The 72,089-nt window shown below is 48.8% G+C and overlaps 1 protein-coding gene across 1 annotated transcript; it reads right to left on the bottom strand.

Moving 5' to 3' along the window:
- Positions 1 to 23,310: 23,310 nt before the first annotated feature.
- Positions 23,311 to 64,456, bottom strand: LOC126530733 (U-scoloptoxin(01)-Er1a-like). Its single transcript, XM_050178012.3, has 4 exons — positions 64,153 to 64,456; positions 41,979 to 42,029; positions 27,525 to 27,559; positions 23,311 to 25,701 (listed from the first exon to the last, which is right to left on the bottom strand). The coding sequence occupies exons 2-4, from the start codon at positions 42,016 to 42,018 to the stop codon at positions 25,420 to 25,422; spliced, it is 357 nt and encodes a 118-aa protein (XP_050033969.1). The 5' UTR covers positions 42,019 to 42,029; positions 64,153 to 64,456; the 3' UTR covers positions 23,311 to 25,419.
- Between the last annotated feature and the right edge of the window lie 7,633 nt (positions 64,457 to 72,089).

Below are 72,089 nucleotides of genomic sequence, written 5' to 3'. Positions count from 1 at the left end.
GACAGTGCCCCGCGAATACTGAACGTTACTCGGCTTGCTGGGCTTGCTAGCTCGCGTGAGTAGGGGTCAGCGGCAAGGGCGACGGCACGCGATGATATACAGCGCTGCATAGGACCGAGTGAATACAATCGGCTCGTTTCGGTCTAAATTAATGGCAGGAGAGCTCAGAAGCGCTTACAATAAACGTCTCTCTAGGCTGTCATCGTGTTGGGGAAGTAAGCGTGAGGCATGTGCGGAACCGTTTTATCTGGTGCCGAAGTTTAGGTGTGCCTGGTGCGGACATGAAGGTACTCTTTTCGCAACAGTGTTATTCCTTTGAAAGGAAATAAGTCAGCCTATTCTGTTGGCTGCGTTAGCATCTGGTTGCATCTTCTGAAGTAAGCGTTCAACTGGGAGCATCCTTCAGCGACGCTTCTATTCTTTACTGTAGAGTGTTCACGTTTAGTTACAACAGTCACTTCTGTAGTGACATTTTTGTGACCATAACGTTGAGGCTGGATCTTGAAAATAAGAAAATGCATTGCCATTGCACATTCATTTGAGATTATGTCAATTCGAGTGCAGTCTTCAGTACAATAACGCAAAGAAAGAATAGGTCTTGTTCTATGCAAAAAGTTTGTCACGCTTTCAGCGCACTACAAACTATAGAGGGAATGTTGTAAATATAATTTGTTATAACGTTATGCTGCATTTAAAGTGTCTGACGAGGTTGGATTAGTACAGGTAATTGTTTCTATTCATATGTAGTATTGGGAGAACGCAGCATGTTTGATATAGTTTACCAAGCATTATGACTATACACTCTGAGATCAAAGTGCTGCTGACAACTTCTTTCGCGGGAGTCACTGCTTGTGCATCATTTAACTCTATTTTGATAGAGATTTATTGAAAGGAGCAAAGATCGGCTTGAGTTTGTGAGCTCCAGCCTGCTACTTCGCGAGGAGGAATGGGACAAGGAACGCGAATGACGTATGAAAAGTGATGATGCCAAATTAATGGCGTGACTAATACTGGTGATTAAGACAGCCGCATACTTCAGCTAGTCTTCAGTTCTGTGTTGCACTTAAGTGGCATAAAGGCCGGTCCACTTAGTGTAAACCACATCTCCGGTGGGGCCAAGCACCCCAAATAATATTCCGTGAAGGGTTTGGCGCTGACCGTTGCCAGTGAGGAGGCTGAAGCCTGTCGCTCCTGCATATATGCAGGGATGCTGCAAGTTTCGTGCGCTGCCTTTCTACTACATGGCAGCGTTCGCAATCTGGATTGCTCTCACGACCGACGAGGTGCCCGTAGCGCCATGTGAATGTCACACCGAGTCGTATTTTTGGCACCAAACTGGTGTCTCACTATTTTAGCTTAGATGGCATGCGAAAGCTCATTTCCGTGTCGAACCCGCGCAGACGCTCATGGTGACTGTCTTGTTCCACCCGGTGATCAAATGTAAAGCGTCGTTTCGCGAGATCAAGCAGGGAAAGAGTGAAGTCTTGAAAAAGTCATGCATACACGCTGCCATGCACATGGCAGCTTTTGCGTCGCTGTACGCAAGTTTTTATTCTCTTCGTGTGTTTTCGAACTTGCCTGTGCAGAACGCTCACTGTGCTCTGGCTCAAGCATATACTTGTCCTACTTCATCGTGGCCTACCCGAAATGTCGAAATTGAATTTGAACCCCTGCGAAGGGAGCTGCCAGCAGTCGATTTGTTCACACAGTAAACTTGTATTTATGCGGAGCAAGCTTATATGCGTACGATAGATAAGGGGGGGACCATTAACGTTGCAGAATGGATGATGATGATTATGAAGCTTATACGCTTGTGCTCTGGCATATGCATATAATTGTCGCACTTCATCGTTACCTACCAGGAATCTACAAGTTGAAGTTAAGCAACTGCGAAGGGAGGTACCAGCAATCCATTTGTTCCCAGAGTAAGCTTATGCGCAACAGCACGCTTCACTGTCACACATCACGTGTATATCCTTTATACACATCTGACTACAAAAAAAAAAAAAAAAAAAATATCGAATGGAGCTCTCAGCTATGCAATTTTCTTTTTCTTTTGCCAGTCGCTGTTGACGTCAGCGCTCATCAGTCTAGGGGGGAAATCTTCGCTACAAATGTAGCGGCGCCTGGACTGCGCAGCGCAGGTGGAGTGAAAGTAAGAGAGAAAGCTTTAAAGTTGCATGTTAACTGGAGACGTTAGCCTAAAGCTACAAGCCTGACATGTTACTTGACATGCCAAGTGCAATGTATGGTCCAGGATGAAAGATAATGAAAGAAAAGAAACATACACAAACAAATACACATTCTATACGCATGTGCGCATGAACTCAGCGTAACTTACAATATCTCACTGAAGGCTATATCCCGCAGAAATGCAAGGAGCGCCTCATTAGCACGCACTACAGAGGCAGCTCCCCACGGACAGCTGCTTCCGCGAAAGTGAACGTGAATAGATTGCCATCGGTTGGCCCTCGATACATTGAATATCTTTCAGCCACCTATGACCGCACGCTGTCGGTGAGCATTCCCGATTATTGGGTCATTTTTCCGTGATCTCCTGTCGGACATCGTGCTGTTCCACGAGGCCTTGGGTACGCCGGTCAGCTTATAGCGTCCTTCCCGGAGGCAACCACGGACGCCGCAAGAAAGACGCTGAACACACTTGCGCGACAACGTCTCTCGAAGGTGAGCGCAGTGTTGCCCTTCCTCAAACTGCCAGTGCAACTTTTGAGGCTCCCCGAGAGAGAGACTGGCTGAAAGAGGGAGTACGAGAATGTCGGTATGCTAATCATTCTACACGTGCCAAGGAATTCCCACTAGTCGCAGTGGTGAAAACTGCCTGTCTTAATGCTTCTTCTCTTTTTCTTTTTTTAGTTTGGCACAAGTGTGCATAGTGACATGCAATCTTGCAGTTATTATACCAACAAACCCTGGAATCTCTTAGTCCATATGTCTACGTTGGCTCAGCGAGAGTCACATTTTGAGTGGTAGCCAGCAGCCGCGCTAGTCAGCAGCACTGAAGGAAAATGGAGTAAGTAGGGAGAGAGAGAAATTAAAAAAAAATGAATAAGTGTTTGAAAGTAGGACACAAAATACAAAATTTCTGACATTTTACGTGCCCGAAGCACGCTATAATTGTGAGGCGTGCCGTAGGGGGGGAATGCAGATCAATTTCGAACACCTTGCGTTCGTTAAGGTGCTTCTAAATGTAAGTTTTTTTTTTTTTCAATTTCGCTCCCATTGAAATGCGCCCACCATGATTGAGAATCGATCCCGCGACCTTTTACTTAGGAGCGCTACGCTACAGCCACTAAGTCACCCCGACGGGCAATGCAGACAGATTACGCTACCGTTGTGTATAGTCCGTTGTGCCCAGTCTTGAAGCTGTCACCAGTCGTACGTGAAGAGGCGAACAATAGGGCAGCAAGTATTTGAAACTGTTATAATCTACTCAAGAAAAAAAAAAGGCTGTAAATTACAAGTAAACCTAATACGACATTATTTATTCTCCGTCATTCGGCCGAGACTATCGCCGAGTAGTTTTTTATGGCATTACAAGCACGCGACACAGGAACTAGTCGTCTAACGTGGTGGAAACACGACGCGTTTGGAACGGGAACATTCCGCGACGTATAAGTTATACGGTTGGCGGGCTTCACCACCCGCGGTTAGTCCCGGCTTCCGAGCGACCTTCACGAGTCTTACCTGAAACCTGTTCAGTTTATTCCTGCTGCGTTTGTTTCTTTCTCCAGTGGGATGGGACGAGTGGAACGAAACGTTGCCCGTTCTTTACAACTTCACTGCCCCCTTCGTGCACCTCGCGGGCTTTCCTTCCGTGTGTTTACTGCACGCCCGAAAGCACTTTAGAGCGTCTTCTACCTGCGGTGCTCTCTATCTATATCCAGGTGCGGTCATTATTGCGTGCCTGGCGTTTATGAACGCTAGCGCGAGCATGTCGGGGTCGAAATCGATTCGGCCTCGATAAATAGAAACAGCCGACCCCATGCGGTTAACGGGAACTGCGTGTAGCAAGTATAATGACCGAGGAAGACGCGCGCGGGTGAAGGTTCATCGGGCCGCTCCGTCTTCGTTCGCCTTGGCAGCGTTCCACGAGGAACAGCAGCGCTTCGCGGGACGTTCAGCGCCGCTGAGTGTTGAAACGCGTGCGGAACGGGGGCTTTCGGCGCTGTCTATATGGGCGTGCTCGATAAACGACCGCGTGAATGTCAGGCAAATTCTACTCCTGCGTTGCTGCGCTGCTGGTAAACAATCGGCACCCAATGGTTACGGATACCATTTCCTCCTCCTCAACGATGACGACGACGACGACGACTACAACGACAAGGACGACAACGACGACAACAACTACAAGCAAAGTTGCGGCAGAACCGATGTCATGATTACTGTAGGCGGCAGTGCATTAGCAATGAATCAATTTAGCGAAGCAACATATTGCCACCATCGAAACGAGGCATGTATGGGGCGTATACTGCAGCGGGACTCCTCTTTCGCGTTTCCACGAAAACACTCCGCGCCATCTAGCGCCGCCGCCGCGAAGCCTGTTCGTGGCCTCCGAAATGCATGGCGCTCCGGTGCGTGGAAACGCTGAGAAACGCGCTATGCGGCAACCGGGCTCTCCTCTCGTGCTTCTTTCTGCGCATGCTACGCCATCTAGCGGTACTGCCGTGAAGTCCGCGCATGGCCTCCGAGACGAGAAGCGTGGTGTGCCGGTGCCAGCGAACGCTGAGAATTGTTCCCTTGCTTGCTGCACCGTTCAGTGGCACATGCTCTCCAACCCAAGTCGGCGGGATTGAAGAGCGGCAGTTTCCTAGTACATTCATGGCACAGCTCAGTAAAGCGTTGGCGTGAAAGCCGTTCATTGAAAGGCGGAACATGCCCAGTGAATTTGCAAACGGAGCGAAGTGTGTCTCGCTAATCGGGATATTGCGAGAGGCCGCGCATGGGTGACGTGTGGGCGCGATTCAGAGCAGCCACCGCAGACAGCCCTTCGCTCAGACAGCGCTTTGTTTTCATATGTGGTATCGATAGACGCTCTCGCCACAAGCCATCAGTGACCAGACGACGGCGTGCTAGTCTGGCGCCATCTCGTAGCGGTCGTCGCCGCAGAGACCCTCTTGCACAACACTACGCTTTTCTTCACACGCATTCGCCATACTCCTCCTCCGCTTTCATCTTCGCACTCTCTTCTCTTTCACTGTCTTTCATTTCCCACTGCGCTCCGCGTTCGCTCTTTCATCTTTCGCTGTGCTCGTTCGCTCGGTTACGCCGAGAGACGACGCCGAGGGACGCTGACGGTGAACGCAGAAATGGGCACCTAAGAGCTCGCTCTAAAACATTTTCACGCATGGGAGCATCCGGACGACGTTATCATTAGGGTTCGACAAACTGTATCTTCTCTAGAGAGGTTTCTTGCTGATGGGATAGGTGCGCTTGGCTTCAGCATCAAAATAGTTCGCCTCCTAATCGAGCCAATTTGAATATTCACCCTTTCGTGATCTTTATGTTTTGCTCATCTTACCCTTTCCCAGTGTCAGGTATCTAACTAGGTTCAGTCCTGGCCAACCTTTCTGTCCTTTCTTTTAACGCTAAGCTTTCTTTCCTCTTCCACCCTCTTTTTCGGTAATGCTGTCCTAATTGCCGAGTATTCAAGAACTTGAGCCACTGGGTATGTACCCAAATAGACAACATGGGTTATCGAGCATGTGTAATTGGTTATGTGCCACTGTTACACAGCGGTTACAGAAACGTTTTTTGAATTTTTTATTGTATCGTGCTTAGGAGATGTTATCGCCTTTAATCTAGATATGCGCAAAGAATGACGTCCACAGTTATAAAAAGAAATCATTTAAAAGCACCTGAACAGAGAGTCAACTCCGAACAACAGTAACCCAAAGTCTAGTCGCATAATTTAATCTAAAGCCACACTAAAATTGCAAGTAAACTGAGAAGCACATCAGGAGAAAGTCCAGTCACGTAAGCACACTAAAGACAACACATAGTCCGGTAACATAACTAAAGCCAGGGCACATAAGAAAACACGGAATAGGTTCGCACGAAGGAACATGAATCCAGACAGTGAGTGATCAAAGTCTGGTCAAATTAAACACAGAATGAATATCTCATAAATAAATACTCAGCTCAATATGTTTGACAACATCGCTCATTTCTTGAAACCTTTGAAGGTCCAGTAATGCTCGTCTTTGCAAAGAATATATTGGCCATGGACCTAAGATCTTCCTGAGGCTGAGGGGGTGCGGTTCAATGTCATTGGCTCACATGTTAAACGTTGTATATGCGTCTGGCGACGCTAACATTGGAGCAGAATATGTTGTATATCCTCATCCACGGGGCTTCAAGTGCACTGCCGACTCTCGGCTGTCGGAATTTTATGCAGAACGTGTTTTGCATACGCGGTACCAAACCGCAGGCGGTGAACCAGGGCTTCAAAGGCGCTGGTTGTGTCCAATGTGGATGGAATTTTAAATTGAAGGGTTGATGCGAAATAAATCTGAAAATTTCGAAATCTGATGTAACTATGTCACACTGCAACCACTGGCTCAGATCTTAGTATCTGTAGCAATTCGCCTCGTGGAAGAGGTAGTTCAGATGTGACATTGTTTGCATGCGCTTGTCCAGCTGCTTCGTCTGCTCCGACATTTCCAGGGATATTGCAGGGGTCAGGTATCCATTGGATCACTATTGTGTGATTATCTTCACTTGGTTTTGTGCGTTCTTACTCAGTCTAGTAAACTAAATCCACGTTCTGCGAATTGCTGATCTCGCTATGAAGTGACGACAAAGCTGCCTGCTATAGTCGCGAAGGAAGAGCTATTGTCTCCCTTCTTGCATTGAATTTATGTATCGTAACAAAGACAATATTGCAAAAAGCGCGGCTGCAGTTGATGATATCGTGTGAGACAGCCTAAACGTCTGTATTCGGTGCCATTTTGGAAGGACAAAGGCGGCTGTCGAAGAATTTGTTTCACAAGGATCATCTGTGTACGCTTGACATAACCAGGGTATCGAAAGTGTATTTAATATAACGTAAGGTTTCGCGCTGCTTGCACAAACATGTCTCGCTTCCAAGTGATTCCTTCCACTAAAAGTTAAGTTTTTGGGGCCACGAGTCGCCATGGAGGGCAAGAGATATTTGAGATCCAAAATTCGTGATGTGGCAGTGGATTTTTGAGCACCTGAATTACCGTATTAATGCTAGCCCTTTCTTTCTCTATAAGCACAATTGCTAGTAGGTGCTTTTGTGCTGCACTGAAGCTCACAAAAAGCGCCCTTAGCTTTCAACTATTCTTATAATAGGAAATGGAGGCTGACGTACCTCTTCAATTACTGAGAAACACGAGGTTGCTCGAAGAACGCCTAAGCATGCTTTAAGGCTCCTAGCTACTAATCGATGAAGTCGCTCTTTGGTCGAATCCCACGTAGAACAGGAGAACAACATGCTATATTTTGCTTTATAAGTGCATTGGGTACTTTTAGTAGTAATGAACCTGACCCTCCCCATGTCATGCCTGCTACGCGGCGAATAATATTTATTATTGAGTTTATTAGTTCTTCAAGGCGTTTAATGTGAGAATTCCAAGATACTTCTCTAGTGTAGCACCAAGAAATTTTGTGTTATTTTACTATTTCCAAAAGGTAGTCCCTCAAGGCACAGCTGAAAGCCCTTTAGATATCCGCTGGTATTATCAGCATTTAGAGAGCAGTATAGTGAAGGTGAAAATCTCCGCGGTAAATCCGCCTTATAGCACAAGTAAAAATAAACGGACTTCACACACTGTCTTGTGGGGCTTCTTGGCTGGGATTATGAGGAAGGCTTTTTTTTTTCCTTCGCTTGTTTTAATAAATATTGATGGGTCGTTCAAGAATCTGGATATTCGCCGTAACGCCTTTCCAGAGACTCCCAGATTTAAATGTCAACGCAATACATGGACATGGCTGACTGTGTCGAAGGTGCGTTTAATGTCTACAAAAAAAAAAAAAAACAGCCATCCCGGCTCTGCAAAAGTGGATGTCCAGCGAAGCTACTGAAGACCACCACTGCAATTCTTGAGGGTGGTATGCAATGCTTTATGACTTTAGAGTAATGGTAGTAGTACTATGCTAGAGCAATGGTAGAAATGGGAGTAATCACAGTTTTGACATCATGCCGCTGCCCATAGCGTTGCTGGAACAACATCGAAGTCAGTTGGTAGGCTGGTTATCTCATATACGAAAGGCCGGGGACGTCACACCCCATGTCGCAAGATGGCGCCGTCGCGGCAACTTGCGCAACAGTAATCTTAACCGGGAAACGTATGGGGGAGCGCTACGTGCTTCGCATTGCTATCAAAGGCGCCTTATCATAAATTATGTGGTTTGTATGCTTATTTCGAGCTTGTTATTTATTGAAATGTATGCTGTTTTGTACGTTGTATGCGTGATTCCAAAGAATGCATGCACTGTTCGCTGTACTTCGTTGACTACTTTTCGCCTCTGCCTTACGGAAGTATGAGCCATTGATGATGACAGTTTTCGACATGCTGTTCTGTATGTTGCATGCATGATACCAAAGAATGCAAGACCTCTTCGCTTCACTTTGCCGAGTGCTTGTAGCCTATTCCTTACGGGGTTAAGAGACATTGCATTTTTTTGCTTACTTCCGGGGGTATGAGCCATTGATGATGATAGTTTTCTGTCGACGGACGCGAAAGAATCCCGGGATCCCAGCTATATACAGCTTCGCAGTAAAACACCACTGTTGTAGCGTTTGTCCTAGCTTGTTCAAGTTCAACATAGGTAACGATAACGAAGGTTGCATTCATGGTGCACCACCGGCTTCAAAATCCTGCCATGAGATCAGGAAGTCTGTATTTGCTGACACCATCATTGCAGCCTGGTGTCAATCATTTTTTTCATGACCTTGTATAAACAGCTTGCCGAACTCACAGTACTCCATTTCGAAGGAGTCGACATGCAAAAACGCCCGTGTACCGTGCATTAGCTGTGGTATAAATTAGTCCGGAGACCACACCACGGCGTGCCTCATAATTATATCGCGGTTTTTTGGCAAGTAAGACCCCAGAACGTTTACGTGTGAAATGCGTTAAACCATGGACAATGCGTGGTACAACGAAATGCGATTGTTCAGTGTACTGGAGTGTAAACGGTGGGCTTAGCAGCTTCTAGTCACAGCAAGCCACTGCTGCAAGATATCACTCAGAAAGCGCACCGTCATTTTCCGCGTTTTCTATTGCTCCCAGGTGGCAACAATCCCGGTACACGAACGTATTTCGCCAACATTGACATGCTTGCGAACGTGGAAAAAAAGAAAAAGAGAAAGAAGAAAAGGCTCGCAGAGTCGTCTGCTGCATGGCAGTGGTTGGAAGCTTATTCTTTCTAACTCACTCGATTGTTCTTTGTTCGGCACCTCAGTGGCCGCAACATCAGTGGCGCTCCTTTGTTGGCCAAGGTGCGTCCCGCACGCCTGTTAACCGCCGAGTTGCATCAGGGATCCGTGCGTGCAGACCGAACTGACGCCCTCGCCACATTGCGAGCATCTGCTAGGCCTATTGGGCTGTCGACACTGTATGCTTTCGCTGCGGAATGCACTGTCCGGGCGCTTTCTCGCGTACTGCGCAGGTTGTCTGTGCCTTTTGAGGAGCGCAGATTTGTTGAGTGACCTCTGGCAGCTGTCGTACATGCCCTGTGCAAGTGGTGTGTATATGTGCGGTGCGGAATTGCTTCAGTTTTTTTTCACTGCAACCCATGAACGAACGAACCGTTAATGGTTTCTGTTGCATGCAGGCCAAGACGTTCTTTGCCAGGCACCCTTGTTTGCTTGTGGAGAGATTGCTCAACATCCTGGGTTTTTGTTATAGTTTTGGGAAAGCATACTCTTAGTGCGTGTTAAAGGAACGCTAAGAAGGTAATAAAGAAGTTTAAACTGATAAAGTATTATTTCAAAACACTACTTTCCTTACTTTTGTGGCGAGAGATGCATTACCAGAAGAGTAAATGGAGGCCAAACATCTCAGTGGGGCCCCTTTGGGATCACACTTACTAGAATGATAGTGTTTGAAAATTGCACATAGAACTAAATTTTGCGTTATCTAAACGTTAACTAAATTTTGCGTTATATTAAGAAGCAAGCTCTCAGTCTTTGGTCAGTTTTTTAAGGCAACTTGTCTGAATTGCCGCACCGGAGCCTTTAGAGTTATAGGCACCCATAGAATCTTTTGCGAAAGCTTTTTCAACAAAGGACTTCTTACTTTCTTTGATTCCCTCATTCTTTCTTTGTCTCTATCTCACTATCTGTATTTGTGCGTTGTGTGTTGAGTGTGTAGGTATCTCTCTTCTGCTTTCACTGCGTCATCACCTCCAGCGCTTATGGACTTCCCATGTGCTGTCACGGTGTCAGACCTCCAGTGACATGAGTCGCACCCACCCACCAATGACCGCCGCGACTGATACTTCCGCTGATACAAATGATACAACAACGGCTGGTTGGTATTGCATTTAGACAATGCAAAAAAATAAATTTAGTTAAATGAAAACCCATTCTTTTTCTCAACTCCGTGTAAACAGAACTAAGATATTACGGGAAAACTAAAAGGAACGCCCAATCTTAACAGCTTCGAGATGCGCATCAATATTTACCTTTTTCGGGTTTTATCGACCCTTGTCCGCCTTCTCGCCAAGGTGGGTTTTGTTGGTGCCGTGGTAGCGGTGGTAGCTACGGTTGTCGTGGTTACTGTGGCTCTATCATGGTCGTGGCTGGTGCACTTTCTTTGTGTTGGCAATATTTGTGAGCTCTGAGTTTGCACCTTTCTATACCCTCTCTCTCTTCTCTCTCTTCCGCTTCTCCCTTCCCCCAGCCAACGCTACCTAGATAGCACAAAGCCTGTTTACTCCGATCCATGACGTCACGCTACCTGGCCCCTAGTTTCCTTTGGCAAGGCTGGCGTGATGAAAGCGGTGACGTCAAAATCACTGTTGCCTAGTCGGTAGCGTCCCCATTAAATTCTATGGCAGTCGGGCCACGTAACATGACGTCATGGATCGGAATGAAAAGGCCTTGTGCTATCTAGGTGGCGTTGCCCCAGCGTAGGGTAGCCAACCGGACTCTTGACTGGTTAACACCCCTGCCTTCCTTATATCTACATTTCTTTCTCTCTCTCTCTTTCCGATGGCGGCATCGAAAAGCCTGCACAAATTGCTCACGGTGCAGACAGATGTCGAAGTTACCGATGAGTTCAAGAGTGGTTGCTAAATTAAAATGACAATATTTTTTTACTGCGTTTCATGTTGCTAGCTCTAGCCAGCGGCTGCGCGCAAACAGAAACTTTGTAAGAAAAGGCTTTGTAATCAAATCTGCTCCACCTATCACCTGCTTTTGCCAATAAAGTAGCTGGCCCTTTCGGAAGACCATCTTGTCTACCCTTGAGCTCAATCTTTCGGCTAACGGAACTCCTGATAAATGGAAGTTCAATTTAACGAGAGTCCACTGTATATCATCACCACCTTCTTCTTCTTATCATCCTTGCTGTTAGTATAGCTAGATACAAGAAGTGCTGCTCTTTTGCGAATTCTCTCGCTAATACGTCAACTCGTACACATAAGCAAAGAAACCATATCAGTGTCTTCTGGCGTGCATGCGTGCTTCCATTAGTGCGTATCAAAACGCGCATGTGTCACTGTGTGTGCATGTTTGTGGGTGTGTGTGCGGGCTCCTGTCGATGTTTATGCGGGATTGAGCTCCAAATTGGACGCACCCGCCGTGGTTGCTCAGTGGCTATGGTGTTAGGCTGCTGAGCACGAGGTCGCGGGATCGAATCCAGGCCACGGCGGCCGCATTTCGATGGGGGCGAAATGCGAAAACACCCGTGTACTTAGATTTAGGTGCACGTTAAAGAACCCCAGGTGGTCAAAATTTCCGGAGTCCCCCACTACGGCGTGCCTCATAATCAGAAAGTGGTTTCGGCACGTAAAACCCCATCATTTAATTTAATTTAAATTGGACGCAGATTTCAACGCTGCCTCGCCCTTATGCACCGCGTTATAAGTATACGCACGCGAAAGGCTGAATATAAGGTACTCGTGTGTCTAGTGCAAAAATGTCCCTCTTTTCTTCCCGTTAAAATATACTTGTGTGTGTGCAAGCGGCGGCCGATCGCCCGCTGTGACCACATCCGCTTCTACGCAGCGGAAAGCGCCTCAGGACGCCGCCGTAAGACACGGACCACATGCATTCGCCTACAGGTGGCCCCGAGGCGTCGTGGCCAGCGGCGCAGCAACGCCTCCTAGATGGTGAAAAGACTGATGAGCTCACTCAGAGTCGTGAGGTCGTGCTTGTTGGACGAAGCTTTAAATCACTGCGCATGCAGCGCTACGAGGACAGGTGGCTATAATGAAGAATTTTTAGACCACATTTCAAGAGAGTGTATGCTTCGAGTGCGCAGTATGCCTTTTTATTTTATTTTCTTCTGGTCTCTCCTTCTATCGCATTTTGTTCCTGTCGCGCCCTTACCCCAAAACACAAGTCAACCAGGCTATCTCCACACTGACTAATCTACCTGCTTTCTTTCACCTACTTTTCCCTCTCTTCCCCTTGCTCGCTTTTGAGTGCTTTGAACGGACGGGCTATCACTGCACCGGCGTGATGACATGGCTTCCAGCTTGTAGGCCTCTCGTTAATCACGGAGGTGATGAGCACATGTGGACACACCCAGCGGGTCACTGCGAAGCACCAGCGATGCTGTACTCTGCGCGAATCGATTGCGTATGCAACAAGAGCGTGATTTGTACTCATGGACGGCGCACCGGCGTGACTGACGCGGAGCTTATAGTCATTGAACGCTCCGCACGACTGGCCCTCTGGCTGGCGATCGTGTTCGCGTTGTTGTTGTCTTCTTTCTTGCCTCATAGAGCAGCCACTTGTTCTCTTTGATTTTAGCTGGCACTGTGTAGCTGCCATTTGAATGGCCCGTATTCGGGAGTCACTGCGTGGGAAACTGCCTAGGAAGCGCTGTTGTTCCACAACCAGCATGGCAGGTCCATGGCTTGTTTTGCGACAACCTATCCACGTTCGAGATAAGCAGTATCGAAGCGCAAGGCTACACGGCACTTTTACCCCACATTTACTTTGGAGATCAAGACAATATCATAGGGGATTCTCAGAGAATGGATGCACAGTAATGGCCATTTCCTTGTCGGAAATTATGTTGACATAAAAAAAAATATAGAGGAGTTCTTCTGCTGCCACGTACGCCAAAAAAGAAGAGAGACATACATGAATGAATAGTCCCGATTTCCTTATTACCAGTGATGAGGCCTGGGACTACAATTTTTTGAGCTACAGCCTTCGCTCAATGCCGACGCTGGCTGGATTTACATTAGTTGTGTATGAATGATGAGCGTTGCGTAAATTATTGTATGCTGTCTGTTTGAAGGAGGAAGCACAGTTTGTGCATCAGAGTGTCGAACCGAACCCGAACGGTAAAACATACCCGAACCCCAATTTTGCACAGAACTGAACCCGAAAGCGAACCGGTATATTGGAATGTACCTGAACGCAAACTGAACCTGAACCCAAAGAAATAGTACCGGTCACAGGTTCGGATGAAACGGTTCTAGCAAATAAAGTGACAACGGGCGATCAACATTTTGCACGATTGTTCGAATGACTGCTTCATTCAGCACACCTTACTAACAGGTTATACGACTGACAAGTTGCGTTGTGTGTCTCAATGGGGATAGATGACGGGTATGTGCGGGTATGTATAGACGACGGGTATGTTTAGACGTGCGTGTATGGGTATACGGACACCTCGGCGGTGACGCTTGAACTTCTGAAACCGTCCATGCTAGTTGTGTTCCTCGGCTGACAAGTTGTTTAAGGGGCTACGCGGAACGAACATTTCTGATGACGCTCCCGAATCGCCCGTTAGGTGAATTTTTTGTGAAATCTAGATAAACTAGTCAACACTACATAAACGCTGATGAACGAGAAACACTAGTGAACCGCCTGCATCTTGCTGCTGCAGTTACGCGGCACTTATACAGGACAAAACGTGCCTCTGGTCCGCAGTGTTCTTGTGGCGATTCAGACGAAGATGTACATCATCTCCTGCTCAAGTGCACAAAACATGATTCACAACTAAGAGTATTGCAAGAAAATTTCTCGCTTTTTACATAGAAGGCTATTCAATCTACAAAAGATGTCTGGTGCATGGCCAACAGCGGGCCTTCATAAAAGAGCACTTCTTCCTTTGAAAATGTTTTCCGAAGACACATACATTTTGGGGAAAAATTAAATTTCAGTTAATCCTAATAAACTAAATGAGCGATATAAATGTGTTCAAAATTGATTTATGTGGTGATCGTGCTTTTTTATGCTATGTATAATTACTGGTGTTCCATATTTTACAGTGTAATTGCTTGTGTTATGCGATTTGTCCATTCAAAATATTTGGCTTTATATGTACGCGTATGGGTATACTGCACTCATAGCCAAAACTTTGTGATTCATGTACTGTTGGACTGCGTTGCTTTTTCTACATCTGGTGTTCTGCTATATTTGTGGCATTATTCACGCTTTGTTGCACATATTTGTTTCCTTTGCTAAGTGACAATGAAGTAGCCGGTGCTGCAATAAAGGCACCAGCCTCTCCTAATAGTAATTTCAATAAAAGAAAAAAAAGAAGACGGAGAGCGGAGAAGAGAGGGCCTCGAGGAGGGATATCACCGAGCTCAGCTGCAGGACTTATTGTAAGCCTAACTCTGCGGTCGCTAATGAATACCGTCACCTTTTGTCGCGTGTCATCGTTGAACGACACGTTTGGTGCTGAGCCAAGTATAGTACAAAATCATTCGTGGGTCACAGTCTGCGCGCTCTTGACTTCTGTGTCCTCCCTAAGCCAGTGCAGGACTTCGAAGCACGTGCAGATGTACAAGAAAATCGGAACGCTTGGTTCAGCATCGTTCAGAAGCATCACAGTCCTCACCTGCTTAAAAAGAAATGCAGAAAACCGAGCGCATTGTCAAAGGCCGGTGGTCTCTTTCTTTGCTACGGACTACCTGTTTGAAGTTGTAATTTATCTAATACAACGTGAATTCACGTTGCCTTCGACACTATAGATCGCATGCCACGGTTCGCTCGCCACCAGTCCTGTAATATAAACCTCAAGCAAAACAGAAGCTAACTGACCCTGCTGCTGTCACAGCAACGAGTGTGGAAGCTACACTCCTTACACTGACGAAGGGATTCTCACAAACTACCTCTGTCTCCGATACATGGATCGGAATTCCTCCGTAACTGTGTACTTCATTCGTAAATTCCTACCTCCTCTTGATGGACCATAGATGTACCGAATGCTGGGCCAGCTGGCATCCCCCACTGACGAAGAATCATCGTGTCGTGTCGTATTTCTTCCTCGTCCCGTGTTTTGCCGCACTATTCTTCGTCAGTCTTGATGAAACTTGTCCATGCAGCATGTGAAGCAGCGTGCAGTACTGTGCAGCATATCGCCATGGGGCAGGATAAAGTAGACTGCGCCGACCCTGTTCGCGAACCGTTTCAGTGTTGCGAACTGGTTAGTACTGTTATAAAGTTTTGGTCCTCCCAACCGGAACTACACGGGAATGAAAGTGGAGCGCGTTGAACCCTGCTAACCCCGCCTGCCTCAACATCACCACCACCACCACCACCGCGTTCAACCCGAACCCCAACCGAACCGGTAGCTTTTTTTGGTTCGGCAACCTTTTAGGCATTGCTTCGTTCAGAAATGCTGACATGTGCTTTTATATGTCATTACTGTTGCTGACGTCACAGTGACAGTCACTAAAATAACAAATCAACTATCCATTATTCACTACTTATGCTGTTGTGTTGCGCGCATTGTATGCATGATAAGCTTTTATTGTTATTTTTGTACCTTGTTATACCCGTTGTACCGTGTTAATTTACGTTCCCCGTGCTTATGCAAGGCTTCTATGCTATAATTAACTGTTCTGTGCATCCCCCCCTCCCAACCTCCTGCCGTAATTAATGCCTTCTCCGAGGGCCTCAAGAGGCAGTCTGAATATTACAAATAACTATACAAACATACAATAAGATTTACGTGAATATTTTAATTCGTGTTTATTGCCATAACTACATAAAGTCAATTTGTACGCAAGACGATAGAAGCTTGGGGGTGTATAAATTTCTGGCAGGAATACGCGCTGCAGTTTAGCTCGTAAATTCATCGGTTGACGCCCCCCTCCTTACCCCCCCCTTTTTTTTTTCATTCACGCTACAACGCGTGAAGCGTAAAAAGGAGAATCTATTGTTAGACAAACAGCTCGGCACTGGTGTCTTTCAGGCAGAACGCCGGCTCTTCCAGCTCTACTCATTTTGTGAATTTCTTAGACTTTGCTAGTGGACTGCTATTTCCTCCTTAACTGCGATGGAGATGGAGCCTCACGCGCGTCCGCCGGGCTCGGCAGTGCCCGCGGCGGCAGCCTCCAGGAAGCGCAACGGCACCGAGAGCGACACTGACAGCGACGACACCATGCAGTACTATGTCAGCAGTGAAGATTCTTGCGACGACACCTTCGAGCTGGTGCGGAGTCGCAAAGCAAAGCGAAGATTTCTCAGCGCATCATCGAATTCGAGTGAGTCCACCGTGAGATCTTCGCGGGATACCGAGGAGCTCACCATCCTGTTCTCGCCAGTTCTCGCCAGTGACAACCTGAGACGCCTCAACAGGCAAGCCGTGTCTTCTCATCTAGAGGCGCTGGCTCCAAACGAAATCAAAGACATCAGGGTGAACACCCGTAAGAACGTGCTAGCTATTGACGTAGAACACGCGGCTGCGTTGGATTCCTTGCGCAAGGTCACGGAACTTGGCGGGATGAAAGTCCGCCCTTATATTCCGCTCGGCAAACAAGTCCGTACTGGCGTAATTTACGATGTTGACGAGACCAACGTCGACTCCGATCTGTCAATCTTAATCAAGCCAGCTACGGAAAACACCATCATCACAAACGCGTTTCGTCTCGGCACGTCACGGTGTGTGAAGATCATATTTAAGGGCGAATCCCTCCCATCGCACGTAAAAGTGGGCCACTTCCGACACGCAGTTCGCCCCTTTATACCAAAACCGCTGCAGTGCTGGAATCGCAAGAAGCTTGGACATGTGAGTAGTGTGTGCAATAACACTACCGTCTGTTCTCGCTGCACTGGGCCCCACACCACAAACACGTGCGAGGCCAGTGTGCTGAAGTGCACAAACTGCAGCGGCCCTCACGATGCATCTTCGAAGGAATGCCCTTTGATTCGAAAGGAAATGCAAATATTGAAGAAAATGGTTAGAGACCACTCGTCTCACCGAGAAGCAGCAGCATCTATTAAGCGACGACGATCACGTCGCCGACGTCGATCAAGAGCCTCCAAAGCCTCTGCAGAACGCCACACACGTATATTACCACCCACTCTTCCGCCCAGGTCAAACGCAGTCAGCTCAAAGGACAAGGGTGCACCGAACAGCACGGCTGCTGACGCGTGGCCTGCACTCCCGAAGCTACATGCCCCTACTGAGCGAAATGATACTTCTACAGTAGGGGACACTTCGTCTGTTCCTGATAAATTGGCGGACCAAGATCAACAAATTGTTGTTATGATCAGCTCTCTGGTGCGTGCTATTCGTGTTCTACTGGATAAGCTACAGACACCAACAGCTCGAAGTGCATTGCAAGTGCTGGATGCCATCAGTCCGGTTCTGGCGAGCCTTCAGAAGTCCAGTGCTTGAGAACTTCTACAGCAGAACCATGGCTCATCGACAACAACAAAGATCGTTCCGGGATGATGTGAGAAGTGCCTCCATATTCCAATGGAATGCGAGAGGCCTGAGGTCTCGTATTTCGGATTTCCGACAGTTCGTATTTGCAAACCATTTTCCTATACTGGTAATCTGTGAACCGAACTTATCAGCCTGCATAAGACTATCGGGATATGAATCTTTTCTTTCAAACACGTGTGTCCGTAGTAGTAAGGTTCTGGTTTACATTCGCAAGGACCTTACGTATTTTTCCCAACACGTAGCGCCACACGACGGCAACCAATACGTCTGTGTTACTGTGAAAAAGAAGAAGCTGTCTTTTACTCTTATTGGCGTCTACCTTTCCCCAACAAGTCAGTTTGATAGAAAAATACTGGAAGATATTATGGCTGATACTCCCGGTCCTTGGATAATAACAGGGGACTTCAACGCTCACCACCATATATGGGGAAGCTCCAGGATAAATTCGAGGGGCAGGTCACTAGTATCCTTTGCATCAGGCCACAACCTGTGTCTTCTAAATGACGGAAGCCCGACATTTCTGCGAGGAACTACATACAGTAGCTGCCTTGACTTGACTTTGGTGTCACGTTGCCTGACTTTGAGCGTGCAGTGGTTCACTGATGTTGAAACCCATGGAAGTGATCATATACCGACCTATGTGAGAATCGATGGACTAGACGCCGCATTACCGGTTGTCTCTCGCCAAATCGACTGGTCAGTCTTTCAAGATCGCGTAGAAGACACATGCAAGACACATATTGCACGCAGATTAGAAGACATAATTGCTGACGCTATGCAAGATTGTACACGCCGCTTCACACATCCATCAAAGCGTACAGAGAATGACATTGAATTGGAAAGGCTTCGTGCACTACGTCGCCGAGCTGAAAGGAGGTACAGGCGCACGAAGTCAATTCTTGACCTCAGAGAAGCTCGGCGCATGCAAAAGAAGATCAAACGCCGAATGGATAAGCTAGCGGATCAAAGATGGAAATGTTTTTGCGACTCACTAGACCCCCGCAAGCCATTGTCCTGTGTGTGGCGTACCCTACGGGGTCTTTGCTCAAGTCCCCAGCAACGACACCCATTCAACGCCCTTGCTCTCTATCAAAACCGCCGCGAGATAGACGTCGCAGAGGAATTTTGTGCGAACGTCGCTGGCGGCACAGTTTCAGTCCCTGACATGGCTCTAGGCAACATCCCCGGCCCACGAGATGCAAGTATGGACGCTCCATTCTCCATGGAAGAGTTAGAAGCTGCTATGGCGCTATGTAGGTGTTCGTCTTCACCAGGACCCGATGGCATAACATATACTGCTTTGCGCCACCTAGGCAGAGAAGCACAAAGAGAACTCCTCAGCCTTTTTAATACTTCATGGCAAGATGGTGTCATCCCACAGGAATGGAAACGCAGCCGCCTGGTACCGCTTGCACGATGCACTAGTGACGAGTCGGATAATGTATCAGCTGCCTTTAATTTCCCCCTCGATATCACAGCTGGAACGACTTGAGGTTCTGCACAGAAAGGGCCTGAGAAGGGCTCTTGGCGTTCCGCAGACTGCTCCTAACAAAGCAGTACTTTGTGAATCTCTATCGAGACCTCTTAGCCTAGTCGCTTCACAAAGGTTATTGATGCAAATTGGCCGCCTCAAACAGACGGCAGCCGGCCGAGCCCTTCTACAGCGCCTTCGAAAGAGATCTGAGTCCCGAGCGTACTTGGCACTAAATACTCTTGGTTACCTGGGTCTTGACACTAGAGGTCGAACTAAGAGGTTGAAACCACCTTGGTCATTCGCGAGCCTCGATTGTTCGTTGACAATTCCTCACGTACGCGCTAAGCGGAATTCTCCTCTGGCGGCAACGCGTTCGCTGGTACTGGAACATCTTGAGTCTGAATATGCACGTCATCTTCAAATCTTTACTGATGGCTCTGTGGACAAGGTCAAAGGATCTAGTGCAGCTGCTTTTCACATTCCCTCTTTGAAGTATGATTGGTCTGTTCGCTTCACTGCAGTCGTGTCCTCCACAACGGCCGAAAGCGTTGCCATTGAGGCAGCTCTAAAGAAACTACGGTTTTGTACGCCTCAACCTGTTGTTATTCTTACAGATTCAAAATCTGCCCTTCAAAGGTTAGAGCACGGGTTCCCTACTGATGCCTTATGTCTTAGCTCCCTACGCTCGGTGCACAATCTCCATATCAAAGGCTTCTCCATACGTTTCCAATGGGTGCCCTCGCACACAGGTATCATAGGCAACGAGATGGCGGACAGCCTCGCCCATAGAGCGCTGTCTGGGAATCCAATGAGAAAAGTGCCTCAAGACGACAACAGACTCTTCAGAGAAGCAGTGTTGTGCCACCTCAGTTCTTTGTGGAGCTCACCTCACAAGCCATGTGTGATCAAGGGCCTCAAAAGAAACCAAGCCACCTTACTGCTCTGCATTCGCACGGGCTCTGCTCGAACCCCTGCGTGGATGTATAAGACTGGCCTGGCGTTATCACCATTATGTTCAACGTGTGGTGTGTGCGGTGACATAGAACATTACCTAATGTGCTGTACTGTGTATAACGCGGAAAGGAGGGTGTTATTCGGGTCCCTCAAGAAGACAGGAGTTCCTCACAGCTCTTTTCAAGACATTGTTTTCCCGCGTGGGAACCGGTTGTGTAGGAAGGAGGTCTCTCGCCTTCTTTTAAATTACCTACAGGACACAGATTTGGTCTCCACATGGTGAACTGAGAAGTGACCATTTGTATTTTGTGAGGACTGTGTCTGATTATGTGATTTACTTATTTTAAGTGTCGCTACGGTGGAGCAATTGCCGGCAGCAACTGCAAGGCTAATCCCACCAGTAGCCTACAACAACTCAACTCAACTCAACTCTAAAAGCAGGAAAGTCACCGCTCGAATTGGCATTCTATCGGCCTATAGCTCTTGCCAGCTGCGTCGGGAAGCTTATGGAACGTATGATCCTCATGCGTCTCGAATGGTACCTTGAACATCATCAAATTTACCCTGACTCTATGGCGGGATTTCGACGCGGTCGTTCATCGATTGACAGTGTCATCGATCTAGTATCATCTGTGGAACAACAAAAATCTCGGAAGCGATTATCAGTAGCGCTCTTTCTTGACGTGAAAGGCGCTTACGACAACGTTTGCCATCAAACCATTCTAGACGCACTTCTGACAATTGAACTAGGAGGGCGAGTCTATCGATGGGTCAGTAACTACTTGACACAAAGGTCCTTGTTCGTACGAACGGAAGATGGTCCAACTACCGACCACTACACATGCCGAGGCGTTCCCCAAGGCGGTGTTCTAAGCCCTATTCTTTTCAACCTCGCGCTTCTTGGGCTGGCCGAATCCCTACCGGAAACAGTGAGTGTTTCAATCTACGCCGACGACATCTGCATCTGGACATCAGCGGTCACTCGCCTGCAGGTTCGCGCACGGCTACAGAAAGCAGCAACACAGGCATCAGACTACCTTCACACACAAGGCCTTACCATCTCAACAGAAAAATGTGCATTAGTCGCTTTTACGCGAAAAACGATGACTCCTTATCCAGTATGCATCAATGGTCAGCCTATCTCCTACAAGAGAAATCACCGGTTTTTGGGTGTCATTGTAGACCGGGACCTCACTTGGAGCCCTCATGTTGCCCACTTAAAGAAGAAGCTCACATCTATTGTTCACGTCTTCAAGTTCATCGCCGGCAAAACATGGGGATCGTCAGTGGGCTCCATGCTACAGTTATATCGAGCACTGTTCATCGGATTCCTACGCTATAGCTCCCCCGTGCTTGCTAAAACATGCAAGTCAAATCTTCGAGAACTTCAGAGCGTGCAGGCACAGGCACTACGTGTTTGCCTAGGCCTTCCGCGCAGCGCCTCGACAGCTGGAACCATTATAATCGCTCAAGACCATCCGATCACAACTTACATTAGCACCGAAACGCTTAGAGCCCATGTTCGTCATGTTTCACGGATGCAGTCAAGCTTCCTTGCGTGCCTGCCAGAACGACGACCACAGGCGTCCTTCTCCAACAAGGTCAACATCCATCGTGCCTCCTTACCATCGGGTTTCACACCCTCTGCACGTTCAACCTCAGCTTTGTGGTGTTTAAAACAACCTCAAGTGCGTCTTACGATTCTAGGGATAAGAAAGAAGACCGACCTGCCTACCTTGGCCTTGAAGCAAGCAGCTCTGGATTGTTTGCACACTTTCTACTTTGATCGAGTACATATATATACGGATGGCTCTTCCACTCAGACCAGCTTCACCAGCGCAGTGATTATACCATCCCGTTCACTAAGCATCCAATACAAGATTTCGCACTTGACAACATCGACTAGTGCGGAGCTTGTTGCCCTCCGAGGTGCCGTTGATTATATTAATAACCAACCGGCTAATCGGTGGGCTATATTCTGCGATTCGAAGGCGGCCTTACAATGCCTTCTGGCATCTCTTCGTCGCGGGTCATGTGAACAACTCGTGTCGGAGATACGAGAAATGCACCATCACATGATCGCGAAAGGACACGACGTCGTGTTTCAGTGGCTGCCTGGTCATCGCGGTATCTCCGGCAATGACCTCGCTGACGAAGCTGCTAGAAAAGCTCACGAGGGAGCAACCCTTGTTTCAATACCTTTATCGCGGACCGACGCAGCCCAACACTTAGGCAAGCTAGCGCACTCTTTGACATTGGAGAAGTGGCGCACACCTGAATTCACTCACCATCGCTTGCATTCCCTCGATCCCTATATGCAACTGCGGCTGTTACCAGGTCTTCCGCGAAATGAGGAAACAGTGCTGTGCCGCTTACGTTTGGGCGTCGCATTCACAAATGCTTATGCATTTCTGATTGGAATGGCTGATAGCGCCGAGTGCAATGCCTGCGGTGTCGAGGAAACCATCGAACACCTACTGTGCTACTGCCCATCTTATGAAAATGAAAGGCAAGACCTCTGCACAGCTCTCCATCAGCTAGATGGAAAGCCGTTCACCTTGAACAAGATCTTGGGATCATGGCCTCGCATATCACAGCTACAAAAGGCCACAAAAGCGCTGCTGCGATATTTGAAAGCGACCGGATTGAGTCAGCGTCTGTGATCCAGACTGAGTGACCGACTGATATCTCCAGTGGACTTTCTCTTTTCCTTTTTTTTAATCTTTCCGTCCCCCTTTCCCTTTCCCCAGTGTAGGGTAGCCAACCGGGCTCAGTCCTGGTTAACCTCCCTACCTTTCATTTATCATTTTCTCTCTCTCTTCCCTCTCTGCCGTTGCTATTGCAGCACCCTGTAACATAGCGCATTGCCAGTCTCTCTTCTACTTGGCCAGCGACCGAGCGTCAGCTTCTTCACAAGAAAACCATTCAGGCAATACTATCCACCTGTAAACAGCATCCTAATCGAATCGTAAGAGCTGCCGTGGCTTAGGAATGCTTGAAAAGGAAGTAAAATGGCACAACACCTTGTACAACTAACATTTGGTTTATTGTCTTATGTACACGACATAAAACACACACAATGAACATCTTATTCTGCCATTTTTTTTTTTGTGAAACACGAAACTACACACACGTATTTGCTGTTTTTTTTTTAGCTTCCTGTTACTAATGCTTTGTCTTATACAGTACGCGACAATATAAACATTGCATGTGTCGGGCACACAGAATCACTTATGTACACCGTGATGATTTACGACCGTCATTTGTCCCTCGTTTACAGACGGCGGCATTGACCGCTCTTTTCTCCCGCAGGTAAAAGCATATAACTTAAAAGTTTGCATGTATATGTGCGAGCATGGAGCGCGTGTGTGATAAACTATGTCAAACGAAAACGCGTCATGGGTTGAGATGAAAGGACACACTTGAAAACGCAATCCTTAATTATCTATCTCTTCCGGATTTCTTAAAGGTTGTTTAATTGCCTCGAAAACAGCACCGCAAGCGACAATTTATTTTCAAAGAAACAATTCCTGTACGTAATTCGTAAATCTTGAAGCAGAAAAACGACTATAGGCCATGCAAATTTCTTCACGCAAACTAACAATAGTATGTTGGAGAATAGAAAGGAGGGGTGAGGAAGGGTTTGGTGAGGGTCTAGGGCATGTAGTGATCCGACGAGGCTGTTCGTCTGCAACGTGGAGCTCCATTTTGCCAAATCTATATATCCAGGAATAGTCAAAGGAGCACCTCTTAGTACTCCTTTCTGATATCGTTAAACCCATTTCACACCTAGTACCGGAATGATCAGCGCTTATTTCTTACAAGGTTTGAGTTTTGCCTGATACCGGAGAACACTGTCATAGCCTACGCTGAGACCGCTTGAAACTTCGTGTGTTCGCTCCGGAGAACGGCGCAGCTAAAAGACACGTGGCACGATGATTTCGAGTGTGCGAGCCCCTGCAGTGCCCCCCACGTGACGCGTTCAGCGTAATGACAGAGCGGGATTGCTTAACGGGCTGCCCCTGCGCACGCGGATGCCAAGCCGGCGTGCTCCGGAGCCTTACGCAATTTACTTTCGGCGTTCATTCAGGGTAGCTTGAGGGACAGGGCTCTAATTTGCCTGCGCACGAGCAGCAGCGGCGAAGCCAGTGATTGTCAAGAGACGGTGAAGCCCAGGCGCTCTGGGATCGATGTTAGTGCTGGCAGAAGGCTGCAAATGCGTGCGCCGCGCAATTAGGCCCCTGACTGACATTTACCGGAAATGAATTTGAGCACGTCGCGTTTTCCGTTGGCTCGGCGCAGCTCGGCGCGGTCAAGCAGGGCCCATTATCGCTGACCTAGACTCACGTCATGCGACGGCGTTGTCATCGTCTCACCGCAGCCTCGACTCTGGGGCGTCGGTTGTCGTTGCACGCTTACGACGAGCGCCACCAGGAAGGGGTCGGTGCCGCGTCTTGTGGGAGCAAGCCGGAAGCTTACCGTGCCTCCCGAGACCTTACTGTTTACCGCACAGCGTTGCGACGTCGATCGATGTTTAAAACTGCCGGTAAAGCTTAGTCCTTCGTGTAAGTCGCGCTTGTGCACAGGAGATGCTCCGAGGGTACAGCCGGTACCCACTTCAGTGACAGGTTATGGCGGTGCGGCTTCGTAAACTTCCTAGGCGAGGAATGAGCTCTGATCATCGGTAAATTTCCTTCGTTCTTGTTTTTAACTAAGTCGTGCATTCTTCCTTGCAACCGACTACACCACGCACGCAGCGTTCATTTCATAGCGAATCAGTCCGAAAGGGCGTTTTTTCTTCTTTTCTTTTTTTGTTCCACGGACAATTTTGTCCGCGAAGGCAACACAGTATGAATGCTACCTTGCTGAGGCATCTGCCAGCGACCGATCTGCCCAGAAGCCCGTGTTTGGGGTGAACTCAAAGGGAGGCCTGGTTGTGATTTTGGGGAACGTGTTCGGTAAAATGAGCTGGGATGGGGACTGGCTTGTCACAGGGATCAGGGGCATGAAAAGGGTCTGGGAGGGGGGCCGTTCTATCAGGGGTCAAGGGGATGGGGGCGGGGGGGGGGGAGGTGGCAGTGTAAGCGGGAAGGGTTGAACCGAGCGCACTGTCGAATCTAGGTATCTGACGGACTAGGCCTTGGCGTTGGTTGGCGGCTCCGTCTCGTAGGTCAGGTCGTTGAGGTAGTAGAAGTTGGGAGAGTCCGCGCAGTTGACGTTGTACTCCCAGTCGCAGACCCGGTACCGCTGGTTGAAGGCCGTGTCGTTGGCGCAGATGTGCGGCACACGGCGACCGTAGGCGTCGCACATGTGGAAGATCTTGCAATCGAACTCCATGTCGGCGTAGAAGCCGATCGGCTTGTCGCTGCAGTCGAAGTGGAATTCGACGTCCGGGAACTCTTCCCATCGCTTCGCCTGCGCCAGGAAGAGGAAAACGTGGGGGATTCAAGAAAGTACGCATGACAACGAGTCCTTGCTTTCTGCGTCATCCTCAGTCAATGCCTAGGCGCAAAGGCTACGGGTCGCATTTACAAAGACAAATATACAGAGGAATGGTATACGCGTTAGGAGCGGAAGCCGATTAAAAGTGATGGCAAACAAGTTTATAACAGAGGCGCAAGTCAATGAAAAAAAAAAATTACGACGTGAGGAAAAATTCGTGAATCGTGCCCCTTGCGATCATTGTTATTCGCCTCGCTTTCAGTCGAATGTGCAACGCCGCAAATGCTACACGGGTTTTGCGCAAAGAGTAAGCTCAACGTTATAGGCTTTCGTGAGCCTGAGTGCGTAAGTTCTCCAAGGGTCACGTTCTCGTTCTCTTCCCACCGTCCGCATTAGACAATCGGCCCCTGGCCAAAGCTTGTTCAAAGAGGCCCGGCCACGGCAATTTCAAACGCATTTTCGCTCCTCCGTTCCCATCGCGCTTCTCGGTCGCCGCTGCCAGGAACATTCAATTTCGCGCCGCGCGATCTCTCTCGCCGAGCGCGACAATGGAGCGCGTCGGAACGATATCCAACGGTGCTGCGCCTGTACACACAGAGGGGCACCGTTTGACCCATCGGCCCCCGTCAGGTCGCCCCAGTGCCGTTCTTCAATACCCGGGTTGCCGTGGCGAATCGCGTCTCGGCCGGCTGTGCCGCAACAATGGCGAGGGTTTCACCCGCGTGCCTCGTCCTCTCGCCCGGCGCGCTTCTGGCGATTCCATTGAGCGCCAAGGCTACGTACGACTCGATGCAGAGACACTGCGCGCGTCACCGTCGCGAACGCAGAACTGCAACGTAGCGTGCGCGGCCCTGGGGGAGGGGGAGGAGTTTAGGGGGTTGCGCACCCCCCCCCCCCCCCTCCCACTGGGCCTGCGCGCCATTAATCCGCGCGAGCCGCCAGCCGAGAGAGGCGCGCACACAATGTCAGTATCAAGGCAGTTTGGCAGCCATCGTGCCCCCGTAGGTACCCGCTGCTGCTTGTGACTGTTGCGGCCGGCGCAGTTATGGGCCGTCGGAGGGGGAGGGGGGAGGGGGGGGAGCTACCTGTGTCCGTAAATCACAGAGGGGAAGTGCGCGCGCCGGCGTGTGGTATTTGGCAAGTACGCGCGCCCGGCGGCGTACTCTTCCTTGCTTCAGGCTGCGGATGTATTTGCTTACGTGTGACGCTCAAGGACAGCACATTCCCATCCCGCCGGGTAATAATTTTATGCAACTGGCAGCGTCAAAGTCTCCTGCTGGTTTACGGCATTTTCGTAAGCGGAATACTAACCGTGTTATACCGCCTATACGCTTTGCCATTGTGGCCTGGAGCTCTTAAGCATTCGTTTGCATCTTTGCTTTCTGATCTCTCTCCCTGTGTCTTTATTGTTTTCGTCGTTTTATCTTGTTCCTTATTCCTAAACTGAGAGGCTCACTTTCGCGCCTGAAATCTCGACGATCTGGGGAAGAGAGTTATTGCGCGATTCATTCGGCATTGAGGATAATCTGTTCGTGATGTCGTGATACTGATCATTTTCACGACTGCAGTGGGAAGCCAAACTCAATTCAATGCCTGACACGTTTGGAACGCGACCAAACATGGAAAAGAGTCGAGTGTCATTAGGGTTCCTCTTTTTCTTTTTAGATGCTTTATGTGATGCTTTATGGCTCGTGCTTGCACTTTCCTTTATTTTACCGCTAAATATGTGCGGGCACATAGCGCACAGGGTCGTAGCGCCATTTCGATTCAGCAATTATCGAAAATCGTGTACTCACCCTGTGAAGCGACTTTCCGCACACTAGGTAGAGAGCTGAAAGGAGAACAAAAATTGAAGGAAGGTTTGTTAGCTACAGTTGCAATATTCACGCTGACTCCTTTACCAAAAAGACTACGAAAATGCAATGCAAGTTTGATATTGGTAACGTAATACCTTGTACTTCAAGGTTAAAATCAATGAGATGCCGTTAACCGACGCTGCATGTAAGCAGCACTTTATTGTCCTTGTTTTTTTCTCTCTCTCTCTCTTCGCCGTTTTGAAACGGTATGGCCTCTTGTAGATAGGCGCTGTCATGAGGCCTGACATTCTGAAAAGCTTACTTGCACAAATCACTTCGTTCGCTATAGGTCGTCTTAAGAATAGATTCCAAGCAATCGGAACACTTATGGGAAGTCAACCGGAAATCGTATCATTAGCAACCCCGTCAGGTCACTTAGAAACATTTCGCACGAACGAATGGCTACGTGAATTCGGCCCCAGCTTTTGAAGAAAACAAAACAAATTGGACCCTTTATTAAATTGAACCTCAATTTTTCGACAATCCCCGGTGTGTTACATCAAGTTAATCACCAAATATCTAATTCTCCCTTTTGGCCTGTAACATAGATTTCAAGTCCCGATTCGCACGTTTCCATCTTTCTGAGGGTGAGCCATTCTTGTTCCTTATGTAAATGAAGCAAATGAAGCAGCTGATCCAGTGGTTGGTTGCTGGTAACGTAAGCATCGAAGACAAGAAAGAGAAAAGTGGGAAAGAGAGAATGGCGCTCGACAAAAAAAGAAAAAAAAAGTTCGGAGGCGTCCTCGCAGGGAACACAGGAGCCGGAATGCATTAATCGGCCGTACATAAGCGACAGCCGGTGACCTTCGTACATTCCGGAACGCGCGTCAGTGTTGCCCACGGGCAGTAACAGCGGACACGTTAAGCCACGACGATGGTGATCAGCGAGTGATCGAGTAATCAGTGGAGTGCAAAAAAAAAAAAAAGAATGCTCGTGGGTCATGCCTTGGGTGGGTTCGAGAACAACCGGTGCTCGAAAATATTCCGGAGTAGTCCGGTACGGCATCTCTCGTCGGCCGTGTGCTGCGTTGAGACGTTCAATGTCGTAATTTAATTTCTGGCAACAACAGTATACGGCACTGTCGCCTGCGTGATGAACCTATCAGTGCACATTCTGTGCAACTGTTCATGCTTCGCCTCTCAATCGCGTGCTCTGCGTATAGTAGTTCCAGTTTACTTAGACGACAGACCATTGTCTGAAGTAAAGATCCTGGAGCCGCATTTACAAAGGGTTTTCATTGCTAAGTGCCCCATAGTGTTGGTCGGTCGCCCTCGCTAAAGATATGTCCAGCATGAGGATTAGCAGGAATTTGCAACAATGGTAACGTTATAACGTTTATGAATATGGGCCTTCGCCAAGGATCTAACCTTGGCTAGTATATGCCCAAGGCGACCAAAGCGCTAATGCGCTTCTTGAAGGTACCAGGAATATATACGAATGCTTCTTACTATACGTTACTTGCCGCGGTAGCCCAGTGGCTATGGTGTCGCGCTTCTGACTGCGAGGTCGCGGGTTCGAACCCGCGGGTTCGTCAAAGACCGCACCTCGACGGGGGTGAAATGCGAAAAAAAAAATACGCTCGTGTACTCAAGTTTAGGCCCACGTTAAAGGAACCTTAGGTGGCCAAAATTAAACCCGGAGTCCCCTTCTGCGTCGTGTCTCATCAGATCGGGGTTTTGGTGCCCAACATCCCATAGTTTAATCTGACTGTAATTGAGTGAACATTCCTTTGCGGGCGGAGCGCACTGAGTCTCTATAGTTGTCCTCTTTTTCCTCGTTTTCACCTTGCCAGCCTGCAGGTTTCACAACCAGGCCTGACCATTTGGATCCTGGTTGCTTTTCTCTCTCTCGCTCACCCTCACTCTCTAAGTGTCGCACTGAATTAAGGCTCTTAATTTACTGTAATGAAGATGGATTTCCCCATCCATAACTGTGAATAGTTAACGTTGCTTAGCGTGCACATAGCTTCCTGAGGCAGCGATAGACTCGTAATTAAATATCCTCAAAGAACGGCTTGACATTATCCGCCTGTAAGCAGTGGAAAACTTCATGTTTAAGTCAAGCGCGGTGTTTCCCTGCAGCGGTGTTTCCCTGCAGCGGTGTTTTCCTGCAGCGGTGTTTCCCTGCAGCGGTGTTTCCCTGCAGCGGTGTTTCCCTGCAGCGGAGTTTCCCTGCAGTGGTGTTTCCCTGCAGTGGAGCTTTCTTTACTCGGGCCTCCCATGGCTCTGAAGCCATGCTGTTAAGGCTCATAGAATTCTAGTTCTCCGATGTATACCTACGTAAGGAAAGGAAAAAAAAAACTGATCAAGGCATTTGGAGGACGTTTTGTAACAGAGGACGCTCGCCAGCGGCCTCGACCGCTATGCGCTGGACTTCAAGCCCACTAAATACACACCTTCGTTATTATTATTATTATTTCCGTATCGTTACAATATCAGTGGGATGAAGCGTGCTGTGTATGCGTTTAGTGATACATACCGAGCCTAAATGTTTGCGATACAGCGTCTAGCAAATAGAACACGTAGGGAAGTTTAGATTAAGCTTTAGAATTACATTACTGAAAATCGACTCATTAAAGTAAGGCACTTGAGGTACATTTGAGCGACATTCTCGAATGGACCCGTACAAGATACGGTGGCGGTACTCTAAGGAGCGGCTTGAGGCCTTCACCACATGATGCGCGCATTTAAGAGAAGGGAACGCCCGCCCAATAAACAGTCTATCGTTTTCTTACTTGAATTAATGTGACCCGCAGTCATTCCTCTATTTGTGCATATTACCCTCTTCACTTCTTTATCGTAGTTTAATTTTAGTCTTTGCGATCAATCGTCTGGTTCGTTCTACCCTCTTTTCGATTACCTTCTTCCTATCTTCAGTTTATCTCTCTCGTCTCCTTTCCTGAAGAGCGGGCAGGCGTTGTTGCATTCTCTGTGACAGTTGCTGCAGCCTGCTCGCTCCCTTTTTCTTTCTGTCTGTCTTTATGTTTCTGTATCCCCAAACCAAATATTAATAACAACCGTTTCATCACACAAAGTATGCCATTCTCAGCTTTGCAACGATATCAATGCGGTACACAGACACACACACAGAACCAAAAACCGGCTACCCCATTTACACTCGGCGTCACGTCAGGTGCACAGCCTGCGCGCCATTGTGCGCCGAGCGCAGACGCCTAAACAAACAACGCTGATGTTGTCTGGGCGCCGCTTAATTGGATACGCAATAAAAAGTAGCAACGCGTATATGTGGGTCACTTCTCTTGCGCCACGAGGGGGAACCGGCTTCCGCTCAAAAGACAGACGAGCAGAGGTGCGTGCGAGAGCTCCCCAACTCTTTCTTTTCGACTCCCCGAGGAGACGCCAAGCAACTTGCGGATGCGCCAGCCGAAGGTATACCCTTCCTCCTTCTCACTCTATCTTTCACTCTTTCGCTCTTTGTAGGCGAGACGGCCGGGAACACAAATAACAAGCAAGGACCTGCAAAGGACGTGCAAATACCACAGACTCGGCTGCGAGAAACAGAAAATACGCATGCGGCCGAGTAAGAAGATGAAGAGGGCAAGGCAAAAGAAAAGGCGGCTCGGCTTATAAGGCGACCGCTTGTGGACGATGTAGCCGTGCTGATAGCGCGCTTGCAGTGCAGCGGCCGGACATGAAATATCGCTGGAGGCCGCCACTACGGTATGGAGAAAAAAGGGCAGCGAAAGCGCGCGTGCCGGGCCTGCGCTCGGGCCAATGCCACGCTCGGAAAGGGCACGCATCCATTTGGGACGCAGGGGGGTCGGCACGCTGTACGGCGCGTGTCTCTGCGGCCCGGCGACGGGACCTTGCGGACGGGATGACGCCGCCGAGGAAGAGCGCTGCCGCACGGTTCGGTTGTTTATAGAACCGCACGTTGTAGGCCTGACTCAGAGGCTGTGTAGTACATATAAGCTGGATGACGAATGACAGACAACGAACGAGCTCGCTCGTACACGAGCTCCGCGGTGACCCCAAGGAAGCCGGTGCGGAGCCGAGCATCGTTATTAAGGATCGCGTTTCCTTGTAAGGACAATTAAGGCGTTCTCGTGTATGACACGCTTCGGACAAGCTGCGCTTTCTTTCTGTCGGTCAAGGTAGGTCCTTCCGAAGGAACGGTGTACAGCACGTCGTCGTCGTATTGATTGAGACCTGTCTTGGCCGCGATAGACCTCTCTGCGCTGAGATCGTCATCGTCGGCCTAATGTGTGTCCACAGCAGCTCAAAGGCCTCTCGCAACACCAGTGTAGGTTAGCAAACAGGGTACTCGTCTGGTTGACCTCCCTGCGTTTCCTGTCCTTGCTCTCTCTGTCTGTCTCTCATCTACTCATAAGATATCAAGCGCAATGCTTGCAAATTTCCTAACCTGATCACATGAGGTTAGGAAATTCCTAACCTGATGTGTCTATCAGTGTCTATCAGAACACTGATAGACACTGACGCAGTGAAAAATATGCATATCGAATATTGAGCTAGAGATATCGATATGTTGACATCTCAACACTACTAGGCTTCGGCAAGGAGAACTTAACGACAATTTACGCGTTCAGAGCCGCTTGACGACTTCAAGACTGCGTCTAAGCCAAGTAAATGAGGATACAGGAGAGTACAGCGAAGCGAGCGAGTACCGTGCTCTCGCCACGTGAAAGCAATTCGACGCTGTCGGCCGGCCTGCTCTGCTCAAGCTTTTTTTTTTTAATGTGAGCCTTGCAGGTTTGTAGAACAGTGTATGCAGAATGTTCCAGGACATCATTGTCTGCGAAATCTATCGGCGTCACCGTCGTTACAATGTATGATGTGGATTGCGCCTAGCGTCATCTGTTAGTCATCAGTTTGTAAACGTGCGCGTACGGCGTTGGTTTTTGTCATTGCCGCTCACTCGTCGTGGCGCACTCACAATCATTTGTCGGCCCCTTTTCTGACGATTAACTGCAGCATTGTGTCTTCAGCGACTGTGTCTGCTCTGTAATACCGTGTTTGTCGGTTAAAGGATTGGCCAGCCGCTCCGTTGGCCGCAGACACTCCAATTTTGTTGCTGCCCAGTGCATTAAGCATATCACGAAATACGTTTGGTGCCATTCTCGGGAAAATATAGGTGGTCGCTGCGGCGCGTTAGCGCATGCACTGCTTTATATAGGCATTGCAGCAAAATACGGTATTTTGCTACAGTGCATGTTGGAGTGCGAAATGTGGTATTAATTGTATAAGTGGTAGATTAGCACATTTAGTGGTAAGACACGATGGAAGGAAAATCTACTCAGAAGGCAGGAATAAACTGCGAAAACATAAATTGTGTGGCTTAATGTGGAATCCCAGGCTTGCGTGACATTTCGTGCACCTTTAACTTTGAACAGAAAGTCGCTACGCTTCTCGCCAAACAAAGAAAACATGATGTACGAGGACAATATGTTATCAATTCATTGAACTTAGAGGGTTACTTTTAATACAACAAGATTGACCAAACTCACACGGAAGCGCTATTGCCTACATTTCAATCTGTTCCAGCGACAGCCGACCCACAGTGCGGTGATTATGAAATGTCTGAAACGCCTGATAGAAGGGGGCGAGGGGGGAGGGGGAATAGTAAGGAAAACAACGTTACGTAGTCTTGTGCCGCAGTGCTGACATTCGCAAGACAATGTTAAATAAACTGACACAGCTAGCTCCTGCATGTTAGTCGCCTCAGCCTAACCCTTCCGTTCTTTGCTCCTGCCATTGGTAGCGAGCCGACTTCGTGGGCGAAGTTCGTCCTTCGATGATAATGATGAGAAACAGGTGACAACATTTGCTTAGATCGCCGTTTTCAATATATCGGGTTCTGTAGCGTCATACGCATTTAACACTGAAACAATAAAATTGAGAAGTTCAGGTTTGCTGGCACTTGGCTGAATACATGGCTTGAGCGCTAAACACACAGCAAAATAAAACAAAAAATAAATAAGAAATAAAAGGGAGGCGTACAAGAGCGCAATAAAATGTTCATAATCTTTCCTGTGGTTTGTTTCTTTTTGATAAGATGATGTCTTTATTCTTACTCTGATAAAGTAGTGCATTCTGAGTGATTTCTGGTAGTACAAAAGTGCGTTGAGCAGAAGTAGCCTTAACTTAAACATCCGTAAAAGTCTTTGCATTAGACGGCGCTAATGGCATTTATTTGCGAGAAAGTATATTAAGCATGCATGCTTGACAATTGCGAGACACGATAAAACGTGGATCAACTAGTGTCCGAGATAAACCGATTGACAGTTAAATAATGCGATCTTCATTGTCCGAAAAAGTTTTACATATGCAACACTAAGTGAATAAAATTATGATCGAAATGCAAAATTTGTCTTCAGCTACAATGCCGCTTAATTGACGCGAAACTTTGCAAGCGAGCTTTGCGATCGAGCTTCATTTCCAAAGCTGCGTAGACTCTCACTCGCTCAACGCGATGTCTTATCACTGAATCGCGATATGTCTCCCTGCCCGCGAGGGCTGTGGTTATATGAAATGCAAGAATGTTATAAAATTAAAAAAAAGAACTTCGGATTTTGCGTGCCAGCACCACCATATCATTATGAAGCACGCCGTATGGGATGACTCCGGATTAATTTTGACCACCTTGGTTTTCTTAACGCGCACCTAAACCTTAGTATCCGCGATCGTTTTTGCATTTCGCCCCCATCGGAATGCAACCGCCGCTGCCGGGGTCGAATCAGCGACCTCGAACTTAGGAGCGCAATGCCGTAGCCACTGGGCTACCAGATCGGGTGGTCATGTGAAAGATACATTAAAAATATGTATAAGGTTATTGTTGTCCTTTCAATGCTGGCATTTATTAAACTAGCGCTAGAAATACAGAACAGATAGTAAACGGTGAATGCCGAGCTGCGCAAGCAGGCGGTGAGAACGCGGGCAAACGCATGAAAATGAAGCTATCGTAGCCAAAGCGTAGCGGACCATCAAGGCGAGTCCCCCATCTGACGTCACTGGGGTGCGCGCCGTCCGCAGCGCCGCCATTGGTCGCGCACGAGACTAATAGGTGACGCCATTCTGTCCGTTCACCGCACTTTCATAGGTATACCCAGGCCGCCGCCATATCGTTAAGTTACATATTTAATTAACGAATACTTGAATAATTGATTTCGTGCGAATTTAAGGCTAGAGACAGAACAGTAGCGTAAGCTCTGAAAACATTCTTAGAGGCATTTCAACCTATATTCATATAAGCCGGCTGCTGAGGGGTGCAAACTGATCATTAGTTCAAACATTTTGCCAGAAGGTGGGGCAATAGGTAGAATTAAGAACCATGGCCGCTCTTAGAAAAATATAGAAAGGGAGAGAGAGCGAGAGAGAGAGAAGGCGTTAAATTAGTTTCGAGGCCTTTCAACGTTATTTATTATCAAATAAGGGGAGCGAACCGGAAGCTGTAACGGAAACTTTTACTTACTGTACCGAATTCGATCCCTCGGTATTCTGTCGCACAAACGAACTCGCCGGCAGAAAACACGATGAAGATGAAGACCACAAAGCGCCTCTGGCTCGCTGTTCTTTCCTTTCGTCATTTTCTTTCGATTTACAGATGTCTCTTACTCGCCTGACAACGCACCAACTCGTCCTGCGTGCTCTGCGAACTTGGGCGCCTTCTTTGCAATAGCTTGTGGAAAGATGCGCAAATGGAAAATCATCGTCACGGAAGCTATACTGATAATTGCGTGGGCAGCTTCAAGATTCGTCCCTCCGTGGGTTACGTCTCCTCGTACTCTCATTTATACCGCTTTTTCCCCGTTCACTGCACATGCTTCAACGCAGCCGCCACACCCATTACACCGCAGGGGGTGCTGTGGTGCTAGCGTGTTTCTAACAATTTCTGATACCTCTCTTTCTCCACCGTAGTTTGCGGAGGTTGTTTCTTTCCTTAAAAAAAATTAGCGAAGCTTTAATTGCATACCTCTCCATGACTTCGCAAATCGTCGCCGTCGTGGCCGTCGCCTGACCGGCTGAGCAGAAGTGGTCGCTTATTTAACCACCGTACTGTCGCTGTCGATGATGGGATCACTTTGGCGCGGTCTCACGTGACTGGACACCGGACGCGTCGAAGTATAGAGCCGACGACATGTGCTTGCCCAAAGCTCATTACGTCTTTTTGGGGCGCGTTGTAAACAAAAGAGCCACATTCCTCGGCGCTGTGCATTTTTGAAATAGTGCTTTCATTACGTATATAGTAGCACTACCGAACTCGTCTTCGGTATAAAGAGACGGTAGTGCTGGTTCGAGCTCGATGTCTATGGCATAGAAAAGATTGCTCAGTAGTTTTTACCTAACCTGAGGTGAATGTACTAGGTAAGACAGGACGATGTGAACGCAGCCCACACCATATACGGTATCCAGTTGCACGCGCACTGGCACCGCTTGCTCAAATTTGCAATTAGTACTCATTTGGTTGCGTTTTTTGGGCCAACGCGCTCAATAAGCATCAATCGATTTTCTCAAACTGTTAATCAAGACTCGGAATATTAATCGTGTAAGTAATACTCAACGCTACAGAGCTAAGTACGGGCAGAAAAAGACGAAGAAAACCCTGTCTGACGTATACTTAACTTGCCGTGCTGAGTATTGCGTCCACGATGAACAGCTACCAACATGCCAAACTCACCACTCTGCTTAAGACACAGAAAGCAGCTCTGCCAGCAATATAATGGAGAAAAAAATACGCTTATCCAATACGAAACACTTACAACGCTACGTTTGTTTCTCCTTTCAGAATCTTGATTGCCAGTTGAGCAGTCAACTTCAATCAGTTAACAGTCGCAAACAGTTTGCCCTGCCAAAATATTTTGTTGGAAACCGACATACAGCAGAACGTGCAAGTGCCCTTACTGACCAGCCGGCTTAGCCTGACACGATCGTCAGACCAACGAGTTCCCCATTTTACTTCGGACAAGTACTCGTGATAGATGCTTCGCTCACTTTTGCGAGATACCAGCCAGAAGGTTAACGATGTGTTAATGTAACCACTTGACCTTTTACGCAGGAATAATTTCGTGTTTGATACGTTCGCCTTCTATTCGGTCAGACGAATCGCAAGCGTATGAAGCAGACCCTAAAAAGGCTAGTAAAACAGGTCATAACGACGCTGAACGTTCGTCTCACTTTTGTTCGTACCCTAAGGCAGGCACTCCAGGAACACGAACTTTTCCGGAAAGCTGCTTATAACGTGGCGGCTTAGCTCAACAGCACATAATAAGGGCAAAGAGCACGTTTCTTTTTTTTTTCCGCGTCCCTGCTTTGATTATGTGAGCCGAAAAACTTCTTCCGCCATTCACCGGTCTCTACAGTTTACGCCGATCCGGCACACACTTCTCCGGCCGATTTCGCCCGCTCGTCGAGCGAGGGCCGTTCTGCGGAGCTCGCATTCAGCTGCATAGGGCGTCACGAGGAAGCCGTGCTCTTTGCACTTTCGGCGTCGGGTTCACGCGGTGCCTGGCGGCGTCCAACGAGGCCGTCGCATCTCATTGGCGCGCCGCGAGGCTATCGCGCTGACCCCCACGGAGAACCCTTCCGGCGGAGGATCGGGCGCGCCGAACGTGCGGCCGAGTCAATTGCTCCACTGCACGATTGGCGCTGTGCGCGTGAGTTGGATATCGCGTCTATCGTCTTTTCGTCTGCGCAGCTGTCAGTCGAACGTGGCGCCGAGCTTGCGGCGACAAGCCCGGTGCACTACTACACTATACTGCAGGGCGGTTTTGTGAAACCTTCCGAGCAGTCGCTGACACGGGAAGGGTGAATTCGAAAAGAAACGTCGTGAGGAAATATGCGCCTGTACGCGGTAGGGAAAGCGTGACGTTCGCAGTTATTCTTTCATCCTTCCGTTTGAAACTTTGTGCGCGTATTTTTCTCCGGAGACGTCCGCGGCTTCTGCCATTACGCTGTCATGAAATGCGTGGTTCGGCAGCGGAAGAGAGCTACATTGAAATTAGGTCGGTTCCACACTCGCATGGACCAACAGTATTGCGGAATGTATAGCCACTTCCGCGAGTCCGTCTGTGTAGATAAAACGGCGATGTATGTTGGCGAGTTTCGTTGTGCCTGTGACTTGTTGACGATTGACTTCTCGTGAGCAGCTGGTTACCGGCAGCTTTTGAATTCATCCCTTCACTGTTATTAATCCGGCGAAGAAAACTAACGCGAAATGGAATAGCACGAAACCGAAGGCCTCTACGGTGACACTGAGCAAAAGGGGCGACATACGGCTCCATGGAACTTTCATATGAATATTCCAGAATATTACCAATCCTCCACTCAGTGTGTAGGCTATTTCGTGCCATAGGACTGACGGTTCAGGTTACTGGCGCAATGCAGCTGTGAAAGGCTTGCTACCCTCTCACACTCCGACTACAAGATAACGTGATGTATGTTTTTTTTACGTATGTTTCTCTGGTAAACCTTTACCACGATGTGACGAATGATGGTGTGAGAGGCGCGGAATTTAAGAGCAAGTAGTGACGTTGCCGAGACCACTGTAACGAAGCAGGGGCCTGCAACGTATCATTAGGGCCGCCTTGTGCATGTCGTATAAGGCATTTCATCAGTCTGGTACCACGCCACGTATTAGGACGACGACAAGACGTCATTAGCGTCAGTCACGCACACATATTAACCGACTGCAAGGAGTGATCGCTCACGCAGTAACACGTATACATATGCGAAACACGCGGCAAGCCCGATACACCCAACATAACGCGCGCATCTACAAACCTTCATCAAACGCCGGTGACCTCACCAAACGACCTGTATAGGTGTTCGGTTGGCGCTGCACGGCCGATCGACCGGTCGAACAAAAAACACTGATCCTCTCGCAGGCATTCTGCAACCTGTTTCTGCTTCAGATGCCTACGCGGAGGCGTTTCTCGAGCCACGAAGATTTACCGCTATCCAGACGGCCGGTGGGAAGGAAAAGAGCGAAGAGGAAAGGGAGAGTGGGCGGCCGCGTCTTTGGGCAGCGATGAAGCAGAGCATTCCGCGATGGCCTTGACTGCACACTTCGTTTTGCAACGGTCGCTCGGCTTGCACGTTGCTCGTGGGTGCTTTGCATCGCCGGCGCCTTTGGCTGCATTGCGTTGGTATAGCTGCTGCGGCAGAAGTGGCGGTGGTCGTGGCGGCGGCCGTACGGCGTGCCACCTGCCCCATCGGGTTCCGCTTAACTGCCGGGCGCACATAAATGCGCCATTTGGGAGCTCGGTTAGCACGGCGGCGCTGCGGCGGGGCAGCCGGAGGATGCGTGAGGTCACGTGCTACGCGCCGGAGCAGGTGTAAGCGTAATGGCGTTGCTCTCGCTTCGAGTGCGCGATTCTGTCGGAGCCGGCGTAATGTCCACTCCCGAACAAACCGTGGGAGCGATATCGCGCGAGCGTTCTCTCGAGTCGCTCCCTTCTGCTTCTTCGACGCCAGAGCGTTGGAAGCGAAAGTATGCGTTTGGTTGTAAGCGTGCACGAAGAACAAGCTAGAAAAAGTCGCAGTTCGCGGAAGCTAGAATAAAACGAGAAGTGCCGCGGCTAGTAGCGTGAGCATTTTTCTCCAGTCGGTTTCTGAATCCCTAATGTATTTTATTAGTATATAAATGACATCCAGTGCTTTGCTTATCTATTATCTTACATTCACCTTGCGACAGTTCGATCATGCTGATCGCTCCGACATTGAGCAAAGCAACAGCTAACTTATTGCTTGCTTTCTTGAAGCCAGTTAAACTGCCTTTGCAAACGGAAGGAATGCATCACTTCGTTCAATTCAGGGCACTGCGTTTGCTTTGGAAATTTCCACTGCGAAGTGTGCTGTTGTCGTCACGGAGTGTGTTCTGAACGTGAAACTATAGATAAAGGGGAAATCCAGGGCGCACAGGTTAACGAGTCTGGCGTCCTACTCGCTTCACTGTACTCAGGACAAAGAAAAAGAAAAGTTAAGATAAATGAGGTATAGAGCAGACAATGAGCTAATGCGCCCGGGAAGAACAGAGCACGCACACAATAGAGAAACATCAACAGCGTCATTATTAGAGCAAAGAGGCCCGCAAAGGTGCGACGTCTATGGGAATTGTATGGCGCACATGCAGTGTGGTTGGCTACCCTTCCCTTGGGAAGGGAAAGGGCCGAATGTATGTGTGTGGAGGGGGGGGAGGGAGGGAGATGCTACATGAAACGAAATTTAAAAAAAATGCAGACAGTGCTCAAGCAAAGAACACGCGGGCACAATGAACGAACAAAATTTTCTTGGCGCATTATAAACGCGCGCTAATGCCTAAGGTTAAAGCTCATTGTTTGGCGTTGTGCCCGCAGAGAGGCAATTAATGTCAGCCAGGGCAACGGGACACTGACGGGCTTGGCATCCAGGCGCCCCGCGCTATTCATTGTTCAAGGCTACTCGCGCCTCATTGCGCGACCTTTTTTGTACACCTGACGCTTCAGAATGAAAGAAGATGCCCTGATCAATATCGCTCTCGCTATTACCGAACCTGTCGTGTTTAAGACGATCCAGTGTATCGGGGCGGTGCACACACACGCTCAGTATAAAAGAAAGTGTAGGTTAGGAAAGAATTCCCTTGCTTCCTCGTCACGGCACTTGTTCTGATCGTACGTGTTGATGCGCGTGAGCGGGATTAAACAACAAAACGAGGGAAACGTTGACTCTTGCGCTGAAGTGACACTACTGCGACTTGGAACGAGTCTACGAATAAGGACTCGCTGTTAATGGTAACATTCACCTGTTTCTTCAGAAACCGATCCCCCAAGGGGGTTTCCGTTTCTCTCTCCGAAATAACCCGGTGGCAGATAAATGAAGAGAAAACAAGCATGTGGCACGCTTAGCTGTTGTACATCTTTGCAGCACAGTTTAAAAAAAATGTAGATTTATAAATTAATCTTACTACGAAACGCACAAGAACTGAGCCGCATACACGAGCTCGACAGATTAATCGTACTTCGTATATATTTGAACACAACAACATTTACCCGTGGTGGACAACGGGATAAAATACCTTTGTTTATTTTTTCGCACACATTGCTAACAGAAACACATGACCGGAAATTTTCTGAGGCCACACGCACAACAGCGTTTCCAACTAAAATGTTTGAGCAGATCCTGGAGATTAGATCGTTCTGCTACCATGTGAATTGTGTGTGCATTGTTTTTTTTTGTGTATGTGCGTTTGTCTGATATTCGCGTTTGTGGGTTTGTTTACTTCGCTGTTCCAGGTCTTTATCGGCTTTGATTTCGAAACAATGTTACTTTTCTGAATACAGAATACAGAAAGAATCTCCGCGCATGCTCAATCACTACGAATTGTTGCATTTATAGCGCGATATTTTATTGAAAGCGTTAAGTTTGCAAAGCCACAATGCCGCTTGAAGCCAGAAGGACGATGTTTAGCCAATTCTGTGTACTAGCCACATTTCCCATGCTGGCTAAACTGTCCCGTTGGCAGTTCCCATAGACACTAGCGCCACAGTTCCCCCTAGCAGTCTTCGTAGGAAACTTTTGCAACGACGCAGCTGCCACAGTGCTGATAGGAGGGTCTACATACTGAATGGCTCGCGCGCACAGCACGTACGTTTTAGTGCTTGCGCCTTCGATTCATTTCAGCTGTATGTATATTTCCCGTGTAAAGTGGATAAAGTGAAGTGGACATCCAGTGCAAACTGAATATTGGTATCTGTGTTACTGCGTCAGCCGGTTCTGACTGGTGCGCTAAGTTCGCGCGAACTTGCGTCACGCGTTTGTTCGCATTCATTTATGGCGTAAATTTCGTGCACGTGTCACTCCCGTTGCTCCGTATCAGTCGCCCATCATGCACCCGCCGCAGGCTGGGGACCATTTTTTCCGCTACGAAACTCGCGGCTACCGACCAGACCACGTGATAACGTGTGCGCAACTGGCGGACACGTACAGGTTAAAATTTTTGCTCCGCTGAAGAAATTTTTTTGTGATGTTTGAAACTACACTTAGGAAGAAGCAACTAAGTATATCAAATTCGTATCGTGTTTGAGACAATTATTTGGCTTAATTTTTCTTCTTAGTACTCGGTGTTCTAATGAACACAGAGGATTGGTTACCAGCTGTTCCTGTGGTCTTCTTCTATGATACTATTTTTCTCTATACACGATATATTAGCGCTTCTGTGCATATCACAGCATACAAGCGTGAACAAGATAGAATAATGTGTTCTCCGCGGTAATTAGGACATCAAGATCACCTAGGTAAATCTGATAATGATGAGTTGTTCGTTTCTTTGTGCGTTGAGTAACTGTATCAGTCTTAAGAAAACGTGCCGTTATGGCGTGCATGCATGTTTGCGAACCGTTTGCAAAATGTTTTATGCATGGACTGAATACGAGTTCTTACCTGTGGCGCTGAGAGCCAGGACGATCAGGTTACGATGCATTGTGGTGGAACCTGGGTTAAAAAAACAAAAAAACAACGCACGCTATTACAATCTGTTGCAGCACAGAAAATGAGTGACTATATCTTTATGGCTTTTACAGCAACCAGTGAGACTCAAAGTTCACGAAGGTTAGTATTAGCTCTACCAATTACGTGCAGCTGACGCTTTATATGAAGCTGCATGTCTATACCTAAAGGAGGCAAAGTGAACTTTCTGATGTACACGGAAGGTGAGGATCTAAGGAAGAGTCAGTTCGAGTTTACGTTGCAAAGCAGTATCACTACCTTGAAATGCCTCATCCTCGCAAATGTAAATACAGCGTTTTAGGCTGCAGCAAGAGTGTTTTATTACGCTGCTAGCTTGAATGTTTCGACGACCCAGCTTTTACCACAAACACCCAAAACACACAATCCCCATGGCTAAACCATGGTTACAGTCTGTATCACGACAATAAATTCTATCTGTCCCGACGTTTCACTATATATGTCATTCATTTTAGCAATGCTCTACCAAGCATATTTTCCGCTCTGTTGGTTCTCCGTTGTTGTCTTCACCGACGCACCACGTAATGCATTCGCCTGCTATTGGCGCCTGTATTGATTGACCCCAGATATAAGACTATACTCTCTCAGTAGTTTCTTGCAGTACTGTGGAAGCTGCACGAATTCTTGACCAATAGGAAGGCCGAATGCCCTTCGAGATGTTCTCATTCGCGCCGCATCGTCTGCTCAGCGTCTGCTTGCCATCATGTCGGTACATGATTTGTGGTTGGTGCATTGACGCAAAAAAAGAAAGAAAAATGTTTTGACGCCGTAACCATAAGCTTTGTATACATGCAGGCGATAGTGGGGCTTGAATTCGCCTGTACACGTTCCCTGGATTTAATTTGCAGTCTCCTTAGAAAGTAGCAAGGACGGACGCCCTCATAACTGTTCACCTGCGGCACAGCGTCTGCTCGGCGTCTACTTCGCGTTTGCTAACTACCGTCATCCTGCACCATGCTAGAATGGGGTACTAATTAATTATGCAGTGAACAATTAGGCATGTATAGCGTTCCGCATCGTCAACGCATCACCAGTGCTAACCAGTGCATCACTAGTTTTAAGACTGGGTGCCGTTTTTTGTAGTCTTAGCAGCGTGAAAAGAAACAGCCGATCTCAATAACTGCAGCAAAACATACCTACTGCTTTGATCTAAGCATGAAACGAGACTTAGCAATGACAGATTTTGCCACTTGTTTCTTGCTGACACGGCCGAGAGCTTGTAACACGCCAGTAACAAGAGCTAGTCACAAGCGCGAATTCGGTTCGGGGCGTGTGGTCGGCGCTGTATGGGCGCTGCCATGTTGCTATAGGTGATCAGGTTAGGGTGGATATTAAGGTTACCGGCGGTCACTGCCGCAGTAATTCTCGCTTTACGACGTGCATGCGCAAATGCCGTAACATGTCAAGTATCGCTGTACCGTATCACGTAGCTGGCAAAAATGAAATTCTCTAGTGCAGCCAATGATCAATCGGTTACGCCCGGAACTATACACGGCTGCGCAAGGATACTGGCTGTGTACGCCTTGTGACTCGCGAGATGGAGTATAGACAATGGATATATGCGCGAACAGCAAGGTGTCAACGGTCACGTTTCTGCCCTCGCCGCTGCTCCCCCTGGAGCATATATATAGCCTCTCCCACGGTCGTCTCAGGATTTCTCGGGCCAAGGTTACGCCCCCTGCTCTGCGCGTTCCGGGCATGCGCTCATGACAGTTTGGCGACATTCCTCCCTACCGATGCTGCCGCTGTTGGCTTCCTGCAGCGCCAAGCCGCCGCTCCGTAGCTCGGGAACAGCGCACGCTGTGGTCCGGCCAGTGGAATGCGCTTCCTCTCTCCGGCCGCAGCCTCGCTTAATTGGAACCCGCCGGAAGGCCTTGCCGCCGCTAACAAAGGTGCTCACGACTACGCGGCGACGGTACCGTTAGCGTCGCCGCCCGGAGCGATGCGCTATCGGCTAGATCGACCGGCGAGGAAGAAGAAGCTCGCTGACCCTGGACCGGGAAGCGTGATTCTGATGGCCCTATTTTGTAAGAGCCTCCCCGCGCCCCGAGCGGCGACCAGCCTTGCCGTCCTCAACAAACGAGCTGGGCCTCGAGTCGCGTCCTCGGAACCGAATGCGCGTCGGTGTCCGACGATCCGCTGATTACGCCTCCCACCGTGTTGCTTTCCTTCTCGCCCTGTTTCTACCTCCTCGCCTGTGTAGGGGACTGCGTTTGAGTGCCAAATGTGACGAATGCGCGCCCTTTCTTTTCGCTTTTTTTTTTCTGGGGTTAATGGAAAGCCGCACTCTAATCACGACATCACATGGGGCAACCGCGTAAGTGAAACGCGGAAGCCTTCCTTCATTTTTCAGACGTGCTTTCAGTTTCCTTTGGTCCTTGTTTGTTTTGTTCTATGTTCGCTTTTTGTTTCTGGATATTTCTTTCCTTCTTTCTCATCAAATTGGCAGAAAGTGGGTCAATGCGAAGCATCGGCACCGTGCGCTTGAGGAAACGGCGACGGATACGCATAGCTGGCCTGCGGCGATCGTCGACGATCATGCGAGCCGGAGGAAATGATTCGCTTCGAGGAGACGTTCTCTCGCCATTATCGGAAAGTAATGAGTGTACTGTACGTGCACGTCTTTCTGTTTCTTCGGAATACGATTGCATAACTGACGCCAGGGAATGCACGGGACTGCGTTAAGTGGCGAGGGACAGCTGCCATTAATGACGCCTTCTGCTTCGCCTTTTCGTACCGCGCATGCACGACGTGCGAGCGGTAGTTTCGGCATTAAGTGATGCTTCGTGTTGGCCAAGTTAACGCTCGGCGAAAAGAGGCAGGCAAGCTCTCCGATATGCGCGTGTCTTAGAATTTATACGTCACTTCTTTTCTTTCTTCTTTTCTTTTTTTGTTTGCGTGCGTATGCACTGCTAGGCACCTCCTGTGAATAGTGACGTGCCTGGCCAGTGGAAAAATGGCGGAGGACTTCTTTTACTTGAGATTATGGAGTCGCAATCGTAAGGCACTTATGGCTGTCAGATGCGTTTGTGAAATACCGAACGAGAAGAAATGGAACCTAGGGCACCGATTTTTATTAGTCGAACCCATATGAAGCCAGCAGCTTCCTCTTCTCGCCTCTACCTATTGGCCCATTATGCCATTCTCACTAAACGGTATACAGCGAAAACTTCATTTTTAATGAGTCCCTTGAAGGCCATATTTGCAGCGGAGGGACTGGAGTGAGTCTATCGGAAGAGCAGACGTGAAGTCCGCCACGCTTTCGGTCAACCACATGTGGGGATGCGTTCGCCGATGTGCAGGTCTGGTCGTTTGCCCGAAAGTACCCTAACCGACCGTGGGTGATGGTTGCAGAGAACGAGGGAACTGATAGCTACAAAATAATTGGGACTAATTAAGTGTTGAGAATCTTGCTCCTGCCCAATGTATATAGAATGGGTTCGAGACGCTCTTCGCACGTATGTTGCTTACTTAATGGCACCGCTTTAGCCAATCACGTGGCCGCAATGATTATATTGAACCCATATATAGAGTAATAACGAAGCAATGCTTCATGTAGATTCGTCGCCCGACAGGCAGAGGAAGGGCGCGTGCAAGCTCTCCTCGACGTGTCTCGTTTATAACGCAATGCATCACTCGACTGTCACACACAAGCGCGCGTAGTTCTGCCGTATTTAGGGGATTTGCGTAGGCACATTTGCATATTTAAGCCTCATCGAGGGACTTCCTATGCCTGCCGCATTTCCGAAGCGATGCCCCCCCCTCCTTCCCCGGGTCAGCAACTACTCCTTATGCACAAGCGCGAGACGTCGGATACGCGAAGACGCACCGATCCATCCGTCTGGCTGGAAGCTGATTACATACATTTCTCTCAGTCTCCGTACCGCACTGCGGCTCAGCATACTACGGCGTTTGCGCCGAGCATGCCAAAAGCAACGGGGCCGCACCTCTCCAACAGCCAAGTGGGTTTATGTGGGCGAGCGAGGGGGGAAGGGGCTCTCGGTAACGGCGCTGGGCAGCGCGGCAGCGCAGCTCAGCGTAGTGCCACATTATCGCGGAGCGAACGCGACGTCCCGCTCACGTCCACGGCTGAAAAGGCGGCCCGCGGTAGCCGCCGTGACCCCCAGCGACCCCTTCGGAAGCGCCGAGCAGAGGCCTCCGCCGGCATTCGACCGTTCCCGACGCGTCGGCCACGAGAGCCCCCGAGGCACGGGGCCGACGCGGCGCGGCAGTATGGCGTCAGGCGCTTCGCAAGCTTTACAGGCTGCCACGGGCTGCGATCGGCTAGCGATACGAGTGGCACGGCGGCTTTCGTCCGGCTGGCCTGGACGCGCGATGATCGTCCCCTCCGGCTAGCCGAACGCGCGCCGCTTCCTGACGCCGGTGGTCATTTTTTTCTCGCTTGGACGCGGTCCCGCTGGGACGCAGAAGAGCGAAACCGTCCCTCATTTCGCCGTTCTGCCAATCTTCTCCTCGTCCGCTACCCTCGTTCCGCGTTCGGTAATCGCGACGACGCGCTTTCACGGGACTCGCTGTCGAGCTGCTTTGCCACCACCGGCTGCCCCTTCCCCCAGTCGGGAGATCCGTGGAGGGGCAGGGGCGTGGGCGGATGCCCACGCCCCTGCCCCGGTGGGCCTGCCCCGGTGGGCCTGCCCCGGTGGAGTGCACCCTGCCCCGGTGGAGTGCCCCGGTGGGCCTAGCTAGCGCTGTCGCAATGACGGGGCCGGGACGGCTGGCGCCGGTTTCGACACTCTAGCGATGGTGTCCAGCATCACATCGCGTGGCTCGTACGTTAACGCTGTCCATTTCTTTTGTTGTTTCTTTCGGTGCTGCAATGAAATCAGGAGGATGAGCCAATAAGGTTTTGCTTTTCATCATGTCATCTTCTTTATCTCCACTGCAGGAAGAAGACCTGTTTATCTGCCAGCTGATATCACCCTATCTCCGAGAATTTTCTAATTTCATCACACCACCTAGTTTTCTGCCTTCCCCAACCAGGCTTCCCTTCTCTTGGCACCGATTGTGTAACTCTAACAGATCACCGGTTATCTGCTCTACGCATTACACGCGTTATGGGCAACGTTTGTAACTGAGCGTGTACTGTGTGTTTTCATCTTCAGATGTAGCATATTCCTTGATCAATGGTCTTGCTGCCATTGTTGGGAAGGCGAAAGACTTCCAGCTTGTTTAAGCGGTCAGCACGAGCAAATCGTTCATTCCCTTTTACGGGTGAGAACAATGTTGTTGCAATAACCAAAAAGCGCAATTGCAGTTTCACGCATTGCGCCCATCAAAGTGACCCTAAAGCTGTCTAAAAATTGCAGCCATAAGGCCTGCATTTGATGCACCTGGAGTATACCAGCTTACATCATGCAAACAAACATGTGAGTGTCACCACTTGAAAGGTTTAGACCGGCCCTCTAGCAGGAAAAAGATGTTGAACGACGCCTTGAGGCGTAATCCGCGATCGGCGGGTAAGTGCCCCTCTGACAACTGAACTACATTCTGTAAAGGACAGGCATGCAAGGACAGCATTCAAGCGTTGCAGGACGCTGAAACACTTAAGACATTTAACGGTTCTACTTGACACGCTTTATCTGTCTTGAATGACCTTGACTCCGGCTACACCGCTCATATACGCGAATATATTGTTTTGCACTGAGGAAAGCTTCGAATGCCAACTGCCGACAACGTACAGATAGGTCCATTGTTAAAGAGAACGCGCACACAGCTGGCTGTCTTATTGATGACGATGCAGTCGCCGCTGCCCGCCTAAGTGCTGTCGATGCACTGCGCAGGTTTTGATGGATGGATGTTATGAGCGTCCCCTTTGGAACGGGGCGGGGGATTGCGCCACCAAGCTCTTGCTATTATACTGCCTAATGTCCTACCTAAGTTAAACAATAAAAAATAAAAAACACTATGAACTCCCACACCCAAATTTTCTGATCCCCTATTGCTAACTGTGCTTTTGTACGTCTCCGTTTTTTGTCGTTTCCCTACTTTAGAGACTAGAGCCAGCGCCATCTGTCGCGTGGCGTCTGCACTCAAAGCTGAGCGTTTCCAGACTTGGCAAAGAGAGAATAATCCGCTCATAGCGTTCCCTTCATGGTTCCCTCTAACAATTGACGTCACGACTACACGTGCGATCCTCTCGTTTCGTATGCAGTGACTCCATTATTCGTATTGTGCGAGACAATCGTCGCGCAGCTTTCCTCCGAACAGATTTTGTTCCTCATTTTTTACCGCTCCTCGCTCCTATTTTGACCGACGTTTCGCTCGAATTGAACGCAACGGACGTTAAAAATAACCGCTCCAGTTTTGGGCATTGCGGGCGAGGCTGCGCGCGGCACTCTGATATCGGGCACGGTGAGAAAGAATAAAATATCTGTGCCAGCGGTGCTGACCGCGTGTGGAACGATCAACATCAAACAACTCCAGCCAGTACGCTCGTATCGGCTCGCCTCGCGTTGACCCAACCTGCACACAGCTTCCTCGAACGAGAAACTCCCGACCCTCGCGAGTTAGTTCCGGTTCGCTGCTTGTCATCGTGCGTCCACGAGTCAAAGGTTGACGACGTGCTATAATATTGCATATCAGACGTGCGAAGGCGCGCTTGTCAAAACTCCACGAACCACGACGCGACGGGAGCCGTCGAAAGTGCACTGACGTGCTGTTTTCTTTGTCCACTTTGTTAATTCGCTGACAGCGTTCGTCATTCTCGCGGGCCACTAGTAAACGGGGCCCCCAAACACAAGGTTGTACTATTGAAATAAATCTGTTCTTACGTGTACACTCAACCGACACATTTCGCATTTCCTTATTGATTCAAGCGTCGCTTCCGTTACAACAAGAGAATAGGCGAATCGGTGGCGCTGACGAATCCAGAGACCCGTTCATCACAATCCCAATGATTCCTACTAAGACTTCTGCTGCGGATTTCGTTTTCTTAAATGTACGTCTAGACGTCTACCGAATATGTGGTACAGCTTCCGTCTTACTTAACACGAACACGCATTAAGCGGTCTTTAGTTTCTCCACTATGTGGTGCTGGAGATTCCTATTTAGTATGCCCTCAAAGTGCCAGCTTAATGTGCGTCTTTTTCAATGCCTTCCACGCTACTTGAACTCAGGCTGCCTACAGCCTGCGTTTGCTGAAGGTAGGCCGCAATTGGTTGTTCGGGTTACGTTGTTTCTTTCTGCGCCCGTACCTCGTCGTACAGCTTCGGCTACGGGAACAAGACTGATTGTGCACACTAATGCGCTGGGAGGTTCCCTTACAAAAACTCATTGGTACATACGCATATGCCTTCTCTCTCTTTTTCCAACAGAGCTACAGGAAGAGGTGGCCGCACTCTGCTGTTTTGTATTGCAAGACTTTCATTGTAGGAGGCTATGGTTGTGTCGCTCCGGCACCTCCGCGTTAGAGGCGTGTGTTGCTGATGGCGTTCGTTTAAAGGCTCTCTCAATTCCATGTCCTTGGTTAGATCGGGCCCCATAGCGAGGCGTTTGAGTAGGTGTTGTCTTGGCAGGCGGCAAGTTATACAGTAAGTGCGATACGCGCATTTGGAAGAGAAAGTATAGCAACCACGCATGCAAAACAGGCCCCCGCCGCTTTCACCTAGCCCTAGCCAAAAAGCCGTGCGTTATCTAGCGCCTTGTTTATTCTGCGAGCGTTGTTGCTTGGAGATGATTACTGGATGACTTCGGTGGTTCTCCACATTCGCAAACCCTGAGAGAGAGAGAGAGAGAGAGAGAGACGAAGAGGGAAAGTTATGGAGGTAATAAAGGACGTGCCCGGTTGGCTACACTATCCTTGGGGAGGGGGAAAGGGTAACAGAAGCAGTAGCGACTAGCAAAATATTATGTTTGACACCATGGGAAACTAACTTAAAAGTCGCCAGAAAGCATTATTTCTTCCATGGGATAACCCTGAATATCGTGCGCCTTAAAGGGGGATTTAAACGCAGAAGAATAATTTGCGGTGCCGTCCATTCTGGAGTTCAACTCTGACCTTCTCAATTTTTCGCCACACTCTAGACGCAAGGAAATTCGCACCAGCGATAGTTCTGTAGTCACATCAACGTTGGCGACGCCAGCGACACGGACTTCAAAACAAAATAATAATACATATGGAACGCACTGAACACCAAGAGACGCGCCGTTTTTTCATCGTTCACGCAGCTAGCACGGGCCCTGGACTAAACAGGCTCCTCCCTCGGAAGACATTCGCCTTCCCTTAGCACAATAAAGGTTTCTCTCTTTCTCTTTCTCTCTCTCTCTGAGCGCGCTGCTGCAACCCTCGTCAAGCCGACGACAGATGTGGAACGCGGGAATGACCCTGCTTCCGGGTTCCATGATGACCTTTGTCTGGTCACTCGTTGCATGGCCATGGTAGCTGAACGATAGCAGCGTCATCGTTCTCTTGCTCGTGAACCGATTTCTTGCTGTCACAGGCATAAACACAACCTGTGTTTCCCCTGGCATTAAGCAAACACGCACGTATCCGCAATTTTTCGTTTTCAATACGGTGAGCAGGTGTACTGGAAATCTCCCGGCGATTGTATGTACGTTTTTATTGGCTCTTCTTAGCGTTCATTACGACCTGAACTGTGCAGTCGAGTACCGGTGCAGACCCTCGGGGTGCATTCTTAGATTAGAGAGAATGCAATTAAATTGAAAAAAAAAGTTATTGTGGAAGTTCATGGCACATTGGTTTATGTTAGGGGAAATAGCTAAAATTATTTCCATAGTACAAATCTCACAGCGACCGCAGGACCCACGTAACGTTTGCTTGCGGCGGATGGGAACTCCCTTGTTTACACCATGACTCATTAGCACCGTAGAGTGCTCGAGTGGCATCTAGAGCGGCGCAACACCACGTGAGATGCTTCATTAGGAGATTTATCCTAAAGTTCGACGAAAACTTGTTTGGTCAGGGAACGTGAAGATTAAGAATCACGAGCATTGAACAAGTCAAGATGAAGAAAAAAGAAAAACGGAATTTTCACAGCTCATGCGAGTTCCTCCGTTGTCGAGGACGAAGTGTGACTATGGAATCGCACGGACTCCGAAAGGTCTCTTTTTTTTTTCACTTTGGCTTCTCCAGTGATCGGAACGTCTTCGAGGTGCTTCACTGTAGAGTAGGCGCCCGCGTTGCTAGTCCGGCATGCAGTGAGAAGTGATAACCTTTTCAGATTAGAAAGCGTTGCTTGCTGCGACACGACAAAGAGCCGCAGATTCTTCAAGGCTCACCGTGCTGCCCCCCCACCTTTCCCACCGCAGGAACCCAGCGACGGCGAGGTGTGGGCGCTTGGCATCCGGACGCCCACCACGTGTTGGGCGACGCAATGCTCGCAGGTCGCCCGCTTCGCCTCTTTGTTCGCCAAGGCCTCCCGTTGTTACGGAGAAGCGGGTCGGTATCACCGCGCGCAGAGATGGGAAAGAGGCCGCCTTGAATTGCGCCGAGGTCGCGGGCACGCGTCTGTCTGTCTTGCAGTGAGATTGCGTGTTCCGCGCGATTGTCTTTCGAGAGTATATGGCACGTCACCTGGATTTTTTTTTTTCAATCGAAGCGTGTGCGCGTCACTGTTCGGGACAGCGGAATCGAACGGCCACGCTATAGCAGTATGCGCAGCGGTACCCACGAAAGTTCGACAACAGGTACAGTTTGGTGAGGCACGTTAAGGAAGCAATGTTGTACTTCACATGGCTTCGTGAATGTAGTGTTCAAGGACGGAGGTCTTTTAAGGGTGCCTAGAATGGCGACAAACTCGAGCCACCTTTCGTGCAAGATTGCTTTGTCGAAACGATATTATTGCATTGGTTGTGATGTAACACCCGTCATTCAAATCGGCGGCTTATGCCTCAGGCATGCATAGTGGCATCAGTCATAATGTAATCACGTCTGTTTAGGGATGCCGATTGATTGATTGATTGATTGATTGATTGATTGATTGATTGATTGATTGATTGATTGATTGATTGATTGATTGGGTGTGTCTAACGTTCCAAAACAACGCAGCGACTACGATAGATGACGTTGTGGAGACCTGCAGAATGATTTTGACGATCCTTGGGTCCTTTATCTCGCACGCTGTCAGGCTTGTAGTCGCCACGACAAGGAATCGCACCCGCGACCCCGTATAAAACAGCAAAACTCCAAAGCCACTAAGCCACCACGACTGGTCTCAACGAATTTCGTACGTCTACGCGGCCTTTAAGCTGCTCGGTGCAGGTTGGTAGTTCAAAGGCTATTTCGATACTTTCCTGTGTATTACAGCACCGAAAGCGATACCGATTAAACAGCTCCAAATGGACGTTGTGGCCTTCGCTTCAATTTGAAGCTATTTAAAGAACATCAGCGTCTTACTCACAGACATGGGACACGATCTACATAACGGTATCTTACCTGCCTTGTTTCGCTATCATCACACCTTACAAAAAGCTTTAGCGCACATTAATAAAAAGGCCTAAATCTGTGTCTCGTACAGCGCCGCTTTAAGGCTGTACACTACGTACGTGGGCAGAATATGAAATACGGGAGCGGATCTCACGGTCTAGAGCTGAATTTTAATCAGCTCAAATGTCGACTGAACGAGGCAGCTCAAGTTCGCGGAGACCACTCGGTCTCTGTCCAGTCGCCGTGCCAGGGACTGACGACATTGGACTGCTAATAGTGGTTTTCCTTCTCGAGAGATATTCGTGTGAGCTAGAGTTCCGGAAGCTGGCACGGATAGCGAACGTAAGTATCTTCATCGCGGTGTTTTGAAACGCGCTAGTGGCTTTTCTATTCGGCCCAAGTATAATTGTTGCGAATGATCTGTAACTCTCTCTGGGGCGAACGTTGGAGTCATCAAGTGCCAAGTGTTGTAAAGAACAGCCGGCTACCCATATATCTCTCCGATTCACTTATCAGGCGATTTTCTATGATTTCCGGGGAAGAGGCCACTCTTTTTTTACACTCTTCCAAGTGAGGATTGAAAATGTTGTGAATTTCAAAGGGTGCAAGACTGCACTGATTCGGCATCGCATTCATAGTTCTTCAGCTGACCAGCGTTTCTTTCAAACAGTTCTTCAGATTCTGCAACGACGAACCAATGATTGGTGACCAGACCTATTTACGTTTGTTGGCTTTGAACCCGCGGAACAATTTTCGGCATGGGACATTGTTAAATAAATGTTCATGTTTGTCGTGGCATGTGTACTCAACGCGAATAGAAGTCATGTGATTCATGACAACACCACCACACAAATAAAATAAGAAAAAAGGGGCTTTTTTGTTTCTGTTCTCCTGCTGTCCTTGTTTGCAGGCCTGCTTTTTCCATGCCACAAGTTTCCTACTAGCCTTGTCGACTTTCTCTACTAGAGGTGTCGTATGGAAGCTTTCAACGCTTTTCCTTTTCTCGATCCATAAGTTTCGTCGTCCAAAATGGCAGGCCACGTGCACTGGTTATATATATATATATATATATATATATATATATATATATATATATAAACGTGGAGCGGCAGTCGAAGTAGTCTGCTAAGCGTTGCTGCACAAGACGCAATGTGGTAGCAGCAAAATGACCGAAAGAGGAAAAAAAAAACACGATCCGTAAAGGGGGGATTACGCTTTAACCAAAGGTAATAGTAAACGCATTCGTAACTGCGACCTTGTGTACGACGGCCGTTCCTTACAAGCGACCTCCGAAACGTCCCTCCGTATCCAAATTTTTCGAAGGAAGAGCAACAAGAAGTCAGATACGGATACAGCAGATGCAGCAGTGTAAAAAATCGGCTGTTACGGCGCTGCCTTCTACGTGTGATCATTCCTCGCGTTCTCACCGCGACGAATTGGCACGAAAATAACAGGATTGGAAAACAGCACGAACGTGTTTTCGAGGCAAACAGGCTTTCATTCTCGAGATACCGAAAGCGATGCATAAGTTGCAAGCTTCCCAAGACGAACGCGTACATACAAGCACTAAGGCTGAGCTAAACGGAAAGTGCAGAAGAAAAAAAAAAGAGGCAAAGAGCCTTTGGAAATATGGGATGTAGCCTGCGCATTCAACTCTACGTAAAATGTCGAACAGTTCGATCCCAATCGTATGAAGCGAACAGGCGATGAAGTCGAGGAAAACATACGGGAAATTAACAGTGGTTTTCCTTATACAGATGTGCTTACTGTTTCTGCCGTAAAATAAAGCGATGGTTAATTCAAAATCACAACTAAAAACTACAGTTGGTTTCATATGATTGTGACCTAAAAGAAAGAAAAGCTGAGCCCTTGGTTCTTCTTATCATTTACAACAGTTCTATGCGAGTTGATGGTTGCATTTAATTGCCTCCTGTTTAGGTTGTGACCTGCTTCAGGGTCTAACACACTTGATAAGTAGCGTTTGGGAAGAGCAGTTGACCACAGCTCTTGAGGCGCTAGGTCCGCCTGCACTAGGCAAACATTGTATACGGTGCTTACATGAACAAGGTGCCGGGTGCAAGTGGCTGTGCTACAATTTTAATTTGATTCCATATTTTTATGGCCTATCATATTTGCTGCACAAATTATGTGTTTTGAGACGTGCAATGTGCCAGTATCAACATTCCGTGAACTACGCGTTAGTACGTTCTCACTCTTCAGACTTTATCTTAATATTAAGTTGTTAGTTTGTTTGTTTGTTTGTTCATTTGCATGATTGTTTGTTTGTTCATCTGTATCATTGTTTGAACCGGCGTGCCTTTGTTCGATATGCACTGCTTGCTTAAGCGAGGTGTAGCCTGCATCAAACCCGAGGCGAGAACCTCTCCTACGCAAGCACATTTATTGTAAGCCTCCTCCTCCACTTGTACGACCTGACGCACAAACTTGGATCGCTGAATTTACTATCAAGTGCCTGTGGTGTTCCCTAACTTCATCAATGTCGGACTGTGGTGCGCGCGATAAAATGACGTCATAATAACCACAAGCCGGCATCCAAATTTCCAACTCACCTCCCCCTCCCCTCCGGTCCACACTGCCGCCGCAAGACTTACGGGAGTGCGGCTGCGGGCGGTCTCAACGTGTTGGCTTTGTTTCGCAAAAAAATAAGAACTCTCCCACGCTGCCGAAAAAAAAAAAAAAAAGTGAGGCAATGAATGAACGAACGCATACGCCACGAGTCCGAGCGCGCTGCTCAGCGGTGCCCGGCGTGAAAACAAAGGGCAAGGAAACAGAGGAGCGATCCGCACGTGATCAGTCAGCGGAATGAGCTCGCGAGCGCCGCGCAGACGACGCCTCGTGAATCGGATACCCGGAAATGACACGCGCGGTGAACCGCACGCATTGAGCGGTGCGCGTCCGCAGCGCGGGCGGCGATTACGCGCCCGCTGGGCGTTTCTCTGACAATGATACCTGTGGCCCGACGCGGGCCGACGCCGCAGGAACGTGCGCAAGTGCGTGTGTGCGGGTTGTGTGTGACCCTGCCATTAGAGATCGAGGTAAGCCCACCCGCGCGCGCACTGGTGTGTCATCGCATTCACGACGACAACTTACACTGCTCTTTGCTGATGGAGGAAGGGGGGGGGGCTGAAGCGCCGGAGGTTGCGCAACCGCGTGTGAGCGCGCGCTGCCTCCTCGGGAGAGCAGAAACAGAGAAACGCGTGGTTCCTGACGGTTTTTTTCTTTGTTCATTCGTTTTGTGTTGTTGTTGTTTCGCTTCTACTGATGTCCTTACACCAGCGACGCACGGCGCCTACGCGCGACAAGCGAGAGTTTGCAGCGACGGCTTTTAGAATGCATTATAAGAGCGTAGGTGCATGTTCCTGCCCTTCGTCTGTTTAGACGTGTGGAGAAACCTATAGTGCCGTCGTACTCTGTGGCGAACCGTTCTACTTTTTCGTTCTTCTGGTCCTTCCTAATTGGCCCACACGAAGCCGTGCCCCCGTCTGTCACCCGTAGTGACTAGTTGGTGGGACACATCATTTACATGAATTGAATTAGAAGAAAAAGCACTTCTGACCCATTATTCGTTACGACTAATTCCAGCATTAATTTCTCTCTCTTTCGTTCTTAGTTAATAGATCAAACACCGCCGCGGTGTCCTAACCACTGGGCGTCGCTCTGGCCCTATCCTCCAAACTAGGTATGCGTCACTATGACGCAAAGGCTATGCACTAAAGATGCCTTATTATGCCAAACATAACAGATCTCTTTTTTTTTTTCGAATAGCCACTGACGATCCTGTTACGAAAAATATAGAAGACGGCTGCCCGACGATCAGTCTGACGCTGGCTACTTAATTCAAGCTGCCATGAAGAATGAATTTATTTGCCTTTATATATAAAAAAAAAACTTGAGTGGCTCTATAACGTTGTAGAGCGCTTTGGGCACGTATACGACATCTCTCTGCCAACTCTTTTTCACTGAGGCCCTGCATTAGCAGCATTTTAAAGCCCCACTGCACGCCGCCGCGTTTGTCGACGAGTCACCGCAAGCTGAGCAAGGGGAAGCGGACCAATTAGAGACGCTGGCACCACCCTCCTCGTGCGGTTATTTAGTTTCACTGTGCCAGCTCGGCTCTACCGAGGTTCTATCCGCTCTTCTGCGCGCTGTTCGCCTCTCGTCAGCCAATCAGATACGTAAAACATGTCACGGTAGCAGAACGCTACTTGGTTTGAAACCAAAGTCGCCGGCTGTTTCTCAACTCCACCTCCTCCTACAAACGAGGAGTGTGTTTGATTAGCCTGTTCGTACAACGTTACGGGTCACCACTCGTGCTTTCGCAAGCGGTTACGTAAATTTGATGTCAGGAGTTTGGAATCAAATTAGAATGAAATAGCTTTACGTTATGACGTCCAAGGTTTCCTTAGAACGCAAGCTGCACAGTTAACAGAAACAATTGTCCTTGTCAGGCAATCAAGCCCAACACCACTGCATTCCTAAAGTAGTCCTTCTACAACCAGAGATAAGCCGAAGTTTATCCAGCCGGCAATTAGTAGCGAGAGAGAGAGATTAGTTCGCGTGAGCGAACTAATCGGCAACTACCTGCTACCTGTGTTTGCTACACAGGTAGCAGCAGGTGTAGTTAAGCAGGTGTTTTGCTACCTGCTTAGCTAACCTGGTGGAGCGATCGCTTCGCAAAGGCCATGGCTTCGACTTTGATTCCTCCCACCGGAGCAGGACAAAATTTGCTTCAATTGAGAAGGTTCGCTCTCGAGGAATTCTTAAGTGTGGCAATTACAGATTCCTGCTACAAGCTAAAACGTGAGAGGAAAAACGAGAGAACGCCATAGCAGAACTAACTTGCCAAGCTGAAAAGTCTGTGCCTACTTTCGCACTCGTAATGCCTTGACTATGGCAAGGGATCTTGTCGGAAAATTGGCATTGGGCGGAGTCTCCTCTCTTCATTGATCGCCTTCAGCTGCTTCAATTTACGTCCTACCGTGCAGGTATTTTGATACGTGCCTTATCCAGTCTGGCTTAATTCGAGTGCGCAATTTTGAATGGGCTCTTTCTGGCCACATTGAAGATTCTGGCGCCGGTGTGGCGTATACATTTTAGGGTCGATTAGATCTCGATTTCTGGCTGGAACTTTCATACATATTAATAGAGGCTTGGCGCCCACAGTAACAAGCCTTGCGATCGCACTTGCATCCAACACAGATAAAAAGCTCAGTGTTGGCACGCGCTTGCACCCGACTCTGCCGTTCTGCTCCTTTGCTCAGGCACGAAACGTTTGGCTTCTCTGCAGCTCGTCCAGACATCGTGTTGTCTCAAGGGAAGCTCGCTATTTGCAGACGCAACACCGTCCCGCAAGCAGTGCCGGTGCTTACCTTCCTTCCGCATGAATGGAGGCTCGCCCCGGCAGGCGACCTTAACTCACGCAAAAACGTGAGAGGCCCAACTGCGGTCGCTTACTGCAACGAAAGGGGAGCGTTCCCGTGTTTCTTTCTTCCGCGCGCACAGATAAGAAAGGCAAGAGACATTAAAGCGGCGGTCCCTTTCTTTGCTGACGGTGCCCCGGGGTAAGACCGCAACTGCGTGTTCTTCCGTAACCGATAGCCATCGAAGTTCGCGGGCGCGACCGCGTAGCGAGAACGGGCGTCTTTCAAGGGTGGCATTGTTCGTCGATTGCCTGACCTCGAACTTGCACCCCCCCCCCCTTCTTTTTTGTCTTTCCTTTTTTGTTTGTTTGTGTGTGTTCTTCGAGTCTAGCGTGTGTGTGTGCCTTTCACCGTTTCGTGTCGCAAGAGAAAGTGCGCTCTTTGAGCTGATTGAAATGGACCACGCTGTACGTGGATCCTTTTGCTTTTGTTAACACCTGACGGCTGCCCGCGGCAATGGCGGTAAATGCGAACGTTGTTTCCGGTATGCGCCTGCGGGTGTCGCCCAACAAACCCTGTGCGAGCAAAGGTTCGTCTTCAATTGAATGTAAGCGTTGTTAGTAGTGTTATGCGCGTGTGTGCATTGTGCGTGGCGTTGTACCAACAAATCAGTTCTGTTGGTTGCTTTAAATTGTCGCGCTTGTGCCATGGGAGACAGTTTCACCTGTTCGCGAGAAATGTAAGGAGGTGAAAAATGTTTGACGTTACCTTGGACTACGCAATTTTGGTTAACGCATTAATGAGTGATACTCTGGTTATGCATATCGCGCTTCTCAACTTTCTGTAACATGGAAGGGCCACTCACTGTCATGCTTCAGCAACACAGAGACATAATTTTTAAACTGAAGTGCCAGAAAGAAGCTGACATTTTTAAACAAACCAATCACGTCGCCAGTACGTTTGAAAGCGTATTTCGACTCCAAGTACCGCTCGCGCAACTTGCAAGAAAGCCTTTCTCTTCCTTTTTTCTTCGCCCAATGTGTCTCCATCTTTACAAAAGTTTTGCAAGCATCGCTGCAGTCGATATCTCAAGTTAAAGGAGGGCCCGTCTCTCGGCTATGGCATTATCTGTCTAAGCACAAAGACAGCAATTGAATTAAGGGCTCCACCGGGCTGCATTTCGTTCACGGCAGAACACAAAAAAAGAAAAACCGCTCGTCTAGTGAGCTTTCGGTGCACGTAAGAAAGCCCCGGATGACCAAAACTTGTCCAGACCCCTCCTCTGCTTCCCTCCGCTCCATTTTCCCAACACCTCTTTACTACATCGTCTCTCACGGCCACGTTGTGATGAAAAACCAGATAGCGTAAAAAAAAAAAAAGCGAGTCTATGCTCCGTATTCTTTGAACAGCACCCACGTGCCAGGCTTGGTGGACCTCCGCGTATGCGCGTAAGGTGAAAGACCACGAGGAACGCGCACGGAAAATCCTTGCCTTCCTAACCGTCACGACTGGGCGCTTAGTATGCCGCGGACAATTCGTTCTCGCGAGCGCTCGCACGCCGGACGACGCTTTCTCAACGTCCGCGCAGTCGTGATTAACTCGTTCTACACGCGTACTTCGTGTACACGAACAGCTTTCTTTCTTGCTGCGGAAGCAAGGACGAGCTACCACAGCAATTCATTCCGTCCCGAACCGCGCATGTCGAGGAACGAGCCCCCTCGCGGTATTGCGAGGCAAAACAAGTAGGCGTCATCCCACCCACTCGGCGATCGCCGGGCGGTGTGGAGCGAAACGAAGCGAGCTGCAATGCACGGCGGATCGCGATCAGTGAGCGCTCTCACACGCGATCTATGGGCGCTTGGGATGCTTGTCACGTCGACATTGCGTGCAGGGCGTAACATGGGGAGGCCCTCGAGGTGTTGTGATTACCTTTCGCAAGACGATACGGACAGCTCATTCCTATTACTTGCATGCCCGAGAAAGGCGAGCGCCAGGTCTTCGCACGAACGTTTGTCTAATCTGTATTGCCTTCAAGCAGGAGCTCCTTTACACGCGGTAATTGTATCTCGCGACAGATTAGTGCTCACTTTCTGCTTCCGCTGCGTCTTTCAACGCTCGATATTTCTTTGTTTTTCTACGGCATAACAGGACGTTTTAGTGCACTAAAACGTCCTGTCGTCTAGAACGTCCTGCGTCTAGAACGTCTCTCTTCGAAGGAAGTGAAAGTTCGTGGCGTACTATACGTAGCGCGGTAAACTGCACTGCGCAGGAACAGACTGACACTGTGAACCCTCGATATGTCCCGATGTCTCGGTCTACTTTGGAGAAAACGGGACATATAGAGTTTGCACTGTTAGTTTGTTCCTGTGCAGTGAAGTTTACCGCGCTACGTATAGTACGCCACGAACTTTCACTTCCTTCGAAGAGAGACGTCCGCATCGAAATTCGAATGTGGAGGTAATTGAAAAGGCAGTGAAAGAATAATGTCGCCACCTTTCCTAGAGAAATAGCCACGAGTCTGTTATCGTCCGTTTCGTTTGCCCCCCAGCTCTGGAGGATGAAGTCGCGTAGTCAGTGTAGGCAGGCATGGTCATGACATAAGAGTGCTGCAACGCATGAACTTCTGAATGCATAAAACACACAAAAGTAAATCAATCACAGTGAGAAGCACAGCGGCTCACCACTCTGCCTCCGCTCTCGATTCAATCACCATGGCATGGAACGAATTCTGAACAAACGTACGTATGGATGTTTTTTTTTTTTCTTTTAAAGAGAAGGCAGTGTTGTGTCGCTGTCTTCTTGAAATAACAGAGTTAAAACTTAAATAAATTCTCGGGTTTCACGCACCAAATCTACGATTTGATTATAAGGCACGCCGTGCTGGGTACTACGGATTAGTTTTGACTCCCTGGAAATCTTTAACGTGCCCCAATGCACATGACCGCGGACGTTTTTGCATTTAGCCCCCATCGAAGTGCGGTCGCCGCGGCCGGGATTTCGATCCCGCGAGCTCGTGCTTTGCAGCTCCGCACCATGGCCGCTTGGCCACCACAGCAGGTAAACTATCAAATCTGCCATCCAATTTCTATGCTAATTTGAGTGCTACTACATATTTCCTGAACCTCGGCTAGACTGCACGTCACGGAAGGCAAGCCCGAGGTTATATTACGTGACCAAGCATAAACGTCTACAAATAGTCAACGAAAATAAGCCGTCATGGACTGGTACGCTACTCGTGCAGAAATTATTCACCATTATGAAGATAGATTCGAATATTCGTGCGAGGGGCGTCTCGGGGCGCTGGCCATCTGGTCGTCCGCCTTAATATCGCGCGCGCCGACGTTGGGGCTTCAGCATCTCGTCTCTGGGCTAGGCCAATTAATGGAAATTCAATAGCATTCCTCCGGATGCCCGACCTGGCGCAATTTCGCGTAAGTAAGTGGAGCCACTCCCGGGTGCCCCGGTCGGACACGCCTATGCACCGGCACCGGCTGCCGCCGTCGCGTTACCGCGCACCTCTCGACGCCGGCGATGGTCGGCCCTTTTTCTCACGTCAATCTCGCTTCGGAATTCTTTCAAGCCCGACCGCGCGGCGAGCCTTTCGTCTTGCGCGGCACGAGAAGCCTCGGGACTTTTTCGAACATCTCGAGATGCTGGGTGCGCAGGGAGAAGGGAGCCCCCACTCAGCTATGCAGCCCACACATGTTTGCGCTTCTAATCCATCGTGTTCCTTGGTGGCGTCTAGCCGCTGCGCTTCGCAAAGACGTGGACAAGCTCTCGTAGCCTCTCGGATAATATGACGGACAGCAGCCGTCCGAGTCAGGTGGCAGCGCCTCCCTTTTTTTTTTCCGCGTTCGTCACTCAGCGAAGCATGCCGAGGTGAGAGGAGGCGAGGTGCAGGCGCTAAGAGGCTCGCACTGTGCGTCAAAAAGAAAACAAAAGAAAACAAACGCGAGATAATAACAGACGAAGAGAAGACGAGGGACTTGGCGCAGGAGTTATGTCAGCGTGCGGCGAAGGCCGGGTTTGGGGTTACTTATAACCCGCGATGCCGCAGGGAACCCTGAGCTGCTCGCGCTTTGGGGCAGCTTAAAGGGACGCCCCGATGTAGCGCCGTCGCTGTCACAGCGCCGGAAGACGTAAGGCAGGAAGAACCAGTTTCGCTCATCTCTCAGGCCAGGGATTGCGGGGAACCAGTAAAGCGAGCTGGTCTCGCGACCGCTGCATGCAGTCGCTCGCGGGAAGGACGCCAGAGTGCTACTTCTCCCTCGCGCACGCGTGGTTTTGTTGCGGCGATACTGCGGGATTTAGTTGCGTCGTTGATAAGGGCCGGGAGAGAGCCGGAGAGACCGTGCCGCAAGTGACTAGAAGATACTAACACTGGTACCGTGTCGCACTGATTTTTATTTCCCGGCTTCGCTTAAGCTTTGTCATTCTTAATTAAATGCGGACCTAAGGAAGCTCCTTCGAGTGGTCCCTTTTTAAGAACAAGTTTCCGTATTAAATATATAGACGGCTGTCATGTTCATATAGGCTGTACTAGTACCGCTTGAAGTATCCAGTGCGTGCGAAATATCATGCAAGGTATTAGGCAAGGCATATGCATCAAGGTAAAGGCAAGGTAAACGGATCGGGTCACGTTTATATGTGAAGACGCCTGAAATGAGTTTCGCGAAACGATATGACCTCCACTACCTACAAGATAGATAATCTTAATGTAAGCGCTGAAACTCTTTCACTTTGTGTCTATGTAAGGTGTCTCGTTCAAATGTATCGAGAATTCTTTCACGGAAGAGAATAGCAGAGTCAAGTATCTTACTTCTATTGGAATATAAGATAACGAAGGAAATGCGAAAACCATAAGTGGCATTGCGAAATCACTTCGGGAAGTCCAGACTGATATATCTGTTCTATAGTGGAACAATATCTTCTACAAGCGGACACCGGCAAACTTCGCAGGCAACAGGATAATGGGCGATGGCGAAAATCAGTGACCATCTCCTGCTAAGAAGAAGAAACTGCGAGAAGCTAGCCGCTGATAAGTTTCGGAGAGTTATCAGCAATAAGTATGGCTCGCCCAGACAGGCCGCTCAAATCTATACCGAAGAAAGTGATCTGGCAATGTATACCTCGTCCTACAATTCGCCTGCTTTTCCAATACCCACAAGCACTATCTGCACATGACCCGCGAAGAGTCCACGGCAGCTGTAATAAATGGGTAGGTAAGCAAGCCTTCCAGGGTTAACGCGGAAAACATGTTTGCCTGGGAAGGTACCGTTCAGCTTACCAGCGTGGTTAATCACGATACACCGATGCATTTACAATCCACGCTACCTTTGACGTGTTCGTGATTATGCAAATGTATTGACTGAGGAAACAAACGACCTCAGCGTAACACCGCAACCAACCGACTCGGAAATGCTTTTATGCCGCGTTATACGTGCGGGCGATTCGTAGGCGCTGCCTAAGGAAGTTTAAATTAGGCGTAATCACGACAAGGGCTATCCTTCTTGCAACCTGCGAAGAGGTACGGGGTAGAAGCATTGCTCGCATATTCGGTGCCTGAACATGCTACATAGCGCGCATTGCCTTCTATGCTAAGACTCGTCGCGTACAATACGCTCTAAAGAATGCGAAGAAACAAAAATTATAGCGAAGTCGTAGCGTTATGAAGCGATTCACCCACTAAAACGGTTTACTAAGCCACGAATCTGAGTATCGCTCTTTTTCAGATTTGGACCCGCTGTGTTCCCAACTGTATGCTTTAGCTTATCCAGATCACCGTGCGCTACGACTTCCTGCCGCGAGAGCGTGCCTGGCCTGCTCACCACACTCGCGGTTCTTGTTACATTAGGTTCCTTTCCATTGCGACCCGTTGTCGTGCATGAAACAATGGCCAGTGCCAGTGACAAACGAAGCAGACTGTCGCGATGGTGTCTACGTCGGCTCGCTCAAGGCTCGTTTTCTACTCGTGGCAAAGGCCACGGGGCACTGTCAGACGCAAGCGCGGCCCACTTTGCATAACACGCGGACCTCTGATGGGCGACACGAGTAGGCAGCTCCCTTCGATAGGATGCTCGGCGCTCAGGGTCCAGCACACACACGGAACAACACGCGAAGTGGTGTCGGCCGAGCATCGATGGTGCACGCAGAGTCGGAGCCGTGGGAGCAAGGGTTGTGGAAGATGTATGTGAAGGTGGGTGGGCGGGTGGGTACGTTGACGAGGAGCCACAGTGGCTGCTTGCCTTGCAGGCGGCGATCGGACTTTAGGGGAGGTAGGTTCGGTGTCAGTGCGCGGTTGCCTCACCTTGTGGTGGCGGGGCTGCTACGAAGAAGATCCTCGGGGATGCACGGATGCTGGCTTGGGCGCGGAGGGGTATAGCTCGTCGAGTGTGTGCGTTGGTGGCGCAACGGCGGCGTAACAACCTTCTCCGAGCTGCGTCCGGGCTGGCTCTGAGGAGAAAGTCCTTTTGCGTGCGAAGTGGGCCACAAGAGACGAGCGCTTGTAACGGTGGTGGTGGCGGCGGTGGGGGGGCACGACCGGCAACGGGAGAAGAACACACGGAGCGGTGGAAAGTGAACACACACAAGAACCACCATTGGCAAGGCTGGATCTACCTTATATATTTCCACGCGGGTGGAGGAAGGCAAGGGTTGCCGGAGGACCAATGGGGTCCCGCACGCGCGTTGACCCTATGCCCCGCTTTCCTTCTTACCCTCGGCCGCCACCGCAGTTTCTCTTCTTCTGCTGTGCAGGTGACGGAGGAGGAGGAGGATGAAGAGAAGGACGAGATGATGCTGCTGCTGCTGCCGCTCCGCGCGCGCGCGCGCTTCGCGGGGCGGCCTTCACGCGTGCGGCGGCGGCGTCTCGTCGCCACCGTTATCCTACCGTGGGACGCTGATTTCGGCGCGACCGATGTGCCCCCCCCCCCCCCCCCCCCCCTTCTTGTGTACTTCCTCCGGCTTGCCCGCACACACTCTTGCTTTCGATCGAATCAGTGTTCCGCGTCGCTACCTGACGCCTCCGATTCGATGGCATTTCGATTTCGCCCCCGCCGACTATTCTCACTGTCACCTGAGGGTTTTCTTCTTGCTGTTTCAGATGGTGGTTCGTTAATGGCACTGCGGTATCGCGGGCGGATTTCCCAGCGTATGGAAATGCGGGGAGGTTCCAAATTTAGGCACGCAATTATCTGCTCCTTGCGAAGCGCACGTGGAGATGGGGCTATGTGTTAGCTCTCCTTCTCCTTACCGTTCTTATCGAGCAGACTCCTTGTTAGCGTTAGTTAGAAATCAACAGAGAGCCAGTAAGGATAACTATCGGTGCATATTTTGCGACAGGCACACTCCACGGCGCGTAACGGAGTGGTTTTCGCAGTGATGTCTCACATTGAGCTCCTTCAGGACAAGGATATGCTAACATGTTAACAGCGAACGATGGTGACGATAACTATTTCCTTTGTTCCAGCATCAAAGGCCCAAAGGCATTACATAAGGAGGGAGCTGTTATAAGGTAGTACGAAATATAGAAAAGCTTAATGTGACTTTCTAATGCAGTATGCATTAGAAGGGCACGGGAACGAAACTGGGCATTTTGTTTCCTGCTTAAATCCAACCATCCACTCCTTAAGCAGAGAGCTTATGGAGTCACCATTCAGCACTCTGTGCTTAGAAGTTCCGCGACCAAAATGCAATTCCTGTCGGGAGCCGGCCTTCACTGAAATGCACACCGTAGAAACTTTCCGGCTTTTATTCTAGTTTATTCCTTACTAATAAACGGTTAGAGGGTTCTGGTTTAGTCCTTACTACTTTGCATATTGGCTTCTTTCAAGAATTAAAACCCTACCGGGACGCATATAAGCCGACCTACCACTACAGTTCGTACAACGGCTTCTAGCTTTAGGCTTTCGGTACCCGGGCCTCGTGGTTCCTTCAAGTCGCGGTGGAAGAATTGCATGTCGAATGTTTCCGAAGGAAAAGCACCGGTTCGAATTTGACGTCAAAACAACTCCGCACATACCAACGTTTAGATAAATGTCAAGAATTCATTCATGGTTGAGCATAGGTTCCATTATAAATGAAGGCTGAAAAGCAGATTATGTTGCGCCGGATATTGGCAAGGAACGCGCTTGTCGGCTGGTGGTGCATATTGCGGAGAACAGTGCAGTTGATGTCAAGGCTTCTAGCCAGGCAGAGCTGTATAAATACATCATAAACGAAGAGGATTGTTGCTGGTCTGTAGTTGAAGTGCACGCAAGCGCAGCTAAATTATGAGGAGAATTAAGTAGTGGCTTTGTGTGCGTGAATCTGTTCTCTCTATCAACACGCCTGCTGAATGCGCCGCGGCATCCTCACTTTGCTTTGTTAGTCGTCGTCGTCGTCGTCGTCGTCGTCGTCGTCGTCGTCGTCGTCATCATCATCATCATCATCATCATCATCATCATCAGCCTGGTCACGCCCTCTGCAGGGCAAAGGCCTATTCCATACTTCTCCAGCTACCCCGGTCATGTACTGATTGTGGCCATCTCGTCCCTGCAAACTTCTTATTATCATCTGCCCACCTAACTTTCTGCCGCCCCCTGCTACACTTCCCTTCCCTTGGAATCCAGTCCGTAACTCTTAATGACCATCGGTTATCTTCCCTCCTCATTACATGTCCTGCCCATGCGCATTTCTTTTTCTTGATTTCAACTAAGATGTCATTAACTCGAGTTTGTTCCCTCACCCAATCTGCTCTTTTCTTATCCCTTAACGTTACACCCATCATTCTTCTTTCCATAGCTCGTTGCGTCATCCTCAATTTAAGTGGAACCCTTCGCCGTTGCGTTAGTCGTCACTGCTTGCTTATGAATGGTCAGTGGCCCATGTTAAGAGCACGAATATTATTCGAAGTACTGGCGCTGAACGCTGGAACGCTTTGATAAACACACACATATGTGTCGCTCCTGCAGCAGATCGTTTTGTTGTCTCACCAGCAGCCGATTTATTTCACCGCTATCACGACAAATCGTTTTTTAGCAATCTTAAGTCTTCAATGAGCTAAGCACACGTGAAACTTTTGCAAAATATTGCGTATGTGTAGGCCTCACAACTTCTGAGAACACCAGTTGGGATGAACAAAGGTGCTGTTAAGCTATGCCTCTCTGAATGCTGCGCGTGATGCTAAATTGGCATGCAATTTGAAACGGGGCTACGACAAAGTCACCCAGCCTGCCCGGTTCAATCAGGCATACTGCTACATGTCTTTCATTCCAGCATTTCTGTGTACATCTCCATAATCTCTTTTTTTTTTCGCTCCGAACTTCTCCATCTACTTTGCATCGTTACCCATGCCCGTAACAGATCTGGTCGTATCAATCTCTCCGACGCTTCATTTTCTCCCCCACTACTTTAAGCGTCTCTTGCTTATCTAGACGGTTGACCAGTTGATGCTTCCGTCCACTTTAAACCCAAGTGCTTCTGGAAGGTGTACGTCACCTCAGGGTCTCACTGGGGGAATTCCTCCGCATTCCACTAAAGGGTGCTGAGTTGTCTTTGAATTTTTGCTTCAGCCTGCACATGCCTCATCTTGTTGCGAATATTTGCGCTCGTATGTTATTCTCCTTAGGCAACTATATATATACCTCGAGCTTCATATATCAGTTTCAGCGGGCGATCTCTTTTGACAGTTTTTAAGGACTTTCCAAAACAATAGAAAAATTACGAGCAGATGCGCCTCACACGACAATGTTCTTTAAAAGCGCTCCACAAGAATTCTCTTTTGGGCTGACTAGGTTTGCTATACTATTCTGTCCATTTAGAAGAACTTTCTGTGGGCCTAGTTGGTGCATACTCGAAAAATATTTTTAAAGTGCGAACGAGATACACAACCTGTGTATGAACTTCCTTTTCTGCCGTGTCTCTCGTTTATGATTTAAAGATATTGTGTCCACGTCGTTAAATAAACTTAGAAGAATACCGAACTGTATACGACAGCAGAACAACAAGAAGAAGTATTCTGAAGTGCATAAGAATGCCAAAAGAATAATGAACTGTTAACTCGAACTCAATGTGCTGTCACTTTCCGCGTCCCTTTTCCGGTGATGTTTTTGCGTTTTGATGATGTCAGCAATGAATTGCATATCCAAAGAAATTATGCGCACCAGGCTGACGGAGTCCACACAAGTGCCGTCTTTGAGCAGGAACGCAGCTGACGAACACTTGCTGCGTTGCCACCAGTAAAATATATGCTTTGTCAGCCGCTTACCTTTACACAGTGTTGCGTGATAAACTACGCCTTGCACGGAGGCAATTTGTACCAAGTTTCTATAACAGCCGCATCGTGACAACAATGAGTGGCAGCCTGAGCACAGCTGTGTTTTTCATCGTCGGCTTTGGTGTGGCGGTGGTCATTTACTATGTTGTCATTCTATCCCCGCACGAGTGAGCTGTGTCCTGATGCAGAAAACGTGTGCGTCGTGTGCGTAGCGTGATAGGCGCTGTTGAGTCGGTCGACGTGAATGACATCAGTTGCTGTCAGGGTGGACAGCGCGGTTGGCGTTAGAAGGACTGTTTCACAGGTGACATCAAACATTTGACTCGAGGCCCTGTAAATTCATTGGAAAACGGAGTCGAATAATCATGAGGGAACTTGCTTAAAGGTGTGCGTAAGCAGTGGAGTTGACTTCGCCCTTTTCGATGTCTTGCGATAGTATCAGCACAAGCACCCGAAAAGCTTCAGCACGTTATAAACGTGGGCGACGGTTTCAGCTTGTTGCAAGTGTGTCTGCGTTCCTAGCCATCAAATAGCTGTAACGCGTAATGCTCTCGCTAAACATAGACCACGTAACTTAGCAACCCTCATTGGGTGCAGCGCACTAAGACAATGACATGTATGAGAAATTTAGCCGACTTCAGCTGGTAGAGTAAAGATTAATAAAGCGAAAATGAAACGTCCACTCAAACATGGCTAATTGCTACAAAGAACACCTATACGAGTTCCTCAAAGGAGGCCTCACAGTTGAAGAAAAATTCGTCCTGGTCCGGTACTCGAACCCGGGACCACCGCCATTCCGGTGTAGCCATATTAGCTAACCAGGCGGCTAGCAGATGACAGCGCAAAGTCGAACTTACCAGCAACTCGAATCAAAGCCAATAGTTCGGCGTAATAATTCTGCGGAAACCCGCAAGATGGAGAAAGTAATTAATAAAGGGAAAATGAGACCAAGTTCGAGACTTCAGATGGTAGAGCGGCTGCCCCGGAAAGGTGGTGGTCCAGGGTTCGAGTTCGGGGCCAGGACGACTTTTTCTGCAACTGCGAGGCTTTTCTTTCGAGGAACCTGCATGGGTGTCCTTTGTAGCAATTAGCAACGTTTTGGGTGTATGTCTCATTTTCCCTTTATTAATTACTTATCTGCGCCTGGTGGGTTGCCGCAGAGCTATTACGTCAGAGTCAAGATTGCATGTAATTACAGCGCCTTAGTCAGATTTCTGCAGGATACAGGTTGCTGTAACATCTTATAAGTCGATTCTAGTTTCTTTTTCTCTCTTACTATACCGTAAGACAGGCTCCGTGCCCCCACCCTACCTTCGAAATTAAAAAGAAAGTAAAATTCTATCGAGATACGGCACCAAACGGCGATTTGGAGCACACTGCCCAAGTCTAAAGTTTAAGACGATCCTGCGCAAATAATACCATAGACTAGACAACGAGTACTAAAGTAGCACCAGCTGACCCACGCTCCACTTTCAGTATACCCCAGTCGCGCATTACAGATTCTTACAAGCTCAGCACTGAAGTTTTAATCCTTAGGACTCGCTGTCATCCTTTAAAAAGCACCAAAGTTGTATTCGTTCCTGTGTTGTTGTTTTGCCTTTTTGTCTCAATCGAGATGTTTGTAATTATTGCGTTGCTTGTATTAATTTTATAATTATCTAGTTGTTCTATAGGACAAAGTGTTCATACACCTTGCTATGATCCTGAGAAAGAAATCGCAGTATTCATAAATAAAAAAACAGATGTGTTTCTCAGATCTATCTTAGCTTCTTTTTTTCTGCCCTTTTTGATCGCATTTATTATGCGGCCGCTTATTTATTTCCTTTCTGGCATGTCGTCCTTTACTGTATTATACGTATTATAGTACATGTATAGTACGTATATAGTGTTATAGTACCTATTATAGTACGTGTAAAGAGAGAGAGAGAGAGAGAGAGGAAAGGGGAAATGCAGGGAGGTTAACCAGAGAAAAAGATCCGGTTGGCTACCCTACGCTGGGGAGAGAGGGGAGGGGGAGGTAAAGTGGTAACAAAGTAGAGATAAGGAAAGCAAGGAGCATAGACACACAATCACAATCGGTCACTGTCACCGAATACTGTCATCGCACAGCACAGTGACACTTGCAGCACTATCACCATCTGTTCAGGCTACAGCCGCCTGTCCAATTCTGTCGCCCTCAAAAACCGCAACCGTGCCCTCGTCGCCCTCTGCTGCGATGGCTTATGATGGCGGTATATTAAAATAAGTTCCTCTGTGAGATGTCTTTGGTCAAAGCGCGCTATCGCGGTTGCGAGTGATTGTCTCTGTAAATTATATCGAGTGATTGTCTCTGTAAATTATATCGAGTACGTATAAGATATTGCTTACGATTATGCATCTCAGCCAATTCAATTTATTGTGCGATCTCGTTTTCACGGTGAATGGTTTTTGTTTACAACCTCACAGTGTACCACGGCTTACTTGCCGTGGAACTCGGTACGGGCCAGAGCCTCATCATGCTGCGGCGTGGAGCTTTTTTCTCTGACACCTCTCCTTTATTCTTCTCGGAGAAATAAAAGTTACTTTGATATATAGTCCGTTGGTCAGAGAGCTGTGTTACTCAAATGAAAAGCGGCAGTCTGCGCGAGCTTGCGCAACGGCTGCGCTTCCTGCTCGCATGCAAATGAAGCAGTTTGGAAGTGAAGTCATTTTTCTTCCGACTGCGATTGCGGACGGAACACACAAAAGTAATGACGCCTGCTTGCATCCCGCGAAATGTATTTCTAGTGCAGCGCAAGAGAATTGGCAGCGCGTGAGATCGCGCCTTGCGCGTCAAGCGACAGCACGCTACAGCGACGTCCAGTTTTGAGCGAAAGAAAATGGCGCCGAAATGGAGCCGTCAAGACGATGCGCTAAACGCGGAGCCCGTCCGCGCGCGCATGCTTCGTCGCATCGACTTCGCGGCGGCAGCTCTAAGTTCTGCGTCAACCGCGCAGTGCCCTGTGTAAAACGGCCTGCGTGGACGACGTCTGAAACGAGGTAAGTGCGAGTTTCAAATAATGATGGATTCATTGATGGGATTTAACGTTCCAAGACAACACTGAGGCTACAGATGAAAGATCGTCTACGTGCCTGCCTGAGACAGCTTGTGTTTCCAAAAGGGTCCGCTATGACCCATAAAAAAGCTTCCCGCCTTCTTACTTTTCGTATAGGCGCTGATCTCTTCGACAAGTGGGGCATACCCCAGTGACGTTTCAAGAGAAGCTCTGGCGGAGCCCTGGATCTATGCCAGGAGAACGCCCTGAGCGTCGCGCACCTAATATAGGGTAGTAATTGTTTGCGTATTGCAATAAATAAATAACTTGATTTTTCAGATCTAACGCTCATGTTGGAATCTATGTGAAGCAAAGCTTTAGCGAAGCAACTAATTAAGGACTACTCAACTAACGGCGGTACGTACAAATTATCCGGTACAATTTGTAATCTCGTGGAATGTTTGTGCTGAATAAAGATCATAACTTTATTGTAATGCGGTTTTTGTTTATACACTCCACCGGGGGATTCATTGATTGATTGATTGAAAACTTTATTGTTCCACCGAGCTGGGGTGCCCGCCTCTTAACCTACACGTAGGTAGTGGGGGAGGACGAAGCAGTGGGGGACTCACAACGTGACGAAATGTGAGCACCTAATATGGTGCTTACACCTACCTACCTACCACCACTACCTACCTACCTACCTACACGTAGGTAGTGGGTGGGGGGACGTAGTGGGGAACTCACAACGTGACGAAATGTAAGCACCTAATATGGTCGGTACACAGTGTGAGACTACAGAATGACAATGAAAGGACCCTATGACATCATGAGGACCGCAGGACGAAATAACAGTGACATGATAACCATCGAATGACGACGACGGCATGACGTCAATGAGATAACGATGCTATAATAACGACGACACTATGACGACGACGGCCTGACAACTCGGGGATGTCGACGCTGGAATGA

The sequence above is a fragment of the Dermacentor andersoni genome, chromosome 5, assembly GCF_023375885.2.
Source record: "Dermacentor andersoni chromosome 5, qqDerAnde1_hic_scaffold, whole genome shotgun sequence".
NCBI classification, from domain to species: Eukaryota; Metazoa; Arthropoda; class Arachnida; order Ixodida; family Ixodidae; genus Dermacentor; species Dermacentor andersoni.
The sequence above is the reverse complement of the archived record's forward strand: the minus strand, read 5'-3'. Positions and strand labels throughout refer to the sequence as shown.

What these genes read in the sequence shown, in the direction of transcription:
- LOC126530733 (XM_050178012.3), bottom strand. Translation starts at nt 42,018, where the DNA reads ATGCATCGTAACCTGATCGTCCTGGCTCTCAGCGCCACAG. An exon ending in CCTGGCTCTCAGCGCCACAG is followed by an intron (nt 27,560 to 41,978) that starts GTAAGAACTCGT and finishes TTCTCCTTTCAG; the next exon opens with CTCTCTACCTAGTGTGCGGA. An exon ending in GCGGAAAGTCGCTTCACAGG is followed by an intron (nt 25,702 to 27,524) that starts GTGAGTACACGA and finishes TTCCTGGCGCAG; the next exon opens with GCGAAGCGATGGGAAGAGTT.